Source organism: Anastrepha ludens, chromosome Y (genome assembly GCF_028408465.1).
Source record: "Anastrepha ludens isolate Willacy chromosome Y, idAnaLude1.1, whole genome shotgun sequence".
Taxonomy (NCBI): domain Eukaryota; kingdom Metazoa; phylum Arthropoda; class Insecta; order Diptera; family Tephritidae; genus Anastrepha; species Anastrepha ludens.
The window spans coordinates 3,934,217-4,006,305 of NC_071504.1; positions in this window are offsets into that span (position 1 = coordinate 3,934,217).

Here is a 72,089-nt window from a genome sequence, read left to right on the forward strand (position 1 = left end):
AATAATCGCAAACAACTTACACTTTAACAAGTTTTCCCACAATACGCTGCACAATCGAAAGCAAAATTGCATTCGACTCTAAATTCGGTAAACAACGAAAATTTCGATAGGGTTGCACCGCTCATAATACCAAATTGACATTCGATTTTCGATCTTCGACAACCAGCGAATATCGAAGATCGAATGTAACTCATAATAGAGGCCATAGTGTTCTAGATAAACAAATACCAAAGGAAACCCACTTATCAACAGCATATGTGTAAGAGCAGAAGGCTGTCTATTCAAAAGTATCTAGAAGAAGAACTAGGTTCTGACCCTCTGACGTTTTTGTAATGAAATCCGACAGGCTAAAAATGCTGACAATTATACCTTGCCTTGAACTTTCTTTTAACCACTCGCCAATCATATTGACAACTCAAAGTTTATTCGAGACCCTATCTCGAGACCCTAGTCACGGAGCGGCATGAAAAATACTCTGAATTAAAGCATTCACCAACAGCTTCCATTTGATACCCTTATTGTACATACACATCCGAAGGTTACCCGGGTCCACGTTTTGACCTATATCTCGAGACCCTATCTACCAATAGGTATCCAAACTATACGGAAACCATCTTCAATACCTACTTAACAATGTGTGTAAGTTTGGTTTAATTCGGTTCAAAGACACGGCGGGTCCACGTTTTGGCATATATTTCGAGACCCTAGTCATCAATAGGTATGAAAATTACCCCGTATTAAAGCACTTATCAACAGCTTTCATTTGATATCCATATTGTAGAAACACATTCTAGGGTCCACGTTTTGGTCTCTATCTCGGGACCCTAGTCACGGAGCGGCATGAAAAATACTCTGAACTAAAGCATTCACTAACAGCTTCCATTTGATACCCATATTGTACATACACATCGGAAGGTTACCCGGGTCCACGTTTTGACCTATATCTCGAGACCCTATCTACCAATAGGTATCCAACCTATATGGAAACCATCTTCAATACCTCCTTAACAATGTGTGTGTGTGTGTGTGTAAGTTTGGTTTAATTCGGTGCAAAGACACGGCGGGTCCACGTTTTGGCATATATTTCGAGACCCTAGTCCTCAATAGGTATGAAAATTACCCCGTATTAAAGCACTTATCAACAGCTTTCATTTGATACCCATATTCTACATACATAACCAAAGGTTACTCGGGTCCACGTTTTGACCTATATCTCGAGACCCCATTCACGGAGCGGCATGAAAAATACTCCGTACTAAAGCATTCACGAACAGCTTCCATTTGATACCCATATTGTAAACACACATCCGAAGGTTATCCGGGTCCACGTTTTGACCTATATCTCGAGCCCTATTTCTAAAATAAAATATAATCCATGTTACTCGTGGATAATGTAGCTTTCGAATGGTGAAAGAATTTTTAAAATCGGTCCAGTAGTTTTTGAGCCTATTCATTACAAACAAACAAAGTTTTCCTCTTTATAATATTAGTATAGATGGAGCCAATATATATCGACAGGTAATCCCCTCGACCTATTTACATCAACTTATATACTTAAAGATTAAACTGTTGCTCATAATGTCTGAGTGTAGTGTCATTAAGAATTATTACACCCATCTTGTATTTATTTTACAGTAATTTGCTTTTTTATAAATTATAGTTAAGAAATAGTATGGAAATTGAACATTAAATTATTTTTCATTTTGCATTAGTTTAATAATGAAAATTGAAATTTAAATTTACAATGAAAAGGAACAATATTCATTTACATATACGGCGGCCGCCGTAGCGGAATGATGAGTACGTTACTACTATTCGGGAGTGCGTAGGTTCGAATAATAGTACTTGCCCCTCGGCAGGCAATGGCAAACCTCCGAGTGCATTTCTGCCATGAAAAAGCTCCTCATAACAAACCACTTGCCGCTTGAAATCGACTTAAAACTGTAGGATCCCCCATTTGTGAAACGGCATTAAGACACACACCACAAATAGGAGGAACTCGCCCAAACATCTAACAGAAGTGTGCGCGCCAATTATTTATGTTATGCTTATATATTATATATAAGAATATTTTCGGGGAGAGGGGTATCTCCATCCTTAAACTTTAAACCCCACCCTCCGGAGGTTTAAAGCGAAAAGTTAGTGTTGCCAGATACCTCAAAAAAGAACGAAGTTCATGTGGAGGTAGAATTGTATAGAGAAGTTTGTGAATTTATTAGTATTTTTATTTTAAATTGCAGGCATCTAGAAACTAAATATTGTTGTACATTAAAAATAATTGTTAACCGTGTTTAAAATTGAACCTAACGGCGACTACAATTAAGACGATTAAGATACTAATTATGATATGTCGAACGAATTGGGTACAATTGATTATAAGAGGATATTGTAAATTGAGTATATCTCACAGCTCAGAGGAGTTATATGCTCTCGCCTTACAGATGACTTTATTAAAATAAGAAGTAAATCCTTATAAGGAAACTAATTGGTACTGGAAGAAAAAATAATATGAAAAAGAATTAAATGAGAATTTTAAATTGAAAAACATTCATCGAGAATCTCCATAATACATAGACTCTAATTTAATTTTTAGTTTAAATGCGATTTTTGGTGTAATTCTTATTTATGATACAATTACTGATATAATACAATAATTTAAATTGTGTTTCTAAACATTTAAGTCAGTTTTTGTACACATACTGACCGATATGGAATATTAAAACATTTTTATGTTGTGTTGAATTATTTGGCGAAGGAGAAATTATAAAAAAGGCGACATTGTATATTTAGCACAGAGGCAACAAGACACAAATGACTACTTGCAACAACAACAAAAATGTACATAATATAAATTGTCTTAAAACGCTCGGAAGCATATTCATTCCCGGCGGAGATTATACCGCAAAAAATATGACATAGGCCCTTATTATGAGCAACATTCGATCTGTAGTCGAAAGTGCTGATCGAACGAATTTTCATTTGGTATTATGGTGCTCATTCGTTGAAGACTAGGACTATTTTGAATTTCGATCGCTCGACGCATTTACAATAGATAATTTTTTCTCAGCTGATACAGCAAATCAAAATAAAAGAACAACCGATTGTGTTGAAATTCTTTGCTAACTACATTTTTAAAAGTTAAAAAAAGTATTTTTTGTGAAAATGAGTACAACGGAGTTGTGGTTCGACGATTCATCGGACTATGAAAGATTAGTGGAACTAGCTAGAAGTAGAAAACAGTTGAGGAGCGCATCCAACCCCCTAGAAAAGGCTTCCACTGAGTAAGTTTAGAATTTTGAAAATGTGTTGACGTACTTAATATTACAGAAATTTCCTTATAGATTTTTATAGAACTTTAAATTATCTAAAGAGGCGTTTATAAACCTACTGTCCAGTAAAAAAACCAGTTGCAGCAGAGCACCCGATACAAATCCATTCCAAATATGTTAAAGCTAGCCACAGTTCTGCGATTTTGTGCTCAGGGATCGTACCAATTGAGTATTGGTAATGAAGGTATGCTAGGACTTGCTCAACCCATTGTGTAAGTTAACAGCCAAGTCATCGAACTTCCCTCGCAATGAATTCACCGAGCAACCCGCGCGCAAACAATGTCGTTGAACCCGACCACATATGCAACATAAACAAAGTAATGTGGGTCGAAGCAACGGCCACTCGTTTCCGTTATGTCGCAAGCGTTGGAGTTCTGACCGAAATATGCTGAGTCGGTTCTACTGACCACACACAAACCCATGGCATAATCTTTATATATTTATTATGTATTTAGGTTTAGATTCATGTTTACCATTTATGTACTTAGCTTTAGTCTTTTATACTCTCCATTCTTATAATCAGTTCTGTCCAGACAATTATTCAATAAAGAACGATTGGCTTTACTCCGGCACGCCGCCGTTAATATTTGATCTATTAATTTACACTGTTGAGCCACAAGGCCAATAGTCCAACAAGGGGACGAAGTCAAGTCCCCCAACATAACCATCCTAAAGTTAATTGAATTAAGAAGTGGCTGAGACGTATCAGCAACATCCGCCGCTGGACCAAGGAATCAATACTGATCCAGAAGGAAGTTGAATACATATAACTTGAGACGTGTCAGCAATACCCGCCGCTGGACCAAGGCATCAATACTGCTGCAGAGGGAAGTAGAATTAATATAACTGGCGCCCAACAGAGTTAACTGGAACTAGATAATCTTACGATATCTATTAAGCTAGGAACACCATGGCCCTAAACAAGAACATGTAAGTGACTGTTCGGTAAAAATTAGAAAAAGTATTTACGAAAAACTATTTTAAATAAAAAAAATTGTGAATAAATTGGCAATGCGAAAGTGACCATTACGGTATAGTCGCGAAATTATTGACGTGCAAGTGCAGTTTTTTTTGTTAAGAGAAACAAGTTGATACTTTCGCTTCATTGGCTGCTCATGACTTGGGCTTATAGAAATATAAAGATAGAGTACGACAGTGACGAAGAGCAAGAAATAGGATTTAGGCCAGGAAGAAACAGTCAATTAGGAATGGAGCCGGCATTACTAAAAGCGTTAATAGAAGGTGCGGTAAACAGTGCGCTCCTCGAACAAGAGAGGAGACTAAAAGACGAGTTCCGAGCGGAACTTGAAACAGTTAGAGGTCAGGTTAATGCATTAAGAATAGAGACCCCACAAGTTGAAACATACCAGAGAGTAACAATTGACCCTAGTGTGGGATGTGAGGTGAAGTTAGACATTGTAAAATCAGTGCCTAACTTCAATGGAAATCATGAGGAATACGTGTCGTGGCGACAGGCGGCTATAGACGCATACGAGATTTTCAAAAGATACGTAGGCAGCGAGGCGCATTACGAGGCTGTGGCCATTTAAAAAAACAAAGTAACTGGTCCAGCTCGTGCCATCCTTACGTCGCACAATACAGTGCTTAATTTTGACGCCATTATCGCTAGGCTCGACTGCTCGTACGCAGACAAAACATCCTTGCGCGTACTTAGGCAGCAACTAGAACTGGTTAGGCAGGGTGACCTAAACTTAATGGAATATTACGATGAGGTAGAAAAGAAGCTCACTCTGGTCACAAATAAAATAGTAATGACTCATGACGAGCAAGCTGCGTCCATTCTTTGTGCAGAAATTAGAGACGATGCACTACACACTTTCATGGCAGGACTTAGGAGGCCCCTAAAATCTTTAGTAATCCCAACGAAGCCCAAGGATTTGCCATCTGCATTAGCAGTGGCCCCTGAGGCTGAAAATAGCATCGAAAGAAGCGCATTTGCTGCATCTTATGCTAAAGTAATTGAAGAAAGAAACCATAGCGGCGATAATACTAGATTTGGCAATCGTAACCAAGCTAGACAAGGCAGGGGCCAGGAAAGAAATCCACATTTTGTGGGAAATCAAGGCCAAAGCAGGGCACAGCAAGCTGACCCTAAAACGCTAGCGAATGACAAAGAGCCACAATCAAAATATCAGGCTCAACCCATGGACGTTGATCCTTCGATGTCCAAGTTAAGACAACAGACCAATTGGGGAAAGCCGCAGGGCTATTCTACACTAGACGGGGCTCGCAAAAGACATAACACTTCAGAACGCACGTCAGGCTATAGGCGCCAAAAGATTAACAATATTACGCAACGAGCGCCTACCGAAGACGAGAAAGAATACGAAGAAATGGCCGAAACTGCGCGTGCTGAAATAGATGACGAAAGTGGCGAACCCGAGGACAACGATTTATTGAATTTTTTAGAGATCGTTCCCGATTGCCGTTCGTCGAGCGTCAATTGGCTGGCAAAACATTAAAGATCCTTATCGACACCGGGGCGGCAAAAAGTTACATTAAACCCGTAAAGGAGTTAAAAAACGTAACACCAGTCGACACCCGTTTTACTGTGAACTCCATTCACGGGTCCAGTAAAATTCAAAAGAAATGTTCAATAGTAATTTTTGGGAAAGTTGCCACGTTTTTCATATTAGATACCCTTGACACCTTTGATGCTATAATAGGCTTCGATCTGCTCACGCAGGCGGGGGTAACTATTGACCTGATGGAAAACAGCATAAACTACGGTAATACTTCGGAAATACTCAATCACCATCCGTGCGATAACGTGAACTTTACACGTGTCGATGATATCGTAGTCCCAAATTCCGTAAAAGGCGAATTCAAGAAAATGATACTGAAGAGAATTAGTGCATTCGCGACCTCTAACGAGGCACTGCCTTACAATACTTCAGTCGTCGCCAGGATCCGGACTGTAGACAATAAAGAGGTATATTCAAAGCCCTATCCATACCCAGTAGGTGTGTCAGATTTTGTAAACAACGAAGTCGCACAGTTGTTGAAAGATGGCATCATAAGGCCATCAAGATCTGCGTATAATAGCCCAGTCTGGGTTGTTGATAAGAAAGGAATAGATTCCAACGGAAATAAGAATAAACGACTGGTCATTGACTTTAGAAAACTAAATGAGAAGACCATCGCCGACCGATATCCGATGCCGAGTATCCAGGTAATCTTAGCTAACCTCGGAAAGGCTAAGTTTTTTACCACACTGGATCTTAAATCCGGATACCACCAGATTTACCTAGCGGAGGACGATCGTGAAAAGACATCCTTCTCGATAAATGGCGGAAAATACGAATTCTGTCGTTTGCCCTTTGGTCTAAAAAATGCGGGAAGCATTTTTCAAAGAGCAATCGACGATATCTTGCGAGAACAGATCGGAAAGATATGTTATGTCTATGTGGATGACGTAATTATCTTCTCTGGAAATGCCGCAGACCACGTCCGCCATATCGATATAATACTTCAGCAACTTTGCGATGGTAACATGAGAATCTCCAAGGAAAAGTCGAAATTTTTTAAAGAAAGTGTCGAGTATCTAGGCTTCATTGTTACTAACGAGGGAGCAAAAACAGACCCAGAAAAAGTCAAGGCGATTCAAGAGTACATTGAACCAAAAAATGTATACTCTCTGAGATCTTTCCTAGGCCTAGCCAGCTACTATAGGGTGTTTATCAAAGACTTTGCAGCCATAGCAAGACCCTTGACTAATATACTAAAAGGCGAAAACGGCACTGTAAGCAAACACATGTCTAGGAAAATAGCAGTCCAATTTGGCGAATCTCAACGCGACGCTTTTAACCGATTGAGAAACATACTAGCATCAGAAGATGTTATGCTCATGTACCCTGATTTCAAAAGACCTTTTGACTTGACTACAGATGCTTCTGCAAATGGCATTGGAGCAGTATTATCTCAAGGCGGTAGACCCATCACCATGATCTCCCGAACGCTAAAAACATGCGAAACTCACTATGCTACCAACGAAAGAGAGTTGTTGGCGATTGTATGGGCCCTCGGCAAACTGCAGAATTACCTTTACGGTACAAGAGAGCTACATATATTTACAGATCATCAACCTCTCACGTTCGCAGTGTCTGAGAAAAATACGAATGCGAAAATCAAGAGGTGGAAGGCGTTTATTGAACAACATAACGCCCAATTGCATTACAAGCCAGGGAAAGAAAACTTTGTCGCAGATGCCTTATCTAGGCAAGAGCTTAACGCTCTCCAAGACGAAACGCGATCAGACATAGCCACTATTCACAGTGAGGTATCCCTTACATACACTATACAAACAACTGATAACCCCCTAAATTGTTATAGAAATCAGATAACTTTGGAAGAATCACGTTATTCGTTGCATCGAAGACTTATTCTATTTGGCAAAAAAACCCGTCACTTAATTCAATTTACAGATAAAATTAATCTCATAGAAACATTAAAACTTGCTGTGAACCCCGATGTTGTAAACGCGTTTTATTGCGAACTCACAACTTTAGCTGCATTTCAACATGAGCTGGTTTCAATTTTCCCTACAACCAAATTCTGGCATTGCAAAAGAATAGTGTCAGACATCACTAACAAAGACGAACAGGTAGAAATAGTCAACACCGAACATAATCGTGCGCACAGAGCGGCACAAGAAAACGTAAAACAAATACTTCGGGACTACTACTTCCCAAAAATGACTAAATTGGCTAACGAGGTTGTACTAAATTGCAAAGTTTGCGCTATCGCCAAGTACGACCGACACCCCAAAAAACAAGAACTCGGGAAGACGCCAATTCCCTCATTTGTCGGAGAAATGTTACACATTGACATATTTTCTACCGATCAGAAACTTTTCCTGACTTGCATCGATAAATTTTCCAAATTCACCGTCGTCCAGCCCTTACCTTCTAGATCAATAGTCGATATTGTTAACCCCATTTTACTTATAATTAATACATTTCCAAACACAAAAACCGTTTATTGCGACAATGAGCCAGCGTTTAATTCCGAAACGATCACTTCATTGTTAAAAAATCAGTTTAACATTGACGTTGTAAACGCCCCCCCATTACATAGCTGTTCCAATGGGCAAGCGGAACGTTTCCACAGTACATTAATAGAAATCGCAAGGTGTTTAAAGTTGGATAAAAAAGTTAGCGATACAGTTCAGGCTATCATGAGAGCAACAATAGAATATAATAAAACCATACATTCAGTAACAGAACAAAAACCACTCGATGTAATTCACTCTATACCGGACGAAATTAAGCAAAAAATCAAAGATCGGCTAATAAAAGCTCAGCAAGATCAATTAGCTAGATGCAACCCGAACAGACAGAACAGGATGTTTGATGTAGGAGAAAAAGTTTACCTCAAAAATAACAAAAGATTAGGTAACAAACTATCTCCCTTGTGCACAGAGGGCGCCGTACAAGCAGACCTGGGAACGTCTATACTTGTTAAGGGGAGGGTGGTCCATAAGGACAATGTGAGGTAAACATAGGTCATAACGCATAAGATTCTTACAGATTCTAACGCATAAGATTACTACAATTCAGTTTAATCATTTCATACAGGTTCATCGGAGTGACCCTCATACTCTTATCCACAACTCACGCACGCATCACCGATTTCTCGCACGCAAGCTACATTCCGATATTGGACGGAAACGTTTTTGTATGGGAACAACATAGTTACGTGAGACATTCTACAAATTTATCTAATTTCGTGAGCATTATAGATGATACAATTAAATTATCAAAACTTTTCCCTCAGTCACACATGCGAAAATTGTTAGATGTAGATATCGACCATATTCAGAATATTTTATCTAGCTTAACGGTACACCATAGAATGGCCAGAAGTTTAGACTTTCTAGGAACAGCTTTAAAAATCGTTGCAGGTACGCCTGATGCATCAGACTTAGAAAAGATTAAACTTACCGAAGCCGAGCTCATAGAATCAAACAACAGACAAGTAATAGTAATCACTGAAGCACAGAAACAAATTAACCTTTTAACTGATGCAGTAATTAAATTAATTAAAGAAAAAAAAGGCGAGTTCGTAGACTCTCCTCATTTGTATGAAACTTTACTTGCACGAAATAGAATGTTAACCACTGAAATCCAAAACCTTATGCTCACTATAACGCTCGCCAAATCTAACATCATAAACCCCGCAATTCTCGACCACGAAGATTTAAAATCAATTTTTACCGAACAGCTCGCAGAGGTCCCAATAGTTAGTTTAATGGCAGTATCAAATATAAAAATATTTCAATCAAATAGAGTAATCCACATAATAATTGAATATCCTAATGTTAAGACTATTTGTAAGAAAGTTATGATATATCCTGTTGCCCACAATAACACCATTCTGCAAGTACATGATAACATAGTAGCTGAATGCGACGATGGAGTCCCAGCTGTGACAGAATGCGCTACAACCAACTTTGCGACGTTCTGCAAGAAATCTGCGGATTACATTCCGGAGGCTCAGCGTTATGCCACACACAGCCAAGCCACTTGGAACCGATTACCCTATTAGACGAAGGAATAATCGTTGTCAACGAAGTATCAGCAAGAGTAAGAGTAGATGACGGCCCAGTGATGACAATTGAAGGCACGCATCTCATCACATTTGAACGTATTGCGACTATAAACGAGACCACATACATTAACTACAATGGTGTTGTAAACAAGAGTCCAGGCATCGTGGCGTCACCATTGCTGAATATTACAGGACACGACCAAGTGCTCAGCCTACCAATGTTACAAAGGATGAATGAGCACAATCTGCATATAATTCAGAAGTTAAGAGACGATATGTTTTCCGGAGGGACTCCCAGAGTCTGGTTCATGGTTGGTGTAACACTCAGCCTTGCCTTTGGCTGTATTGGCATCATCTATCAATGTTGGTACCGGAGAAGATCTTCCATCAAATTGCAAGAACTGGTAAAGGAGCTAAGTGTCACCGAGGACGGCAACAATCTTAAAGGGGGGCTAGTTAACAGCCAAGTCATCGAACTTCCCTCGCAATGAATTCACCGAGCAACCCGCGCGCAAACAATGTCGTTGAACCCGACCACATATGCAACATAAACAAAGTAATGTGGGTCGAAGCAACGGCCACTCGTTTCCGTTATGTCGCAAGCGTTGGAGTTCTGACCGAAATATGCTGAGTCGGTTCTACTGACCACACACAAACCCATGGCATAATCTTTATATATTTATTATGTATTTAGGTTTAGATTCATGTTTACCATTTATGTACTTAGCTTTAGTCTTTTATACTCTCCATTCTTATAATCAGTTCTGTCCAGACAATTATTCAATAAAGAACGATTGGCTTTACTCCGGCACGCCGCCGTTAATATTTGATCTATTAATTTACACTGTTGAGCCACAAGGCCAATAGTCCAACAAGGGGACGAAGTCAAGTCCCCCAACATAACCATCCTAAAGTTAATTGAATTAAGAATTGGCTGAGACGTATCAGCAACATCCGCCGCTGGACCAAGGAATCAATACTGCTCCAGAAGGAAGTTGAATACATATAACTTGAGACGTCTCAGCAACACCCGCCGCTGGACCAAGGCATCAATGCTGCTCCAGAGGGAAGTAGAATTAATATAACTTGTACGAGATGCTGAAGATATTGAAGTGGAGTCAAATAACGAAGAAGCAGAAAACATAAGAAATGAAATTTTGAGAATATTATAGAAAAATCTAAAAAGTATTAAATAGAAACCTTTACGCCACAGTTTCTATTTTATTTTTGTTATAAATTTTCTTTATTCAATTATTCGTCATTCGAAAAAAATATGTATTTCAGTTCCTCTACGTATTTCAGCCCATACCTGGCAAGGGAAAACAAAAATGTATTTTTATAAACATCACAAAAAAAAAACATTATTAAGATCAATCCATTTCGCTGCCGTTCTCATTGGTGGTCCCAAGCAATTCAACTCCGTTGTAAATTCCTCCCATTTGTTTGCTGCTTGAACTGTGGTGCAAATCCCTTTTGCGAATTGTGGATTCGCCTTTCTAATTGTTGTTTGGTACTCACGACTTTCGACCTGCATAAAATTAACAAAATTAGTATATATTTATTATTTGGTTACTATAAAACCATAAATAATCGCAAACAACTTACACTTTAACAAGTTTTCCCACAATACGCTGCACAATCGAAAGCAAAATTGCATTCGACTCTAAATTCGGTAAACAACGAAAATTTCGATAGGGTTGCACCGCTCATAATACCAAATTGACATTCGATTTTCGATCTTCGACAACCAGCGAATATCGAAGATCGAATGTAACTCATAATAGAGGCCATAGTGTTCTAGATAAACAAATACCAAAGGAAACCCACTTATCAACAGCATATGTGTAAGAGCAGAAGGCTGTCTATTCAAAAGTATCTAGAAGAAGAACTAGGTTCTGACCCTCTGACGTTTTTGTAATGAAATCCGACAGGCTAAAAATGCTGACAATTATACCTTGCCTTGAACTTTCTTTTAACCACTCGCCAATCATATTGACAACTCAAAGTTTATTCGAGACCCTATCTCGAGACCCTAGTCACGGAGCGGCATGAAAAATACTTTGAATTAAAGCATTCACCAACAGCTTCCATTTGATACCCTTATTGTACATACACATCCGAAGGTTACCCGGGTCCACGTTATGACCTATATCTCGAGACCCCATTCACGGAGCGGCATGAAAAATACTCCGTACTAAAGCATTCACCAACAGCTTCCATTTGATACCCATATTGTACATACACATCTGAAGGTTACCCGGGTCCACGTTATGACCTATATCTCGAGACCCCATTCACGGAGCGGCATGAAAAATACTCCGTACTAAAGCATTCACCAACAGCTTCCATTTGATACCCATATTGTACATACACATCGGAAGGTTACCCGGGTCCACGTTATGACCTATATCTCGAGACCCCATTCACGGAGCGGCATGAAAAATACTCCGTACTAAAGCATTCACCAACAGCTTCCATTTGATACCCATATTGTACATACACATCTGAAGGTTACCCGGGTCCACGTTATGACCTATATCTCGAGACCCCATTCACGGAGCGGCATGAAAAATACTCCGTACTAAAGCATTCACCAACAGCTTCCATTTGATACCCATGTTGTAATAAAATATAATCCATGTTACTCGTGGATAATGTAGCTTTCGAATGGTGAAAGAATTTTTAAAATCGGTCCAGTAGTTTTTGAGCCTATTCATTACAAACAAACAAAGTTTTCCTCTTTATAATATTAGTATAGATGGAGCCAATATATATCGACAGGTAATCCCCTCGACCTATTTACATCAACTTATATACTTAAAGATTAAACTGTTGCTCATAATGTCTGAGTGTAGTGTCATTAAGAATTATTACACCCATCTTGTATTTATTTTACAGTAATTTGCTTTTTTATAAATTATAGTTAAGAAATAGTATGGAAATTGAACATTAAATTATTTTTCATTTTGCATTAGTTTAATAATGAAAATTGAAATTTAAATTTACAATGAAAAGGAACAATATTCATTTACATATACGGCGGCCGCCGTAGCGGAATGATGAGTACGTTACTACTATTCGGGAGTGCGTAGGTTCGAATAATAGTACTTGCCCCTCGGCAGGCAATGGCAACCCTCCGAGTGCATTTCTGCCATGAAAAAGCTCCTCATAACAAACCACTTGCCGCTTGAAATCGACTTAAAACTGTAGGATCCCGCATTTGTGAAACGGCATTAAGACACACACCACAAATAGGAGGAACTCGCCCAAACATCTAACAGAAGTGTGCGCGCCAATTATTTATGTTATGCTTATCACTACATATTATAAAACAAAGCCGCTTTTTCTGTCCCTATGTCCACGTAATCGCTTAAATCTTTAAAACTACGCAACGGATTTTGATGCGGTTTTTTGTAAAGATAGATTGATTGAAGAGGAAGGTTTATATCTATATAATGTGAAGAAATATATAAAGGGGGCGTGGCAATCGGTCAAAATGTGGCAAAAAAACATAATTTTTTTGTTTTCACGGCCATAAATCATAAACGAATCAACCAATTAAAATGAAACTTTCTTATGAATTCCATGTAAATAAAACGCTATTTTCAGGTTCTATATTAGTAATTCCCACATAATTAACACGTTCCCTGTCTGCTGAGCCACATATGGTTCAGGAAACGTGCGCCTGATAAGCACTGATACGTTCCTGAGCCATATGTGCGTCAGGGGATATATAAACCACATGTGTTTCATGAACGTGCAGAAGCAAAAATGTCCCTCTACGCTCATGGACCATATGTGTTTCAGGTAGAAATACCCTACATTCGTTTTTTTTAATTATTAGTATTATATAAAGCTATGACTACAAAAAAACTAATTATTCAAAAAACGCTGTTGGACGTGTCGGTCAATTTTGCATTTTTGTATTGGGACAGGGAACGTGTTAAAATACAGTTTTTGAATAGTTTTTATTGATTCGGAGCGCGTTTAGTTTGCTATCGATTCCATACAATAACATTTTTTGTCATTTACTTTTTACGACAACTAATAGCTTATTTTCGAAGTGATTTCAGCAAATAGGTACATCATTAATCCTTAACCAATTAAATACCTTAAATACATTGTTGTTTTAATATAGATCTATGTATATGACTCTTTACAGCATATAATTGAAAAAAATATTTTTCAAGATATTACATCAGTAATTATCTTTTGTTTCTAAATGGTAAGTATTTACATATTTTTAACTGCGGCACATACTAATAATATGACAATTTGTGGATAGGTAATCATACATATAGAACTGAGTAAATTTTCACAAAAATTATAAAGTCATGGCTGGAAGACGTCGTCGTTCGAACATAGGTCGTAGTACAGTGGTCGCCAGAAGACTACGTTCAGCAAGAGATGAAAAATCGTCAACGGAACGTGAGGCTCGCCGCAGTCAGATGCGGGATAGATATAGAGCTGAGAGAGAGAGGGAATCTTCAGTAGAGCGTCAGGTTCGTTGCAGCCGGGATCGAGATAGGCATACGGTTCAGAGGGACAGAGAATCGTCAGCAGAGCGTGAGGCTCGACTCAGTCAGCTTCGGGATAGATATAGAGCTCAGAGAGAGGGAGAATCTTCAAGAGAGCGCGAGCTTCGCCGCACCCGAGATAAGGACAGACATCGAATAAAGAGAGCCAGAGAATCATCAGCACGAGTTACTAATTCATGGGTGAGTAAAGAAAATTCGGCCATGAATTATGATCCTTCGATTTCTTACAAGGACGACCGAATAGTATCAATAGGTACTATGTCAGTAGTGTGTGAACATTGCTTCGCATTGAAATTCAAGGACGAATCGAAAGGTATGTGTTGTTTACAAGGAAAAGTCAAATTAGAAGAAATTCTCCCTCCACCTGAACCACTTCACTCTCTTCTTACGGGTGATCATCAGAAATCTAATCATTTCATGCGCTATATACGCCATTACAATAACGCATTTCAAATGACCTCTTTTAAGAGTAAGCAAGTCGTTGAGCGTGGCTTCATGCCTACATTTAAAATTCAGGGCAAGTATACCACTTAGCTGGGAGCTTGCTACCACTTCGACCCGATGATCACAAATTCCTGCAAATATATATTAGTTTATTGCAGATCCAGATACACAAGCATCTACGAGGTGTTCAAGTGTTGCACGGCCAATTGATAGAGATTTGATTAGATCTCTCCAAGATATGTTACATTCTCATAATTGCTACATACAGTCTTTCAAAACTGCGATTGAGAGTGTTCCAGCAGATACTCCTGACTTTAATGTCGTAATCCATGCAAATAAAGTTCCTGTTGGAGAACACAGAGGACGATACAATGCGCTTTCCACGAGTGAAGTAGCAGTGGTGATAGCCGGACAGCAATTTGACAAAAGAGATATTATATTGCATATTCGTGATGATAATTTGCAAAAAATTTCAGAGTTACACAGATCTTATGACAGCTTACAATATCCTTTGATGCTATGTCGTGGAGAAAATGGTTATGCTATTAATATTTCTCAAGTTGACCCAATCGGTGGTACACCTCTGCGTAAAACAGTGTCATGTATGAACTACTATTGCTACCGTATAATGACAAGACGTAATGATTTCAACACTTTGCTTAGATATGGAATGTTAACAAACCAATACTTGGTAGATCAATATGCTAAAATTGAATCTGAGAGATTGGCCTACATCCGTAATAATCAAACTAAATTGAGAGCCGAAAATTACGTTCATCTTCAGGATGCTTTACAGGCGAATGAACACCACAACGGCATTGGGCAGTTGGTTATACTATATTACCTTCATCATTCACAGGTGGACCTCGATATTTACACGAAAAATCGCAAGACGCCATGGCTTACGTCAGAAAGTACGGCAAACCTGATTTATTTATAACTGCAACATGTAACCCAAATTGGTCGGAAATCAGAGAAAATATTAACACCAATTCACCACAAGACAGATACGATATAGTTAACAGAGTCTTCCATTTAAAAGTACAGAAAATTCTGCACCTCATTAACAAGTCTCATATATTCGGTCCGCCGCACTGTCATATGTACACAATAGAATGGCAGAAGCGTGGCTTGCCACATGTACACCTGCTGGTGTGGTTAGTGAACAAAATTAGACCAAACCAAATTGACAGGGTTATTTCAGCTGAATTACCGGATAAAGATGAAGATCCTATCCTATACGAAATCGTAAAGAAACATATGGTACACGGCCCTTGCGGGACTTTAAACCCGAATTCTCCATGTATGCGAGATTCTAAATGCACCAAAAAATTTCCGAAGTTGTTCCAAACTCAAACAATTACTAGCGATGATGGATACCCCAAATATCGTCGATGATCGCCAGAAGGGGGTGGGCAAATTGCTACCGTCCGAAACATTGATATTGACAACCGATGGATCGTTCCCTATAATCCGCTCCTTTTGAAAATTTTTGATGCCCACATCAACGTGGAGTTGTGCAATTCAATAAAGTCAATCCAATATGTTACTAAGTACATTAATAAAGGCAGTGATCAAGCCACTTTCAGCATACAATCACCAAATGATGTGGAAATATATCAGTCTGGACGTTACATCTGCAGCTCTGAAGCTGTATGGAGGATTTTATCATTCGAAGTGCACGACCGGTCTCCCACAATTGTCCACCTTGCAGTTCATTTAGAAAATGGACAAAGGGTATATTTTACTGAGAACAATATACAAGAAGTTATTAATAACCCGCCGGATACAACATTGACAGCATTCTTCAAGTTATGTGCTCAAGATGATTTCGCGAAAACACTGACATAAGACAGAGTTCCAAGTTACTATACATGGAACCAGAGTTCTAAAGCTTTTCAACGGCGAAAAAAGGTACTGCGGTTGATGGTTTCCCCGGAGTAAAAAAAACGGATGCTCTTGGCAGAGTCTATGTGATTCATCCCAACAACAGCGAATGCTTTTATCTGAGAATGTTACTTCATATTGTAAAAGGCCCGACATCCTTTGCTCACCTAAGAACTTTACAAGGTGTTGTTTACAATACTTATCAAGCAGCATGCAAAGCTATGGGGCTCTTGGAAGACGATTCTCACTGGGAAAATACATTATCAGAAGCAGCTGTTTGTAGTTCAGCTACATCATTAAGATATGTATTTGCCGTCATAGTAGTGTTTTGTCAAGTAACTGATTCTGTTAGTCTATGGAATAAATTTCAAGAAAATATGGCCAGTGATATTCTGATTCGGCGACGGCAAGAGTCAAACTCTGTTGATGTACAATATGACCAAAACATATTTGACGAAGCATTATTTGAATTAAACAAAATAGTGCAATTACTTTCGGGTAAAACGATCAAGGATTTTGGGCTGCCGATGCCAGCTAATACTACTAACTCTGATTTAACTAATAGTGCCGAGTACACAAGAGAAACATCATACGATCAAACGAGACTTTTACAAAATATAGCTCAAGATGAGCCACGATTAAACATCGATCAGAAAAAAGTATTCACTGCATTACTATCAACAATTGATAACAATGAAGGGAAATTGTTTTTCCTTGATGCCCCAGGAGGCACAGGAAAAACATTTTTAATCAATCTGCTTTTAAAATAAGTGAGATCTACCGGACAAATTGCGTTAGCTGTTGCGTCATCCGGCATTGCCGCTACTCTTTTGGAAGGAGGCCGAACCGCACACTCTACATTCAAGCTCCCGCTGAAAATCGCAACCGATGATGATAACAGCGTCTGTAGTGTTTCTAGACAGAGCAATACAGGAAAATTGATGCGTGACTGCTCATTAATAGTCTGGGACGAAGCTACCATGTCAAACAAGACGTATGTGGAAGCACTGGATAGGACAATGCGCGATTTGCGCAACAAAAATGCACCTATGGGTGGATGTACAATTCTGTTCTCAGGAGATTTCCGTCAAATCCTACCAGTTGTGACTCGAGGAACACGTGCTGACGAAATAAATGCTTCGCTAAAAAGATCCCACCTTTGGTCGCATGTCAATAAATTAGATCTTAAAACTAATATGAGGGTTTCGTCATCTTCACGTGAGAACAGGCTATTTCCAGAGATGCTACTAAAAGTTGGCAATGGAGAATTAATACAAAGTGAGGGAAGGATTAACCTAGAAAACCTTTGTGTTTTGATAGACAACATCCAAGAGTTAGTCAACAATGTCTATCCTGACATTGATAAGATACATTATAAGACAATATCTTGGTTTAAAGAAAGAGCTATTCTGTCACCAACTAACGAACAAGTAGATAAAGTAAATAACTTGATTATTTCAAAGATTGATGCGCCGACGAAAATATACTACTCGGTCGATACTGTTCTCGATTTGGAAGAAGCTGTTCAATTTCCTACAGAATTTCTAAATTCTTTGAACCCGTCTGGACTCCCTCCTCACAAAATGGAGCTGAAAATAGGTTGTCCTGTTATTTTATTAAGAAACCTAAGTCCACCTAAACTTTGCAATGGCACGCGTTTGCTGGTAAAATCACTGAAAACTTTCATAATAGAGTGCACAATACTCACAGGATGTGGTACCGGAGAAGATGTATTGATTCCCCGAATCCCTCTGATACCATCGGATCTACCATTCCAATTTACACGCTTACAATTTCCGGTAAAGACATCTTTTGCAATGACCATTAATAAATCTCAGGGTCAAACCTTCAACATTGCAGGCTTAGATTTGAGTGTTGACTGTTTTTCACATGGCCAACTGTATGTCGCTCTTTCAAGAGTAACCTCTAGAGAAAACATGTTTGTATTGTCTAATGACAAGAAGGCTATGAACGTTGTATATAAAGACATTCTGTAATATAGTAATTGTTGTAAAAATAAAATAAATAGATATGTAAAAATGCAAAAAGTTAATATGCAAAAATGTAGGGTATGAATTTAGATATCCCAAAGATAGCAGGAAATCTTCATGCTATAAAAAAAGGGGAATTGTTTTACTCCAAATTTAACGCGTGCGGGCCACGGGCAGTAATGAATAAGCCACAACTACTGGATCGATTTTAATAATTTTTTTTTCAGTGAGTGACATAGGGTATATATTTTATACCCGTGCGAAGCTGGGCGGGGTGCTAGTTATATATAAGAATATTTTCGGGGAGAGGGGTATCTCCATCCTTAAACTTTAAACCCCACCCTCCGGAGGTTTAAAGCGAAAAGTTAATGTTGCCAGATACCTCAAAAAAGAACGAAGTTCAAATGGAGGTAGAATTGTATAGAGAAGTTTGTGAATTTATTAGTATTTTTATTTTAAATTGCAGGCATCTAGAAACTAAATATTGTTGTACATTAAAAATAATTGTTAACCGTGTTTAAAATTGAACCTAACGGCGACTACAATTAAGACGATTAAGATACTAATTATGATATGTCGAACGAATTGGGTACAATTGATTATAAGAGGATATTGTAAATTGAGTATATCTCACAGCTCAGAGGAGTTATATGCTCTCGCCTTACAGATGACTTTATTAAAATAAGAAGTAAATCCTTATAAGGAAGCTAATTGGTACTGGAAGAAAAAATAATATGAAAAAGAATTAAATGAGAATTTTAAATTGAAAAACATTCATCGAGAATCTCCATAATACATAGACTCTAATTTAATTTTTAGTTTAAATGCGATTTTTGGTGTAATTCTTATTTATGATACAATTACTGATATAATACAATAATTTAAATTGTGTTTCTAAACATTTAAGTCAGTTTTTGTACACATACTAACCGATATGGAATATTAAAACATTTTTATGTTGTGTTGAATTATTTGGCGAAGGAGAAATTATAAAAAAGGCGACATTGTATATTTAGCACAGAGGCAACAAGACACAAATGACTACTTGCAACAACAACAAAAATGTACATAATATAAATTGTCTTAAAACGCTCGGAAGCATATTCATTCCCGGCGGAGATTATACCGCAAAAAATATGACATAGGCCCTTATTATGAGCAACATTCGATCTGTAGTCGAAAGTGCTGATCGAACGAATTTTCATTTGGTATTATGGTGCTCATTCGTTGAAGACTAGGACTATTTTGAATTTCGATCGCTCGACGCATTTACAATAGATAATTTTTTCTCAGCTGATACAGCAAATCAAAATAAAAGAACAACCGATTGTGTTGAAATTCTTTGCTAACTACATTTTTAAAAGTTAAAAAAAGTATTTTTTGTGAAAATGAGTACAACGGAGTTGTGGTTCGACGATTCATCGGACTATGAAAGATTAGTGGAACTAGCTAGAAGTAGAAAACAGTTGAGGAGCGCATCCAACCCCCTAGAAATGGCTTCCACTGAGTAAGTTTAGAATTTTCAAAATGTGTTGACATACTTAATATTACAGAAATTTCCTTATAGATTTTTATAGAACTTTAGATTATCTAAAGAGGCGTTTATAAACCTACTGTCCAGTAAAAAAACCAGTTGCAGCAGAGCACCCGATACAAATCCATTCCAAATATGTTAAAGCTAGCCACAGTTCTGCGATTTTGTGCTCAGGGATCGTACCAATTGAGTATTGGTAATGAAGGTATGCTAGGACTTGCTCAACCCATTGTGTACGAGATGCTGAAGATATTGAAGTGGAGTCAAATAACGAAGAAGCAGAAAACATAAGAAATGAAATTTTGAGAATATTATAATATAGAAAAATCTAAAAAGTATTAAATAGAAACCTTTACGCCACAGTTTCTATTTTATTTTTGTTATACATTTTCTTTATTCAATTATTCGTCATTCGAAAAAAATATGTATTTCAGTTCCTCTACGTATTTCAGCCCATACCTGGCAAGGGAAAACAAAAATGTATTTTTATAAACATCACAAAAAAAACCATTATTAAGATTAATCCATTTTGATGCCGTTCTCATTGGTGGCCCCAAGCAATTCAACTCCGTTGTAAATTCCTCCCATTTTTTTGCTGCTTGAACTTTGGTGCAAATCCCTTTTGCGAATTGTGGATTCGCCTTTCTAATTGTTGTTTGGTATTCACGACTTTCGACCTGCATAAAATTAACAAAATTAGTATATATTTATTATTTGGTTACTATAAAACCATAAATAATCGCAAACAACTTACACTTTAACAAGTTTTCCCACAATACGCTGCACAATCGAAAGCAAAATTGCATTCGACTCTAAATTCGGTAAACAACGAAAATTTCGATAGGGTTGCACCGCTCATAATACCAAATTGACATTCGATTTTCGATCTTCGACAACCAGCGAATATCGAAGATCGAATGTAACTCATAATAGAGGCCATAGTGTTCTAGATAAACAAATACCAAAGGAAACCCACTTATCAACAGCATATGTGTAAAAGCAGAAGGCTGTCTATTCAAAAGTATCTAGAAGAAGAACTAGGTTCTGACCCTCTGACGTTTTTGTAATGAAATCCGACAGGCTAAAAATGCTGACAATTATACCTTGCCTTGAACTTTCTTTTAACCACTCGCCAATCATATTGACAACTCAAAGTTTATTCGAGACCCTATCTCGAGACCCTAGTCACGGAGCGGCATGAAAAATACTCTGAATTAAAGCATTCACCAACAGCTTCCATTTGATACCCTTATTGTACATACACATCCGAAGGTTACCCGGGACCACGTTTTGACCTATATCTCGAGACCCTATCTACCAATAGGTATCCAAACTATACGGAAACCATCTTCAATACCTACTTAACAATGTGTGTAAGTTTGGTTTAATTCGGTTCAAAGACACGGCGGGTCCACGTTTTGGCATATATTTCGAGACCCTAGTCATCAATAGGTATGAAAATTACCCCGTATTAAAGCACTTATCAACAGCTTTCATTTGATATCCATATTGTAGAAACACATTCTAGGGTCCACGTTTTGGTCTCTATCTCGAGACCCTAGTCACGGAGTGGCATGAAAAATACTCTGAACTAAAGCATTCACGAACGGCTTCCATTTGATACCCATATTGTACATACACATCCGAAGGTTACCCGGGTCCACGTTTTGACCTATATCTCGAGACCCTATCTACCAATAGGTATCCAACCTATATGGAAACCATCTTCAATACCTCCTTAACAATGTGTGTGTGTGTGTGTGTAAGTTTGGTTTAATTCGGTGCAAAGACACGGCGGGTCCACGTTTTGGCATATATTTGCAGACCCTAGTCCTCAATAGGTATGAAAATTACCCCGTATTAAAGCACTTATCAACAGCTTTCATTTGATACCCATATTCTACATACACAACCAAAGGTTACCCGGGTCCACGTTTTGACCTATATCTCGAGACCCCATTCACGGAGCGGCATGAAAAGTACTCCATACTAAAGCATTCACCAACAGCTTCCATTTGATACCCATATTGTAAATACACATCCGAAGGTTACCCGGGTCCACGTTTTGACCTATATCTCGAGCCCTATTTCTAAAATAAAATATAATCCATGTTACTCGTGGATAATGTAGCTTTCGAATGGTGAAAGAATTTTTAAAATCGGTCCAGTAGTTTTTGAGCCTATTCATTACAAACAAACAAAGTTTTTCTCTTTATAATATTAGTATAGATGGAGCCAATATATACCGACAGGTAATCCCCTCGACCTATTTACATCAACTTATATACTTAAAGATTAAACTGTTGCTCATAATGTCTGAGTGTAGTGTCATTAAGAATTATTACACCCATCTTGTATTTATTTTACAGTAATTTGCTTTTTTATAAATTATAGTTAAGAAATAGTATGGAAATTGAACATTAAATTATTTTTCATTTTGCATTAGTTTAATAATGAAAATTGAAATTTAAATTTACAATGAAAAGGAACAATATTCATTTACATATACGGCGGCCGCCGTAGCGGAATGATGAGTACGTTACTACTATTCGGGAGTGCGTAGGTTCGAATAATAGTACTTGCCCCTCGGCAGGCAATGGCAAACCTCCGAGTGCATTTCTGCCATGAAAAAGCTCCTCATAACAAACCACTTGCCGCTTGAAATCGACTTAAAACTGTAGGATCCCCCATTTGTGAAACGGCATTAAGACACACACTACAAATAGGAGGAACTCGCCCAAACATCTAACAGAAGTGTGCGCGCCAATTATTTATGTTATGCTTATATATTATATATAAGAATATTTTCGGGGAGAGGGGTATCTCCATCCTTAAACTTTAAACCCCACCCTCCGGAGGTTTAAAGCGAAAAGTTAGTGTTGCCAGATACCTCAAAAAAGAACGAAGTTCATATGGAGGTAGAATTGTATAGAGAAGTTTGTGAATTTATTAGTATTTTTATTTTAAATTGCAGGCATCTAGAAACTAAATATTGTTGTACATTAAAAATAATTGTTAGCCGTGTTTAAAATTGAACCTAACGGCGACTACAATTAAGACGATTAAGATACTAATTATGATATGTCGAACGAATTGGGTACAATTGATTATAAGAGGATATTGTAAATTGAGTATATCTCACAGCTCAGAGGAGTTATATGCTCTCGCCTTACAGATGACTTTATTAAAATAAGAAGTAAATCCTTATAAGGAAACTAATTGGTACTGGAAGAAAAAATAATATGAAAAAGAATTAAATGAGAATTTTAAATTGAAAAACATTCATCGAGAATCTCCATAATACATAGACTCTAATTTAATATTTAGTTTAAATGCGATTTTTGGTGTAATTCTTATTTATGATACAATTACTGATACAGCAAATCAAAATAAAAGAACAACCCATTGTGTTGAAATTCTTTGCTAACTACATTTTTAAAAGTTAAAAAAAGTATTTTTTGTGAAAATGAGTACAACGGAGTTGTGGTTCGACGATTCATCGGACTATGAAAGATTAGTGGAACTAGCTAGAAGTAGAAAACAGTTGAGGAGCGCATCCAACCCCCTAGAAATGGCTTCCACTGAGTAAGTTTAGAATTTTGAAAATGTGTTGACATACTTAATATTACAGAAATTTCCTTATAGATTTTTATAGAACTTTAGATTATCTAAAGAGGCGTTTATAAACCTACTGTCCAGTAAAAAAACCAGTTGCAGCAGAGCACCCGATACAAATCCATTCCAAATATGTTAAAGCTAGCCACAGTTCTGCGATTTTGTGCTCAGGGATCGTACCAATTGAGTATTGGTAATGAAGGTATGCTAGGACTTGCTCAACCCATTGTGTACGAGATGCTGAAGATATTGAAGTGGAGTCAAATAACGAAGAAGCAGAAAACATAAGAAATGAAATTTTGAGAATATTATAATATAGAAAAATCTAAAAAGTATTAAATAGAAACCTTTACGCCACAGTTTCTATTTTATTTTTGTTATACATTTTCTTTATTCAATTATTCGTCATTCGAAAAAAATATGTATTTCAGTTCCTCTACGTATTTCAGCCCATACCTGGCAAGGGAAAACAAAAATGTATTTGTATAAACATCACAAAAAAAAAACATTATTAAGATCAATCCATTTTGCTGCCGTTCTCATTGGTGGTCCCAAGCAATTCAACTCCGTTGTAAATTCCTCCCATTTTTTTGCTGCTTGAACTTTGGTGCAAATCCCTTTTGCGAATTGTGGATTCGCCTTTCTAATTGTTGTTTGGTACTCACGACTTTCGACCTGCATAAAATTAACAAAATTAGTATATATTTATTATTTGGTTACTATAAAACCATAAATAATCGCAAACAACTTACACTTTAACAAGTTTTCCCACAATACGCTGCACAATCGAAAGCAAAATTGCATTCGACTCTAAATTCGGTAAACAACGAAAATTTCGATAGGGTTGCACCGCTCATAATACCAAATTGACATTCGATTTTCGATCTTCGACAACCAGCGAATATCGAAGATCGAATGTAACTCATAATAGAGGCCATAGTGTTCTAGATAAACAAATACCAAAGGAAACCCACTTATCAACAGCATATGTGTAAGAGCAGAAGGCTGTCTATTCAAAAGTATCTAGAAGAAGAACTAGGTTCTGACCCTCTGACGTTTTTGTAATGAAATCCGACAGGCTAAAAATGCTGACAATTATACCTTGCCTTGAACTTTCTTTTAACCACTCGCCAATCATATTGACAACTCAAAGTTTATTCGAGACCCTATCTCGAGACCCTAGTCACGGAGCGGCATGAAAAATACTCTGAATTAAAGCATTCACCAACAGCTTCCATTTGATACCCTTATTGTACATACACATCCGAAGGTTACCCGGGTCCACGTTTTGACCTATATCTCGAGACCCTATCTACCAATAGGTATCCAAACTATACGGAAACCATCTTCAATACCTACTTAACAATGTGTGTAAGTTTGGTTTAATTCGGTTCAAAGACACGGCGGGTCCACGTTTTGGCATATATTTCGAGACCCTAGTCATCAATAGGTATGAAAATTACCCCGTATTAAAGCACTTATCAACAGCTTTCATTTGATATCCATATTGTAGAAACACATTCTAGGGTCCACGTTTTGGTCTCTATCTCGGGACCCTAGTCACGGAGCGGCATGAAAAATACTCTGAACTAAAGCATTCACTAACAGCTTCCATTTGATACCCATATTGTACATACACATCTGAAGGTTACCCGGGTCCACGTTTTGACCTATATCTCGAGACCCTATCTACCAATAGGTATCCAACCTATATGGAAACCATCTTCAATACCTCCTTAACAATGTGTGTGTGTGTGTGTGTAAGTTTGGTTTAATTCGGTGCAAAGACACGGCGGGTCCACGTTTTGGCATATATTTGCAGACCCTAGTCCTCAATAGGTATGAAAATTACCCCGTATTAAAGCACTTATCAACAGCTTTCATTTGATACCCATAATGTACATACATAACCAAAGGTTACTCGGGTCCACGTTTTGGCCTATATCTCGAGACCCCATTCACGGAGCGGCATGAAAAATACTCCGTACTAAAGCATTCACGAACAGCTTCCATTTGATACCCATATTGTAAACACACATCCGAAGGTTATCCGGGTCCACGTTTTGACCTATATCTCGAGCCCTATTTCTAAAATAAAATATAATCCATGTTACTCGTGGATAATGTAGCTTTCGAATGGTGAAAGAATTTTTAAAATCGGTCCAGTAGTTTTTGAGCCTATTCATTACAAACAAACAAAGTTTTCCTCTTTATAATATTAGTATAGATGGAGCCAATATATATCGACAGGTAATCCCCTCGACCTATTTACATCAACTTATATACTTAAAGATTAAACTGTTGCTCATAATGTCTGAGTGTAGTGTCATTAAGAATTATTACACCCATCTTGTATTTATTTTACAGTAATTTGCTTTTTTATAAATTATAGTTAAGAAATAGTATGGAAATTGAACATTAAATTATTTTTCATTTTGCATTAGTTTAATAATGAAAATTGAAATTTAAATTTACAATGAAAAGGAACAATATTCATTTACATATACGGCGGCCGCCGTAGCGGAATGATGAGTACGTTACTACTATTCGGGAGTGCGTAGGTTCGAATAATAGTACTTGCCCCTCGGCAGGCAATGGCAAACCTCCGAGTGCATTTCTGCCATGAAAAAGCTCCTCATAACAAACCACTTGCCGCTTGAAATCGACTTAAAACTGTAGGATCCCCCATTTGTGAAACGGCATTAAGACACACACCACAAATAGGAGGAACTCGCCCAAACATCTAACAGAAGTGTGCGCGCCAATTATTTATGTTATGCTTATATATTATATATAAGAATATTTTCGGGGAGAGGGGTATCTCCATCCTTAAACTTTAAACCCCACCCTCCGGAGGTTTAAAGCGAAAAGTTAATGTTGCCAGATACCTCAAAAAAGAACGAAGTTCATATGGAGGTAGAATTGTATAGAGAAGTTTGTGAATTTATTAGTATTTTTATTTTAAATTGCAGGCATCTAGAAACTAAATATTGTTGCACATTAAAAATAATTGTTAACCGTGTTTAAAATTGAACCTAACGGCGACTACAATTAAGACGATTAAGATACTAATTATGATATGTCGAACGAATTGGGTACAATTGATTATAAGAGGATATTGTAAATTGAGTATATCTCACAGCTCAGAGGAGTTATATGCTCTCGCCTTACAGATGACTTTATTAAAATAAGAAGTAAATCCTTATAAGGAAACTAATTGGTACTGGAAGAAAAAATAATATGAAAAAGAATTAAATGAGAATTTTAAATTGAAAAACATTCATCGAGAATCTCCATTACATAGACTCTAATTTAATATTTAGTTTAAATGCGATTTTTGGTGTAATTCTTATTTATGATACAATTACTGATACAGCAAATCAAAATAAAAGAACAACCGATTGTGTTGAAATTCTTTGCTAACTACATTTTTAAAAGTTAAAAAAAGTATTTTTTGTGAAAATGAGTACAACGGAGTTGTGGTTCGACGATTCATCGGACTATGAAAGATTAGTGGAACTAGCTAGAAGTAGAAAACAGTTGAGGGGCGCATCCAACCCCCTAGAAATGGCTTCCACTGAGTAAGTTTAGAATTTTGAAAATGTGTTGACGTACTTAATATTACAGAAATTTCCTTATAGAATTTTATGGAACTTTAAATTATCTAAAGAGGCGTTTATAAACCTACTGTCCAGTAAAAAAACCAGTTGCAGCAGAGCACCCGATACAAATCCATTCCAAATATGTTAAAGCTAGCCACAGTTCTGCGATTTTGTGCTCAGGGATCGTACCAATTGAGTATTGGTAATGAAGGTATGCTAGGACTTGCTCAACCCATTGTGTACGAGATGCTGAAGATATTGAAGTGGAGTCAAATAACGAAGAAGCAGAAAACATAAGAAATGAAATTTTGAGAATATTATAATATAGAAAAATCTAAAAAGTATTAAATAGAAACCTTTACGCCACAGTTTCTATTTTATTTTTGTTATACATTTTCTTTATTCAATTATTCGTCATTCGAAAAAAATATGTATTTCAGTTCCTCTACGTATTTCAGCCCATACCTGGCAAGGGAAAACAAAAATGTATTTTTATAAACATCACAAAAAAACCATTATTAAGATTAATCCATTTTGATGCCGTTCTCATTGGTGGCCCCAAGCAATTCAACTCCGTTGTAAATTCCTCCCATTTTTTTGCTGCTTGAACTTTGGTGCAAATCCCTTTTGCGAATTGTGGATTCGCCTTTCTAATTGTTGTTTGGTATTCACGACTTTCGACCTGCATAAAATTAACAAAATTAGTATATATTTATTATTTGGTTACTATAAAACCATAAATAATCGCAAACAACTTACACTTTAACAAGTTTTCCCACAATACGCTGCACAATCGAAAGCAAAATTGCATTCGACTCTAAATTCGGTAAACAACGAAAATTTCGATAGGGTTGCACCGCTCATAATACCAAATTGACATTCGATTTTCGATCTTCGACAACCAGCGAATATCGAAGATCGAATGTAACTCATAATAGAGGCCATAGTGTTCTAGATAAACAAATACCAAAGGAAACCCACTTATCAACAGCATATGTGTAAGAGCAGAAGGCTGTCTATTCAAAAGTATCTAGAAGAAGAACTAGGTTCTGACCCTCTGACGTTTTTGTAATGAAATCCGACAGGCTAAAAATGCTGACAATTATACCTTGCCTTGAACTTTCTTTTAACCACTCGCCAATCATATTGACAACTCAAAGTTTATTCGAGACCCTATCTCGAGACCCTAGTCACGGAGCGGCATGAAAAATACTCTGAATTAAAGCATTCACCAACAGCTTCCATTTGATACCCTTATTGTACATACACATCCGAAGGTTACCCGGGTCCACGTTTTGACCTATATCTCGAGACCCTATCTACCAATAAGTATCCAAACTATACGGAAACCATCTTCAATACCTACTTAACAATGTGTGTAAGTTTGGTTTAATTCGGTTTAAAGACACGGCGGGTCCACGTTTTGGCATATATTTCGAGACCCTAGTCATCAATAGGTATGAATATTACCCCGTATTAAAGCACTTATCAACAGCTTTCATTTGATATCCATATTGTAGAAACACATTCTAGGGTCCACGTTTTGGACTCTATCTCGAGACCCTAGTCACGGAGTGGCATGAAAAATACTCTGAACTAAAGCATTCACGAACGGCTTCCATTTGATACCCATATTGTACATACACATCCGAAGGTTACCCGGGTCCACGTTTTGACCTATATCTCGAGACCCTATCTACCAATAGGTATCCAACCTATATGGAAACCGTCTTCAATACCTCCTTAACAATGTGTGTGTGTGTGTGTGTAAGTTTGGTTTAATTCGGTGCAAAGACACGGCGGGTCCACGTTTTGGCATATATTTGCAGACCCTAGTCCTCAATAGGTATGAAAATTACCCCGTATTAAAGCACTTATCAACAGCTTTCATTTGATATCCATATTGTAGAAACACATTCCAGGGTCCACGTTTTGACCTATATCTCGAGACCCCATTCACGGAGCGGCATGAAAAATACTCCGTACTAAAGCATTCACGAACAGCTTCCATTTGATACCCATATTGTAAATACACATCCGAAGGTTATCCGGGTCCACGTTTTGACCTATATCTCGAGCCCTATTTCTAAAATAAAATATAATCCATGTTACTCGTGGATAATGTAGCTTTCGAATGGTGAACGAATTTTTAAAATCGGTCCAGTAGTTTTTGAGCCTATTCATTACAAACAAACAAAGTTTTTCTCTTTATAATATTAGTATAGATGGAGCCAATATATATCGACAGGTAATCCCCTCGACCTATTTACATCAACTTATATACTTAAAGATTAAACTGTTGCTCATAATGTCTGAGTGTAGTGTCATTAAGAATTATTACACCCATCTTGTATTTATTTTACAGTAATTTGCTTTTTTATAAATTATAGTTAAGAAATAGTATGGAAATTGAACATTAAATTATTTTTCATTTTGCATTAGTTTAATAATGAAAATTGAAATTTAAATTTACAATGAAAAGGAACAATATTCATTTACATATACGGCGGCCGCCGTAGCCGAATGTGAGTACGTTACTACTATTCGGGAGTGCGTAGGTTCGAATAATAGTACTTGCCCCTCGGCAGGCAATGGCAAACCTCCGAGTGCATTTCTGTCATGAAAAAGATCCTCATAACAAACCACTTGCCGCTTGAAATCGACTTAAAACTGTAGGATCCCCCATTTGTGAAACGGCATTAAGACACACACCACAAATAGGAGGAACTCGCCCAAACATCTAACAGAAGTGTGCGCGCCAATTATTTATGTTATGCTTATATATTATATATAAGAATATTTTCGGGGAGAGGGGTATCTCCATCCTTAAACTTTAAACCCCACCCTCCGGAGGTTTAAAGCGAAAAGTTAGTGTTGCCAGATACCTCAAAAAAGAACGAAGTTCATATGGAGGTAGAATTGTATAGAGAAGTTTGTGAATTTATTAGTATTTTTATTTTAAATTGCAGGCATCTAGAAACTAAATATTGTTGTACATTAAAAATAATTGTTAACCGTGTTTAAAATTGAACCTAACGGCGACTACAATTAAGACGATTAAGATACTAATTATGATATGTCGAACGAATTGGGTACAATTGATTATAAGAGGATATTGTAAATTGAGTATATCTCACAGCTCAGAGGAGTTATATGCTCTCGCCTTACAGATGACTTTATTAAAATAAGAAGTAAATCCTTATAAGGAAACTAATTGGTACTGGAAGAAAAAATAATATGAAAAAGAATTAAATGAGAATTTTAAATTGAAAAACATTCATCGAGAATCTCCATAATACATAGACTCTAATTTAATATTTAGTTTAAATGCGATTTTTGGTGTAATTCTTATTTATGATACAATTACTGATACAGCAAATCAAAATAAAAGAACAACCGATTGTGTTGAAATTCTTTGCTAACTACATTTTTAAAAGTTAAAAAAAGTATTTTTTGTGAAAATGAGTACAACGGAGTTGTGGTTCGACGATTCATCGGACTATGAAAGATTAGTGGAACTAGCTAGAAGTAGAAAACAGTTGAGGAGCGCATCCAACCCCCTAGAAATGGCTTCCACTGAGTAAGTTTAGAATTTTGAAAATGTGTTGACATACTTAATATTACAGAAATTTCCTTATAGATTTTTATAGAACTTTAGATTATCTAAAGAGGCGTTTATAAACCTACTGTCCAGTAAAAAAAACCAGTTGCAGCAGAGCACCCGATACAAATCCATTCCAAATATGTTAAAGCTAGCCACAGTTCTGCGATTTTGTGCTCAGGGATCGTACCAATTGAGTATTGGTAATGAAGGTATGCTAGGACTTGCTCAACCCATTGTGTACGAGATGCTGAAGATATTGAAGTGGAGTCAAATAACGAAGAAGCAGAAAACATAAGAAATGAAATTTTGAGAATATTATAGAAAAATCTAAAAAGTATTAAATAGAAACCTTTACGCCACAGTTTCTATTTTATTTTTGTTATACATTTTCTTTATTCAATTATTCGTCATTCGAAAAAAATATGTATTTCAGTTCCTCTACGTATTTCAGCCCATACCTGGCAAGGGAAAACAAAAATGTATTTTTATAAACATCACAAAAAAAAAACATTATTAAGATCAATCCATTTTGCTGCCGTTCTCATTGGTGGTCCCAAGCAATTCAACTCCGTTGTAAATTCCTCCCATTTTTTTGCTGCTTGAACTTTGGTGCAAATCCCTTTTGCGAATTGTGGATTCGCCTTTCTAATTGTTGTTTGGTACTCACGACTTTCGACCTGCATAAAATTAACAAAATTAGTATATATTTATTATTTGGTTACTATAAAACCATAAATAATCGCAAACAACTTACACTTTAACAAGTTTTCCCACAATACGCTGCACAATCGAAAGCAAAATTGCATTCGACTCTAAATTCGGTAAACAACGAAAATTTCGATAGGGTTGCACCGCTCATAATACCAAATTGACATTCGATTTTCGATCTTCGACAACCAGCGAATATCGAAGATCGAATGTAACTCATAATAGAGGCCATAGTGTTCTAGATAAACAAATACCAAAGGAAACCCACTTATCAACAGCATATGTGTAAGAGCAGAAGGCTGTCTATTCAAAAGTATCTAGAAGAAGAACTAGGTTCTGACCCTCTGACGTTTTTGTAATGAAATCCGACAGGCTAAAAATGCTGACAATTATACCTTGCCTTGAACTTTCTTTTAACCACTCGCCAATCATATTGACAACTCAAAGTTTATTCGAGACCCTATCTCGAGACCCTAGTCACGGAGCGGCATGAAAAATACTCTGAATTAAAGCATTCACCAACAGCTTCCATTTGATACCCTTATTGTACATACACATCCGAAGGTTACCCGGGTCCACGTTTTGACCTATATCTCGAGACCCTATCTACCAATAAGTATCCAAACTATACGGAAACCATCTTCAATACCTACTTAACAATGTGTGTAAGTTTGGTTTAATTCGGTTTAAAGACACGGCGGGTCCACGTTTTGGCATATATTTCGAGACCCTAGTCATCAATAGGTATGAATATTACCCCGTATTAAAGCACTTATCAACAGCTTTCATTTGATATCCATATTGTAGAAACACATTCTAGGGTCCACGTTTTGGACTCTATCTCGAGACCCTAGTCACGGAGTGGCATGAAAAATACTCTGAACTAAAGCATTCACGAACGGCTTCCATTTGATACCCATATTGTACATACACATCCGAAGGTTACCCGGGTCCACGTTTTGACCTATATCTCGAGACCCTATCTACCAATAGGTATCCAACCTATATGGAAACCGTCTTCAATACCTCCTTAACAATGTGTGTGTGTGTGTGTGTAAGTTTGGTTTAATTCGGTGCAAAGACACGGCGGGTCCACGTTTTGGCATATATTTGCAGACCCTAGTCCTCAATAGGTATGAAAATTACCCCGTATTAAAGCACTTATCAACAGCTTTCATTTGATACCCATAATGTACATACATAACCAAAGGTTACTCGGGTCCACGTTTTGGCCTATATCTCGAGACCCCATTCACGGAGCGGCATGAAAAATACTCCGTACTAAAGCATTCACGAACAGCTTCCATTTGATACCCATATTGTAAATACACATCCGAAGGTTATCCGGGTCCACGTTTTGACCTATATCTCGAGCCCTATTTCTAAAATAAAATATAATCCATGTTACTCGTGGATAATGTAGCTTTCGAATGGTGAAAGAATTTTTAAAATCGGTCCAGTAGTTTTTGAGCCTATTCATTACAAACAAACAAAGTTTTCCTCTTTATAATATTAGTATAGATGGAGCCAATATATATCGACAGGTAATCCCCTCGACCTATTTACATCAACTTATATACTTAAAGATTAAACTGTTGCTCATAATGTCTGAGTGTAGTGTCATTAAGAATTATTACACCCATCTTGTATTTATTTTACAGTAATTTGCTTTTTTATAAATTTTTGTTTATTTATTGAAAAGAGTAATAATTATAAAATTATAGTTAAGAAATAGTATGGAAATTGAACATTAAATTATTTTTCATTTTGCATTAGTTTAATAATGAAAATTGAAATTTAAATTTACAATGAAAAGGAACAATATTCATTTACATATACGGCGGCCGCCGTAGCGGAATGATGAGTACGTTACTACTATTCGGGAGTGCGTAGGTTCGAATAATAGTACTTGCCCCTCGGCAGGCAATGGCAAACCTCCGAGTGCATTTCTGCCATGAAAAAGCTCCTCATAACAAACCACTTGCCGCTTGAAATCGACTTAAAACTGTAGGATCCCCCATTTGTGAAACGGCATTAAGACACACACCACAAATAGGAGGAACTCGCCCAAACATCTAACAGAAGTGTGCGCGCCAATTATTTATGTTATGCTTATATATTATATATAAGAATATTTTCGGGGAGAGGGGTATCTCCATCCTTAAACTTTAAACCCCACCCTCCGGAGGTTTAAAGCGAAAAGTTAGTGTTGCCAGATACCTCAAAAAAGAACGAAGTTCATATGGAGGTAGAATTGTATAGAGAAGTTTGTGAATTTATTAGTATTTTTATTTTAAATTGCAGGCATCTAGAAACTAAATATTGTTGTACATTAAAAATAATTGTTAACCGTGTTTAAAATTGAACCTAACGGCGACTACAATTAAGACGATTAAGATACTAATTATGATATGTCGAACGAATTGGGTACAATTGATTATAAGAGGATATTGTAAATTGAGTATATCTCACAGTTCAGAGGAGTTATATGCTCTCGCCTTACAGATGACTTTATTAAAATAAGGAGTAAATCCTTATAAGGAAACTAATTGGTACTGGAAGAAAAAATAATATGAAAAAGAATTAAATGAGAATTTTAAATTGAAAAACATTCATCGAGAATCTCCATAATACATAGACTCTAATTTAATATTTAGTTTAAATGCGATTTTTGGTGTAATTCTTATTTATGATACAATTACTGATACAGCAAATCAAAATAAAAGAACAACCGATTGTGTTGAAATTCTTTGCTAACTACATTTTTAAAAGTTAAAAAAAGTATTTTTTGTGAAAATGAGTACAACGGAGTTGTGGTTCGACGATTCATCGGACTATGAAAGATTAGTGGAACTAGCTAGAAGTAGAAAACAGTTGAGGAGCGCATCCAACCCCCTAGAAATGGCTTCCACTGAGTAAGTTTAGAATTTTGAAAATGTGTTGACGTACTTAATATTACAGAAATTTCCTTATAGAATTTTATGGAACTTTAAATTATCTAAAGAGGCGTTTATAAACCTACTGTCCAGTAAAAAAACCAGTTGCAGCAGAGCACCCGATACAAATCCATTCCAAATATGTTAAAGCTAGCCACAGTTCTGCGATTTTGTGCTCAGGGATCGTACCAATTGAGTATTGGTAATGAAGGTATGCTAGGACTTGCTCAACCCATTGTGTACGAGATGCTGAAGATATTGAAGTGGAGTCAAATAACGAAGAAGCAGAAAACATAAGAAATGAAATTTTGAGAATATTATAATATAGAAAAATCTAAAAAGTGTTAAATAGAAACCTTTACGCCACAGTTTCTATTTTATTTTTGTTATACATTTTCTTTATTCAATTATTCGTCATTCGAAAAAAATATGTATTTCAGTTCCTCTACGTATTTCAGCCCATACCTGGCAAGGGAAAACAAAAATGTATTTTTATAAACATCACAAAAAAAACCATTATTAAGATTAATCCATTTTGATGCCGTTCTCATTGGTGGCCCCAAGCAATTCAACTCCGTTGTAAATTCCTCCCATTTTTTTGCTGCTTGAACTTTGGTGCAAATCCCTTTTGCGAATTGTGGATTCGCCTTTCTAATTGTTGTTTGGTATTCACGACTTTCGACCTGCATAAAATTAACAAAATTAGTATATATTTATTATTTGGTTACTATAAAACCATAAATAATCGCAAACAACTTACACTTTAACAAGTTTTCCCACAATACGCTGCACAATCGAAAGCAAAATTGCATTCGACTCTAAATTCGGTAAACAACGAAAATTTCGATAGGGTTGCACCGCTCATAATACCAAATTGACATTCGATTTTCGATCTTCGACAACCAGCGAATATCGAAGATCGAATGTAACTCATAATAGAGGCCATAGTGTTCTAGATAAACAAATACCAAAGGAAACCCACTTATCAACAGCATATGTGTAAGAGCAGAAGGCTGTCTATTCAAAAGTATCTAGAAGAAGAACTAGGTTCTGACCCTCTGACGTTTTTGTAATGAAATCCGACAGGCTAAAAATGCTGACAATTATACCTTGCCTTGAACTTTCTTTTAACCACTCGCCAATCATATTGACAACTCAAAGTTTATTCGAGACCCTATCTCGAGACCCTAGTCACGGAGCGGCATGAAAAATACTCTGAATTAAAGCATTCACCAACAGCTTCCATTTGATACCCTTATTGTACATACACATCCGAAGGTTACCCGGGTCCACGTTTTGACCTATATCTCGAGACCCTATCTACCAATAAGTATCCAAACTATACGGAAACCATCTTCAATACCTACTTAACAATGTGTGTAAGTTTGGTTTAATTCGGTTTAAAGACACGGCGGGTCCACGTTTTGGCATATATTTCGAGACCCTAGTCATCAATAGGTATGAATATTACCCCGTATTAAAGCACTTATCAACAGCTTTCATTTGATATCCATATTGTAGAAACACATTCTAGGGTCCACGTTTTGGACTCTATCTCGAGACCCTAGTCACGGAGTGGCATGAAAAATACTCTGAACTAAAGCATTCACGAACGGCTTCCATTTGATACCCATATTGTACATACACATCCGAAGGTTACCCGGGTCCACGTTTTGACCTATATCTCGAGACCCTATCTACCAATAGGTATCCAACCTATATGGAAACCGTCTTCAATACCTCCTTAACAATGTGTGTGTGTGTGTGTGTAAGTTTGGTTTAATTCGGTGCAAAGACACGGCGGGTCCACGTTTTGGCATATATTTGCAGACCCTAGTCCTCAATAGGTATGAAAATTACCCCGTATTAAAGCACTTATCAACAGCTTTCATTTGATATCCATATTGTAGAAACACATTCCAGGGTCCACGTTTTGACCTATATCTCGAGACCCCATTCACGGAGCGGCATGAAAAATACTCCGTACTAAAGCATTCACGAACAGCTTCCATTTGATACCCATATTGTAAATACACATCCGAAGGTTATCCGGGTCCACGTTTTGACCTATATCTCGAGCCCTATTTCTAAAATAAAATATAATCCATGTTACTCGTGGATAATGTAGCTTTCGAATGGTGAAAGAATTTTTAAAATCGGTCTAGTAGTTTTTGAGCCTATTCATTACAAACAAACAAAGTTTTTCTCTTTATAATATTAGTATAGATGGAGCCAATATATATCGACAGGTAATCCCCTCGACCTATTTACATCAACTTATATACTTAAAGATTAAACTGTTGCTCATAATGTCTGAGTGTAGTGTCATTAAGAATTATTACACCCATCTTGTATTTATTTTACAGTAATTTGCTTTTTTATAAATTATAGTTAAGAAATAGTATGGAAATTGAACATTAAATTATTTTTCATTTTGCATTAGTTTAATAATGAAAATTGAAATTTAAATTTACAATGAAAAGGAACAATATTCATTTACATATACGGCGGCCGCCGTAGCCGAATGTGAGTACGTTACTACTATTCGGGAGTGCGTAGGTTCGAATAATAGTACTTGCCCCTCGGCAGGCAATGGCAAACCTCCGAGTGCATTTCTGTCATGAAAAAGATCCTCATAACAAACCACTTGCCGCTTGAAATCGACTTAAAACTGTAGGATCCCCCATTTGTGAAACGGCATTAAGACACACACCACAAATAGGAGGAACTCGCCCAAACATCTAACAGAAGTGTGCGCGCCAATTATTTATGTTATGCTTATATATTATAATATATATAAGAATATTTTCGGGGAGAGGGGTATCTCCATCCTTAAACTTTAAACCCCACCCTCCGGAGGTTTAAAGCGAAAAGTTAGTGTTGCCAGATACCTCAAAAAAGAACGAAGTTCATATGGAGGTAGAATTGTATAGAGAAGTTTGTGAATTTATTAGTATTTTTATTTTAAATTGCAGGCATCTAGAAACTAAATATTGTTGTACATTAAAAATAATTGTTAACCGTGTTTAAAATTGAACCTAACGGCGACTACAATTAAGACGATTAAGATACTAATTATGATATGTCGAACGAATTGGGTACAATTGATTATAAGAGGATATTGTAAATTGAGTATATCTCACAGCTCAGAGGAGTTATATGCTCTCGCCTTACAGATGACTTTATTAAAATAAGAAGTAAATCCTTATAAGGAAACTAATTGGTACTGGAAGAAAAAATAATATGAAAAAGAATTAAATGAGAATTTTAAATTGAAAAACATTCATCGAGAATCTCCATAATACATAGACTCTAATTTAATATTTAGTTTAAATGCGATTTTTGGTGTAATTCTTATTTATGATACAATTACTGATACAGCAAATCAAAATAAAAGAACAACCGATTGTGTTGAAATTCTTTGCTAACTACATTTTTAAAAGTTAAAAAAAGTATTTTTTGTGAAAATGAGTACAACGGAGTTGTGGTTCGACGATTCATCGGACTATGAAAGATTAGTGGAACTAGCTAGAAGTAGAAAACAGTTGAGGAGCGCATCCAACCCCCTAGAAATGGCTTCCACTGAGTAAGTTTAGAATTTTGAAAATGTGTTGACATACTTAATATTACAGAAATTTCCTTATAGATTTTTATAGAACTTTAGATTATCTAAAGAGGCGTTTATAAACCTACTGTCCAGTAAAAAAAACCAGTTGCAGCAGAGCACCCGATACAAATCCATTCCAAATATGTTAAAGCTAGCCACAGTTCTGCGATTTTGTGCTCAGGGATCGTACCAATTGAGTATTGGTAATGAAGGTATGCTAGGACTTGCTCAACCCATTGTGTACGAGATGCTGAAGATATTGAAGTGGAGTCAAATAACGAAGAAGCAGAAAACATAAGAAATGAAATTTTGAGAATATTATAGAAAAATCTAAAAAGTATTAAATAGAAACCTTTACGCCACAGTTTCTATTTTATTTTTGTTATACATTTTCTTTATTCAATTATTCGTCATTCGAAAAAAATATGTATTTCAGTTCCTCTACGTATTTCAGCCCATACCTGGCAAGGGAAAACAAAAATGTATTTTTATAAACATCACAAAAAAAAAACATTATTAAGATCAATCCATTTTGCTGCCGTTCTCATTGGTGGTCCCAAGCAATTCAACTCCGTTGTAAATTCCTCCCATTTTTTTGCTGCTTGAACTTTGGTGCAAATCCCTTTTGCGAATTGTGGATTCGCCTTTCTAATTGTTGTTTGGTACTCACGACTTTCGACCTGCATAAAATTAACAAAATTAGTATATATTTATTATTTGGTTACTATAAAACCATAAATAATCGCAAACAACTTACACTTTAACAAGTTTTCCCACAATACGCTGCACAATCGAAAGCAAAATTGCATTCGACTCTAAATTCGGTAAACAACGAAAATTTCGATAGGGTTGCACCGCTCATAATACCAAATTGACATTCGATTTTCGATCTTCGACAACCAGCGAATATCGAAGATCGAATGTAACTCATAATAGAGGCCATAGTGTTCTAGATAAACAAATACCAAAGGAAACCCACTTATCAACAGCATATGTGTAAGAGCAGAAGGCTGTCTATTCAAAAGTATCTAGAAGAAGAACTAGGTTCTGACCCTCTGACGTTTTTGTAATGAAATCCGACAGGCTAAAAATGCTGACAATTATACCTTGCCTTGAACTTTCTTTTAACCACTCGCCAATCATATTGACAACTCAAAGTTTATTCGAGACCCTATCTCGAGACCCTAGTCACGGAGCGGCATGAAAAATACTCTGAATTAAAGCATTCACCAACAGCTTCCATTTGATACCCTTATTGTACATACACATCCGAAGGTTACCCGGGTCCACGTTTTGACCTATATCTCGAGACCCTATCTACCAATAAGTATCCAAACTATACGGAAACCATCTTCAATACCTACTTAACAATGTGTGTAAGTTTGGTTTAATTCGGTTTAAAGACACGGCGGGTCCACGTTTTGGCATATATTTCGAGACCCTAGTCATCAATAGGTATGAATATTACCCCGTATTAAAGCACTTATCAACAGCTTTCATTTGATATCCATATTGTAGAAACACATTCTAGGGTCCACGTTTTGGACTCTATCTCGAGACCCTAGTCACGGAGTGGCATGAAAAATACTCTGAACTAAAGCATTCACGAACGGCTTCCATTTGATACCCATATTGTACATACACATCCGAAGGTTACCCGGGTCCACGTTTTGACCTATATCTCGAGACCCTATCTACCAATAGGTATCCAACCTATATGGAAACCGTCTTCAATACCTCCTTAACAATGTGTGTGTGTGTGTGTGTAAGTTTGGTTTAATTCGGTGCAAAGACACGGCGGGTCCACGTTTTGGCATATATTTGCAGACCCTAGTCCTCAATAGGTATGAAAATTACCCCGTATTAAAGCACTTATCAACAGCTTTCATTTGATACCCATAATGTACATACATAACCAAAGGTTACTCGGGTCCACGTTTTGGCCTATATCTCGAGACCCCATTCACGGAGCGGCATGAAAAATACTCCGTACTAAAGCATTCACGAACAGCTTCCATTTGATACCCATATTGTAAATACACATCCGAAGGTTATCCGGGTCCACGTTTTGACCTATATCTCGAGCCCTATTTCTAAAATAAAATATAATCCATGTTACTCGTGGATAATGTAGCTTTCGAATGGTGAAAGAATTTTTAAAATCGGTCCAGTAGTTTTTGAGCCTATTCATTACAAACAAACAAAGTTTTCCTCTTTATAATATTAGTATAGATGGAGCCAATATATATCGACAGGTAATCCCCTCGACCTATTTACATCAACTTATATACTTAAAGATTAAACTGTTGCTCATAATGTCTGAGTGTAGTGTCATTAAGAATTATTACACCCATCTTGTATTTATTTTACAGTAATTTGCTTTTTTATAAATTATAATTAAGAAATAGTATGGAAATTGAACATTAAATTATTTTTCATTTTGCATTAGTTTAATAATGAAAATTGAAATTTAAATTTACAATGAAAAGGAACAATATTCATTTACATATACGGCGGCCGCCGTAGCCGAATGTGAGTACGTTACTACTATTCGGGAGTGCGTAGGTTCGAATAATAGTACTTGCCCCTCGGCAGGCAATGGCAAACCTCCGAGTGCATTTCTGTCATGAAAAAGATCCTCATAACAAACCACTTGCCGCTTGAAATCGACTTAAAACTGTAGGATCCCCCATTTGTGAAACGGCATTAAGACACACACCACAAATAGGAGGAACTCGCCCAAACATCTAACAGAAGTGTGCGCGCCAATTATTTATGTTATGCTTATATATTATATATAAGAATATTTTCGGGGAGAGGGGTATCTCCATCCTTAAACTTTAAACCCCACCCTCCGGAGGTTTAAAGCGAAAAGTTAGTGTTGCCAGATACCTCAAAAAAGAACGAAGTTCATATGGAGGTAGAATTGTATAGAGAAGTTTGTGAATTTATTAGTATTTTTATTTTAAATTGCAGGCATCTAGAAACTAAATATTGTTGTACATTAAAAATAATTGTTAACCGTGTTTAAAATTGAACCTAACGGCGACTACAATTAAGACGATTAAGATACTAATTATGATATGTCGAACGAATTGGGTACAATTGATTATAAGAGGATATTGTAAATTGAGTATATCTCACAGCTCAGAGGAGTTATATGCTCTCGCCTTACAGATGACTTTATTAAAATAAGAAGTAAATCCTTATAAGGAAACTAATTGGTACTGGAAGAAAAAATAATATGAAAAAGAATTAAATGAGAATTTTAAATTGAAAAACATTCATCGAGAATCTCCATAATACATAGACTCTAATTTAATTTTTAGTTTAAATGCGATTTTTGGTGTAATTCTCATTTATGATACAATTACTGATACAGCAAATCAAAATAAAAGAACAACCGATTGTGTTGAAATTCTTTGCTAACTACATTTTTAAAAGTTAAAAAAAGTATTTTTTGTGAAAATGAGTACAACGGAGTTGTGGTTCGACGATTCATCGGACTATGAAAGATTAGTGGAACTAGCTAGAAGTAGAAAACAGTTGAGGAGCGCATCCAACCCCCTAGAAATGGCTTCCACTGAGTAAGTTTAGAATTTTGAAAATGTGTTGACGTACTTAATATTACAGAAATTTCCTTATAGAATTTTATGGAACTTTAGATTATCTAAAGAGGCGTTTATAAACCTACTGTCCAGTAAAAAAACCAGTTGCAGCAGAGCACCCGATACAAATCCATTACAAATATGTTAAAGCTAGCCACAGTTCTGCGATTTTGTGCTCAGGGATCGTACCAATTGAGTATTGGTAATGAAGGTATGCTAGGACTTGCTCAACCCATTGTGTACGAGATGCTGAAGATATTGAAGTGGAGTCAAATAACGAAGAAGCAGAAAACATAAGAAATGAAATTTTGAGAATATTATAGAAAAATCTAAAAAGTATTAAATAGAAACCTTTACGCCACAGTTTCTATTTTATTTTTGTTATAAATTTTCTTTATTCAATTATTCGTCATTCGAAAAAAATATGTATTTCAGTTCCTCTACGTATTTCAGCCCATACCTGGCAAGGGAAAACAAAAATGTATTTTTATAAACATCACAAAAAAAAGCATTATTAAGATTAATCCATTTTGATGCCGTTCTCATTGGTGGCCCCAAGCAATTCAACTCCGTTGTAAATTCCTCCCATTTTTTTGCTGCTTGAACTTTGGTGCAAATCCCTTTAGCGAATTGTGGATTCGCCTTTCTAATTGTTGTTTGGTACTCACGACTTTCGACCTGCATAAAATTAACAAAATTAGTATATATTTATTATTTGGTTACTATAAAACCATAAATAATCGCAAACAACTTACACTTTAACAAGTTTTCCCACAAAACGCTGCACAATCGAAAACAAAATTGCATTCGACTCTAAATTCGGTAAACAACGAAAATTTCGATAGGGTTGCACCGCTCATAATACCAAATTGACATTCGATTTTCGATCTTCGACAACCAGCGAATATCGAAGATCGAATGTAACTCATAATAGAGGCCATAGTGTTCTAGATAAACAAATACCAAAGGAAACCCACTTATCAACAGCATATGTGTAAGAGCAGAAGGCTGTCTATTCAAAAGTATCTAGAAGAAGAACTAGGTTCTGACCCTCTGACGTTTTTGTAATGAAATCCGACAGGCTAAAAATGCTGACAATTATACCTTGCCTTGAACTTTCTTTTAACCACTCGCCAATCATATTGACAACTCAAAGTTTATTCGAGACCCTATCTCGAGACCCTAGTCACGGAGCGGCATGAAAAATACTCTGAATTAAAGCATTCACCAACAGCTTCCATTTGATACCCTTATTGTACATACACATCCGAAGGTTACCCGGGTCCACGTTTTGACCTATATCTCGAGACCCTATCTACCAATAGGTATCCAAACTATACGGAAACCATCTTCAATACCTACTTAACAATGTGTGTAAGTTTGGTTTAATTCGGTTCAAAGACACGGCGGGTCCACGTTTTGGCATATATTTCGAGACCCTAGTCATCAATAGGTATGAAAATTACCCCGTATTAAAGCACTTATCAACAGCTTTCATTTGATATCCATATTGTAGAAACACATTCTAGGGTCCACGTTTTGGTCTCTATCTCGAGACCCCATTCACGGAGTGGCATGAAAAATACTCTGAACTAAAGCATTCACGAACGGCTTCCATTTGATACCCATATTGTACATACACATCCGAAGGTTACCCGGGTCCACGTTTTGACCTATATCTCGAGACCCTATCTACCAATAGGTATCCAACCTATATGGAAACCATCTTCAATACCTCCTTAACAATGTGTGTAAGTTTGGTTTAATTCGGTGCAAAGACACGGCGGGTCCACGTTTTGGCATATATTTGCAGACCCTAGTCCTCAATAGGTATGAAAATTACCCCGTATTAAAGCACTTATCAACAGCTTTCATTTGATACCCATATTCTACATACACAACCAAAGGTTACCCGGGTCCACGTTTTGACCTATATCTCGAGACCCCATTCACGGAGCGGCATGAAAAATACTCCGTACTAAAGCATTCACCAACAGCTTCCATTTGATACCCATATTGTAAATACACATCCGAAGGTTACCCGGGTCCACGTTTTGACCTATATCTCGAGCTCTATTTCTAAAATAAAATATAATCCATGTTACTCGTGGATAATGTAGCTTTCGAATGGTGAAAGAATTTTTAAAATCGGTCCAGTAGTTTTTGAGCCTATTCATTACAAACAAACAAAGTTTTTCTCTTTATAATATTAGTATAGATGGAGCCAATATATATCGACAGGTAATCCCCTCGACCTATTTACATCAACTTATATACTTAAAGATTAAACTGTTGCTTATAATGTCTGAGTGTAGTGTCATTAAGAATTATTACACCCATCTTGTATTTATTTTACAGTAATTTGCTTTTTTATAAATTATAGTTAAGAAATAGTATGGAAATTGAACATTAAATTATTTTTCATTTTGCATTAGTTTAATAATGAAAATTGAAATTTAAATTTACAATGAAAAGGAACAATATTCATTTACATATACGGCGGCCGCCGTAGCGGAATGATGAGTACGTTACTACTATTCGGGAGTGCGTAGGTTCGAATAATAGTACTTGCCCCTCGGCAGGCAATGGCAAACCTCCGAGTGCATTTCTGCCATGGAAAAGCTCCTCATAACAAACCACTTGCCGCTTGAAATCGACTTAAAACTGTAGGATCCCCCATTTGTGAAACGGCATTAAGACACACACCACAAATAGGAGGAACTCGCCCAAACATCTAACAGAAGTGTGCGCGCCAATTATTTATGTTATGCTTACAGTGCGCTCGGGAAAACGTCACCTAATTAAAACCACGAGTGTTGACGTTTAACAAATTGTTGACGTTTATGAATGTAGAAACTTTTAATAAAAAAACATATTGATAGTGTGCTTTAAACGTTTTTATTGACTATAAACTTAAACTAAACATAAACAAATACAAAAAAAGAACAAAAAAGGCTTTCAGCCTAACTAAAACTAAAGGAACGCATTTCAAAAGAGATCACATTTCACATACTTACTTATGCATCTAAAAAAAATCGGTTATTTTTTCTGTTGTTTTTTCCTTTCCAATATTTGGAGGAGAGCTTTCTCTCGCAAACGTCTTAATACATTTAGGTCATTTTGCTCAACATTCTCGCATTGAGCCCAATCCAAATCCCGGTTAAATATTTCGACAGCTTCGTTTGGTTTTATTGTCTGTACATTTGTACTCGTATCTAAATCGTTGTCATCATCATCGGTCACTTCTAACTCCTCAGCTTCACACGAATTAGAAACATTACCCAGTAGAAAATCTTCATTCCACTTTTGAATGGATGATACTGTATAGTCAACCTTAAAAAATATATAAAGTTACTGGTCGTGTCGTTAAAATAATTTTATAAAGCGACAAACCTGAGGGTTTTTTCATAAAGCAGATCAACTGCGAGCTCCATTTGTTGTTGCAGTTCCGAGTTTATTTTTTCTTTCAATATGCTTAACGGAATATCTTCCTCCGGATCTGTCTCATTTTGCCAGCATTTTACCATTGTATCTTTGCTAACTTTATTCCATGCGGCTTCTAAAAGCATAACACACTCCCTTAATGTAACAGGTTTCATAGAATCTACTAGAGCTGATGTCATCCATGAGGACTTGGAACTCTTGTACTCAGTTGGGTAGTTAAAGTTTTTGAAAATGCGTGGATTTTTTGCCTTCCCAATCACCAACAATTTAAGCTTATGATTTCCGGAAGCATTAGCACAACATAAAAAAGTAACGCGTTGTTTTTTTGTCTTTACGCCCGGAGCAGTTTTTTCGGCACTTGATACGTAAGACTTTTCTGGCAAAATTTTCCAAAATAATCCAAACTCATCAGCATTGTACAATTGATCATGGCAAAGACCCATTTCTTCAATTTTTTGTTTAAGTTTGATTTTAAATGGTTCGACCAGCAAAGGCTGTGAAGATAGCTTTTCTCCAGTTATTTTAAGCAGGCGAACTCCATATCTTTTTTTAAAACCTTGCAACCATCCATCACTTGTGTTAAAAGAACATTCCTTTTCTTTTATTTTTAGATGAATCTCTTTAGCCTTTTGTTTGAGCGCTAATGCATTAACCGGATAATGTTTTTCTCTCTGCTTTACAAACCATTGATACAGGCGCTTTTCCATTTTCGGCAACTCTGATGCTCTTAATGTCTTTCTTATTCCCGGGCCGGAAAGCGTATTATTGACACAGTCCAAAATTTTATTTTTTTTTCATTTTTATCTTGCTAATTGTTGATTTTGAGATACCATATTGTTTTGCTAAAGCTACCGCACTTGCACCCTTTTCTAATAAATCCAAAATATTTGCCTTTTCTTGTAATTTAAGCACTTTCGGTTGTTTTAAACACATTTTGGTAATGTGGCACTTACGAGAACAAAAAATCAACTAAACATAAAAAAGACACCACATTGAGATGGATTTTTTTTCTATTCTACATACATTAATATGTATGTACTTAAATATAAGGGGAATACCCGAACTCTGAACTAAATTCATGAAATAAATGTGTGTGTGTGATCAAAACTGTGTATTTTAACCGTTGCTTAATTCAAAATTTTGATTTATTTAAAGTTCACGTTTTAGAGCTTTGTGGTTTGGTTGACGTTTTAGAGTAGACAATGTAAAAAATTAAGGGTTGACGTTTTGGGATGTTGGCGTAAAGTAGTGTTGACGTTTTCCCGAGTGCACTGTATATATTATATATAAGAATATTTTCGGGGACAGGGGTATCTCCATCCTTAAACTTTAAACCCCACCCTCCGGAGGTTTAAAGCGAAAAGTTAGTGTTGCCAGATACCTCAAAAAAGAACGAAGTTCATATGGAGGTAGAATTGTATAGAGAAGTTTGTGAATTTATTAGTATTTTTATTTTAAATTGCAGGCATCTAGAAACTAAATATTGTTGTACATTAAAAATAATTGTTAACCGTGTTTAAAATTGAACCTAACGGCGACTACAATTAAGACGATTAAGATACTAATTATGATATGTCGAACGAATTGGGTACAATTGATTATAAGAGGATATTGTAAATTGAGTATATCTCACAGCTCAGAGGAGTTATATGCTCTCGCCTTACAGATGACTTTATTAAAATAAGAAGTAAATCCTTATAAGGAAACTAATTGGTACTGGAAGAAAAAATAATATGAAAAAGAATTAAATGAGAATTTTAAATTGAAAAACATTCATCGAGAATCTCCATAATACATAGACTCTAATTTAATATTTAGTTTAAATGCGATTTTTGGTGTAATTCTTATTTATGATACAATTACTGATACAGCAAATCAAAATAAAAGAACAACCGATTGTGTTGAAATTCTTTGCTAACTACATTTTTAAAAGTTAAAAAAAGTATTTTTTGTGAAAATGAGTACAACGGAGTTGTGGTTCGACGATTCATCGGACTATGAAAGATTAGTGGAACTAGCTAGAAGTAGAAAACAGTTGAGGAGCGCATCCAACCCCCTAGAAATGGCTTCCACTGAGTAAGTTTAGAATTTTGAAAATGTGTTGACGTACTTAATATTACAGAAATTTCCTTATAGATTTTTATGGAACTTTAAATTATCTAAAGAGGCGTTTATAAACCTACTGTCCAGTAAAAAAACCAGTTGCAGCAGAGCACCCGATACAAATCCATTCCAAATATGTTAAAGCTAGCCACAGTTCTGCGATTTTGTGCTCAGGGATCGTACCAATTGAGTATTGGTAATGAAGGTATGCTAGGACTTGCTCAACCCATTGTGTACGAGATGCTGAAGATATTGAAGTGGAGTCAAATAACGAAGAAGCAGAAAACATAAGAAATGAAATTTTGAGAATATTATAGAAAAATCTAAAAAGTATTAAATAGAAACCTTTACGCCACAGTTTCTATTTTATTTTTGTTATAAATTTTCTTTATTCAATTATTCGTCATTCGAAAAAAATATGTATTTCAGTTCCTCTACGTATTTCAGCCCATACCTGGCAAGGGAAAACAAAAATGTATTTTTATAAACATCACAAAAAAAACCATTATTAAGATTAATCCATTTTGCTGCCGTTCTCATTGGTGGTCCCAAGCAATTCAACTCCGTTGTAAATTCCTCCCATTTTTTTGCTGCTTGAACTTTGGTGCAAATCCCTTTTGCGAATTGTGGATTCGCCTTTCTAATTGTTGTTTGGTACTCACGACTTTCGACCTGCATAAAATTAACAAAATTAGTATATATTTATTATTTGGTTACTATAAAACCATAAATAATCGCAAACAACTTACACTTTAACAAGTTTTCCCACAATACGCTGCACAATCGAAAGCAAAATTGCATTCGACTCTAAATTCGGTAAACAACGAAAATTTCGATAGGGTTGCACCGCTCATAATACCAAATTGACATTCGATTTTCGATCTTCGACAACCAGCGAATATCGAAGATCGAATGTAACTCATAATAGAGGCCATAGTGTTCTAGATAAACAAATACCAAAGGAAACCCACTTATCAACAGCATATGTGTAAGAGCAGAAGGCTGTCTATTCAAAAGTATCTAGAAGAAGAACTAGGTTCTGACCCTCTGACGTTTGTGTAATGAAATCCGACAGGCTAAAAATGCTGACAATTATACCTTGCCTTGAACTTTCTTTTAACCACTCGCCAATCATATTGACAACTCAAAGTTTACTACAGGAAATGATAAATCGATCACTGTATACTCATACCACAGACCGGAAGACGTAGCTGATGAAATTACATTGGGCAACTTTGAAAGTACCTTTAAAAGCAAGTGTCGAAATAGAAACAGCTATCGCATTTTTCAATGGCACGATAAATCAGTCAGTCCGACGGGAAAAACACAAGCAGAAATTTTCTTTACTGATTAAAACAAAAGCTAATAACAACAATCCAATGTAAAAAAATCAAGTGGATCCCTACTGCCGTGCTGCTTTGCTTTCGATGGCTACTATTTTTTCTTTGCATAACAAGGTAAAATCTTACATATAAAAGTAATATTTGCCACGAATTTTTACAAAGCGCAATTACAATTGAACCTTACCTCCCATTGGTTTAAAGCATTGTAACTGATTAAATAAATGAAATCAACATTTAGTATTGTCCAAACAAGCATGCATATATATACATACACACATTTTTGTAATGTAAGTTGCATATCAATACGATACGGCATCAATACCCACATTGGTTCATATTCTCCTCTTGTGTAAACATGTTATTTGTTTGAGCATTTTTCCGTTGCTTCACAAGTACCACAAGATTAATAGTGCAAATTAAAGTGTAAAGTGTTTAAATGAGAATTTGTAAAGAAATTATGAGAAATACAATTTAGTTAAACAAATTAAAGGACCAGTTCAAATTCTTGAATTTTTAGATGGCGGCAGATACGTCTTTTCGAATTCTAACTCCAAGAGAACTTATAAGTATGCTCATGCTAGCAAACCCCGCCCGCTTCGCTGGGCACACTAAAATATAATAGATATGGTTTAGAACAGAAAAGATATGGTTTTCATATTATTTATTTCTTTATTCTTTATTCAAGCGCTTTGGCATAAACAATATTTTTTGCTTTTCTATTTGTTTTTGAGTAAATATATAATGCTGTTGGCTTCCCAACACGTGAACAGCCAACGTATAGTTGACCATGGGTGAATACTGGTTCTTCTAAATTCATCCCGCATATTTCTAAAGTTTGCCCTTGTGATTTATTGATAGTTATTGCAAATTCTAAACGAATGGGCGGTTGCAAACGCTTGAATTCAAATGACAATTCAGGTGGAATCATTGGAATTCTCGGTATTAGAACGTCTTCATTCTTGAATTTGCCAATTAAAATAGTTTCTTCGATAACATTATGGTATTCTGAAACTTTGTGGATTATATTTTTTGTTTGTTTTTATTTTTTTTTTATCATTTGATTCACTCATGGTGCAACGTAGTTTATCGCATATGAACCGAAAAAATAAATCCACTAAATTTGATGAAAACTTACATTAATTAATTCCAATTCACCACGTGAAAATTCCTAAATGTATAAGAAAAATATAAGCACGTGAGCGATTGTCAATTGAAAAAATAATAAATTTCTTTTTTCTTTTTGACGATTGTTTCTTAGTTATTCATTTGCGTTGATTTGAAATTTAAAAAAAATCTTATTTTTTCATGATCATCAAGTGTTAACAATGTGTGTAAGTTTGGTTTAATTCGGCGCAAAGACACGGCGGGTCCACGTTTTGGCATATATTTCGAGACCCTAGTCATCAATAGGTATGAAAATTACCCCGTATTAAAGCACTTATCGACAGCTTTCATTTGATGCCCATATTGTACATACACAACCAAAGGTTACCCGGCTCCACGTTTTGACCTATATCTGAGACCCCAGTCACGGAGCGGCATGAAAAATACTCTGTACTAAAGCATTCACTAACAGCTTCCATCTGATATCCATACTGTACAAACACATTCTAGGCTCCCCGTTTTGATCTCTATCTCGAGACCCTAGTCACGGAGCGGCATGAAATATACTCTGAACTAAAGCATTCACCAACAGCTTCCATCTGATATCCATATTGTACAAACACATTCTAGGCTCCACGTTTTGGTCTCTATCTCGAGACCCTAGTCACGGAGCGGCATGAAAAATACTCTGTACTAAAGCATTCACCAACAGCTTCAATTTGATATCCATATTGTACAAACACATTCTAGGGTCCACGCGTTGGTCTCTATCTCGAGACCCTAGTCACGGAGCGGCATGAAAAATACTCTGAACTAAAGCATTCACCAACAGCTTCCATCTGATACCCATATTGTACATACACATCCGAAGGTTAGCCGGGTCCACGTTTTGACCTATATCTCGAGCCCTATCCACCAATAGGCATCCAAACTATACGTAAACCATCTTCAATACCTACTTAACAACGTGTGTAAGTTTGGTTTAATTCGGGGCAAAGACACGGCCGGTTAGCGAACACACACAAAAAGTTGACTTTATTTTATATATATAAAAAAGAACGAAGTTCATATGGGGGTAGAATTGTATAGAGAAGTTTGTGAATTTATTAGTATTTTTATTTTAAATTGCAGGCATCTAGAAACTAAATATTGTTGTACAATAAAAATAATTGTTAACCGTGTTTAAAATTGAACCTAACGGCGACTTCAATTAAGACGATTAAGATACTAATTATGATATGTCGAACGAATTGGGTACAATTGATTATAAGAGGATATTGTAAATTGAGTATATCTCACAGCTCAGAGGAGTTATATGCTCTCGCCTTACAGATGACTTTATTAAAATAAGAAGTAAATCCTTATAAGGAAACTAATTGGTACTGGAAGAAAAAATAATATGAAAAAGAATTAAATGAGAATTTTAAATTGAAAAACATTCATCGAGAATCTCCATAATACATAGACTCTAATTTAATATTTAGTTTAAATGCGATTTTTGGTGTAATTCTTATTTATGATACAATTACTGATACAGCAAATCAAAATAAAAGAACAACCGATTGTGTTGAAATTCTTTGCTAACTACATTTTTAAAAGTTAAAAAAAGTATTTTTTGTGAAAATGAGTACAACGGAGTTGTGGTTCGACGATTCATCGGACTATGAAAGATTAGTGGAACTAGCTAGAAGTAGAAAACAGTTGAGGAGCGCATCCAACCCCCTAGAAATGGCTTCCACTGAGTAAGTTTAGAATTTTGAAAATGTGTTGACGTACTTAATATTACAGAAATTTCCTTATAGAATTTTATGGAACTTTAGATTATCTAAAGAGGCGTTTATAAACCTACTGTCCAGTAAAAAACCAGTTGCAGCAGAGCACCCGATACAAATCCATTACAAATATGTTAAAGCTAGCCACAGTTCTGCGATTTTGTGCTCAGGGATCGTACCAATTGAGTATTGGTAATGAAGGTATGCTAGGACTTGCTCAACCCATTGTGTACGAGATGCTGAAGATATTGAAGTGGAGTCAAATAACGAAGAAGCAGAAAACATAAGAAATGAAATTTTGAGAATATTATAGAAAAATCTAAAAAGTATTAAATAGAAACCTTTACGCCACAGTTTCTATTTTATTTTTGTTATAAATTTTCTTTATTCAATTATTCGTCATTCGAAAAAAATATGTATTTCAGTTCCTCTACGTATTTCAGCCCATACCTGGCAAGGGAAAACAAAAATGTATTTTTATAAACATCACAAAAAAAAACATTATTAAGATTAATCCATTTTGCTGCCGTTCTCATTGGTGGTCCCAAGCAATTCAACTCCGTTGTAAATTCCTCCCATTTTTTTGCTGCTTGAACTTTGGTGCAAATCCCTTTTGCGAATTGTGGATTCGCCTTTCTAATTGTTGTTTGGTACTCACGACTTTCGACCTGCATAAAATTAACAAAATTAGTATATATCTATTATTTGGTTACTATAAAACCATAAATAATCGCAAACAACTTACACTTTAACAAGTTTTCCCACAATACGCTGCACAATCGAAAGCAAAATTGCATTCGACTCTAAATTCGGTAAACAACGAAAATTTCGATAGGGTTGCACCGCTCATAATACCAAATTGACATTCGATTTTCGATCTTTGACAACCAGCGAATATCGAAGATCGAATGTAACTGATAATAGAGGCCATAGTGTACTAGATAAACAAATACCAAAGGAAACCCACTTATCAACAGCATATGTGTAAGAGCAGAAGGCTGTCTATTCAAAAGTATCTAGAAGAAGAACTAGGTTCTGACCCTCTGACGTTTTTGTAATGAAATCCGACAGGCTAAAAATGCTGACAATTATACCTTGCCTTGAACTTTCTTTTAACCACTCGCCAATCATATTGACAACTCAAAGTTTACTACAGAAAATGATAAATCGATCACTGTATAGTCATACCGCAGACCGGAAGGCGTAGCTGATGAAATTACATTGGGCAACTTTGAAAGTACCTTTAAAAGCAAGTGTCGTAATTGAAACAGCTATAGCATTTTTCAACGGTACGATAAATCAGTCAGTCCGACGGGAAAAACACAAGCAGAAAGTTTTCTTTACTGATTAAAAAAAAAGCTAATAACAACAATCCAATGTAAAAAAATCAAGTGGTTCCCTGCTGCCGTGCTGCTTTGCTTTCGATGGCTACTATTTTTTCTTTGCATAACAAGGCAAAATCTTACATATAAAAGTAATATTTGCAACTAATTTTTACAAAGCGCAATTACAAATGAACCTTACCTCCCATTGGTTTAAAGCATTGTAACTGATTAAATAAATGAAATCAACATTTAGTATTGTCCAAACAAGCATGCATATATATATATACATACACACATTTTTGTAATGTAAGTTGCATATCAATACCATGATCATGAATTTACGTTCTCTGTTGAAATGTTTACAGGCATCTTCAAATGCTCTGATTTCAGAGTAAGTTTCTAACTTTGCAGATATATGTATGCATATGTTTTGTGCACTTTTTATCAATTGAAAAACTACACACGTAAAGTAATCTACTAATTAATTATTTGCTTACTATCAGTTAACATAAAATAATTGTTTCCAAATTTTATCTTAGTATTAAAATGTCCGAATCAGACCTTTTTTTAAGCTACTTGTTTTCTTCTGCAACTTACTCTATGCTCATGCGCGCACTTGACGCACAGCAGCTGCAGCGGCTGTCGAGCATTTAGAAAGACATATTTACATACATATATTTTTGCATACATATGTACGATGCCGCGGGCACTCGACTTCACAAAAATTCAAGATTTATCAAATATTGGCAAATAATTCTACCCGAAATATTCCAATATTGACTAATTTCGAATTGTCGAGAAAATTAGCATATGGGCGGCTCGTTTTATGAATGAAAGTACTTGCTCTTAGAACTATGAGCTCGAATTTATCAATGAATTTTTTGATGATGAGTTTTTGTTGCACAGTACAATAGTTGAAACTGTTCGGCGCCGCCGCGACTGTTCAGCGCTATGGCAACTAGAATGATGGCCGCTACGCCTGCGTCAATGACCGCATTTTGTTCTTGTAGTCGCGAGGCATAGAATTTTAGCTTTGAACGACATACGCATTTTGAGGAATAAAGTGTGTGCCCTGTGTGTGCGGTTGTATGTACATGCATATGGTATATTAATAAGCTTTGTTTTGCTTGAATTCAATTCACATATTTATATTTGCATATGCCATCTTCCTGTGTGCCTGGTAATGAAGCGTTTTGTATACAGAATTTTTTGATTTGTTTGAAGGGATATGGGCACCAAGTGTACATACGCACATACAAATATGTACATGAGTATTCTAAAGAACTTTGTTTTAGCATTTGTGAGGCAGGAATTTGATCATTAGGGTATTTACATGAAATATAAGGCGATGCTCGTGAGGTAGGTCATGTTGCTTCAGTGCACACATATGCGTGCAACATATACATAATTAATAAAGATGCAATTGAACTTAGTTGTCCCATATATGCAAATACGTTTCTTTGAAGTTTTCCTTTATTTATTTTAAAGTTTTCTACTATCTAGAAAATGCATACATACAAATGTAAGTACATATATTATTATTCCCTGTAATAAAATGTAAATTGAAAAAGATTTGGTTTGCCAAAGGAACAAATAAATGCATACTCAAATGTAAATACATATGTCGATATACAAAAACACTTGTATGCTATGAATTAATATCGACTCAAAAAATTAGTAAAAATTTTCATCAAATTTGTTTAATTTTAAATTTACTAAAACGCACATACCAAAATGTTAGACGTCGTTTTATAATGAATTTTTTTAAATTAAATCAAAATATTAAAGTTACTTTGATTTGAAATGTTGTCGCATATAATAAATTTCCATAATTTTTTTTCTTCATCACCTTTGTCTGAAAATACAAATTGAATAAATTTTCGTTTATCAAGGGAACATAAAAATGCATAAGCAAATACTTTGCAAAATGCCGTCGGCTATTCGTCAATTTGATTTCCTACAGAGGCCAAAAACTGTGCAGGGCCAATATGCTAAAGGAGAAATCGCTGTAAAACATCTCTGTTAAAAGTTTCACCACACCCCGGCGGCGGTTAGACTTCATTTTTAACAATTCACACTATTCGTAGCTCGTGAGAATTCTCTATATTTAACGTTCTCTGCATTTGGCCTAGCGCCGCCACTGGCGGTATTTATTCCATTGATAAGCTAAATGAATCCAATAACATGGAGCAATACAAATGGAAAGCTTATTGATTCATCTCTCTTAAATCGTCCTCGCGTGAAGAAATAAAAATGAGAGCTAAGTGGCATAAGAAGTGTATGCGAAAGTTGCAGTGTAAACGAAGAAAGCTGCGTGCGAAGTCCAAGTAAACCCGTTAATGACACTGAAGAATGTTTTTGTACACGCTTCAACCCGGCATCATAATAAAGGTTTTCAAGTAAAGATTCCGCTTCCGAAATGTGAAATGCTTGAAATAAAGAGAAATCTTTGATTTTCTCCTGAAAGTGAAATATAACCAATTTTCCGTAGTAGTAAAAATACTTAATGCTTATAATACTTAATGCTAAAGTACAGCTGCACGAATTTGATCCATCTGGTATGCATCATAACGGGCATGGCTAGATATCAACGGCAAATATTATTATGGAGAGCGCATGTTACAATGTTCTGCTTTGATGATGCCACTCACTTCAGGCTCATTAATAAGAACATCACTACATATTATAAAACAAAGTCGCTTTTTCTGTCCCTATGTCCCCTTATACGCTTAAATCTTTAAAACTACGCAACGGATTTTGATGCGGTTTTTTTTAAAGATAGATTGATTGAAGAGGAAGGTTTATATCTATATAATGTGATGAAATATATAAAGGGGGCGTGGCAATCGGTCAAAATGTGGCAAAAAAACATAAATTTTTTATTTTCACGGCCATAAATCATAAACGAATCAACCAATTAAAATGAAACTTTCTTGAAGTTTAACTTTGAAATATTTACTTTCGTTCTGCATCAAAAAAATAATTGATTTATTTGTTATTTAACCAAAATTGTTTAAACAAAAGCAGCTCTTTTTCTAAAAAAAGCTGTTTGTGTGTTTGTTCGCTGTCAACCGAATGAAGCAACAGGCGTTAAGCGATAATCTCACCACACCTCATTAATGTTGAATTACATCGTATGGTGACGTATGTATGTATGTATTTACGAATCGCTCGCATTATTTCATTTCGGACGTATGTACATATGTATCTATGTATGTACTGAATTCCATGTAATTATATGTACACACAATTTTACAGCGAAATAAAACGTTATTTTCACGTTCTATATTAGTAAATCGCACATAATTAAAATACAGTTTTTGAATAGTTTTTATTGATTCGGAGCGCGTTTAGTTTGCTATCGATTCCATACAATAACATTTTTTGTCATTTACTTTTTACGACAACTAATAGCTTATTTTCGAAGCGATTTCAACAAATAGGTACAACATTAATCCTTATCCAATTAAATACCTTAAATACATTGTTGTTTTCATATAGATCTATGTTCACTGACGGACAAAAGTCACCGTCATTTAGTATCTAGAAGATTATAACATCTCCCGCGCCCAGAAGATTATGGAAACATAAAAAGTAGTATATTTAACGAAAACTATTATTTATTTAAATTCTGTTTCAGTTTAAACATAAGGCTAATTCAAGAAGTATTTATAAAAAAAATGGCATATAATGGTTGCTGTATGCAATTCTGGTGGACAAAAGTCACCGTCATTTAATAAAGTACTTAATCAATTTAAGTGCTAATATTATTTTGGTATGATGATGTGTTTGCCGTTATTTTTGATAACAGCTTGCAATCGTTTCTGCATCGAATGAGCCAGTTTTTTGGTAACATCTGGGCTTATTTTCTGCCATTTCTGTAGCAGCGTTTGCTTAAGCATATTTTTTGAGGTAACGTGATGCTCCCGAATGCGCCGATCCAAATTGTCCCATAAATGTTCTATTGGATTCAGGTCGGGTGACTGTGGCGGAGTTTTCAGGTATGGGGAGTGTTGTACAAGACCCGCAAACGAACTATTTCTGCGGTGTGCTTGGGGTCATTGTCATGTTGAAAATAATAATCTGATTCAATGCCAAGCTTTTTTGGAGATTTTCTTTAAGGATATTCAAATAAAGTCCTTTGTCCATTATTTCATCGATAAAGACGAGCTCTCCCACACCAGCCGCCGACATGCATCCCCATACCATGACTCCAGCACCATCGTGTTTCACAGTTGTTTGTATATGCTTCTCTGCTAATGCATCGCGCTGCTTTCTCCACGTTAAAACACGTCCGTTTGATTTAAATATGCAAAATTTACTTTCATCAGAAAAGATAACTTTTTCCCAGAAATCTATTCCCTTGCTTAAATGCTCTTTTGCGAAGGAAAGACGTTTCGTTTGTTTGACCTTGCTGATCTGTGGTTTTTTTCTGCATACTCTGGTGTTATAACCAGCGGAATTCAGCGCCCTGCGCATAGTACATGGGTGAACAACTGTACCAGTGCTTTCCTTTATCGATGCAGCAATTTCTGTTGACGGAGCTTTTGGCTCTTTTTTAACTATTTTTATTATTTCAAGCTTTTCTCGTTCAGGTAGTGCCGGCGGTCGTCCATTCCTTGCCAAATATTTGCACTTTGGTTCATCTTTAAATCTTTTTATTATTCCAGTAATAGTGGTGCGTGGACGATTTACTAATGAGCATATCTCCCGAATGGTCTTGCTTTGATTGTACGCATTTAAAATAATTTTTCTCTCTTCAATTGTGGTTGCTCTCCTTTTTTGATTCATTTTTAACAATCACGCGGTGTAAGTAAAATTTTTTAATTAAGTACCGTTATAGAATGTTTACAGATCAGTCTTAAAGCTTCCATACTAAACGAACTCACTAAAAAAAGTAGCCAGATTGGCTTAAATTTTTGTTAAACTTATTTTAAAAGGCAAGCCGAGCTGACGTGACGGTGAATTTTGTCCTCCAAAAAGGTGACAAAAATATTTTATTTTTCATTTTCCCAAAAATGGGCTAGCAAGAGAAAGATATTTAAACTGAAATAGAAATTAAATAAATCATAGTTTTTGTTAAATATGCTACTTTTCATGTTTCCATTATATTCTGGGCACGGGAGATGTTATAATCTTCTAGATACTAAATGACGGTGACTTTTGTCCATCTGTGTACATACATATATGGCTCTTTACAGCATATAATTAAAAACAATATTTTTCAAGATATTGCATCAGTAATTAGTAATTGAGATCTACCGGAAAAATTGCGTTAGCTGTTGCGTCATCCGGCATTGCCGCTACTCTTTTGGAAAGAGGCCGAACCACACACTCTACAATCAAGCACCCGCTGAAAATCGCAACCGATGATGATAACAGCGTCTGTAGTGTTTCTAGACAGAGCAATACAGGAAAATTGATGCGTGACTGCTCATTAATAGTCTGGGATGAAGCTACCATGTCAAACAAGACGTCTGTGGAAGCACTGGATAGGACAATGCGCGATTTGCGCAACAAAAATTCACCTATGGGTGGATGTACAATTCTGTTCTCAGGAGATTTCCGTCAAATCCTACCAGTTGTGACTCGAGGAACACGTGCTGACGAAATAAATGCTTCGCTAAAAAGATCCCACCTTTAGTCGTATGTCAATAAATTAGAGCTTAAAACTAATATAATATGAGGGTTTCGTCATCTTCACGTGAGGACAGGCTATTTCCAGAGATGCTGTAAAAAGTTGGTAATGGAGAATTAACACAAAGTGAGGGAAGGATTAACCTAGAAAACCTTTGTGTTTTGATAGACAACATCCAAGAGTTAGTCAACAATGTCTATCCTGACATTGATAACATAAGTTATAAGATAAGTTGATAGACAACATCCAAGAGTTAATCCAGACTCTATCTATCCAGACATTGATAAAATAAGTTATAAGACAATATCTTGGTTTAAAGAAAGAGCTATTCTGTCACCAACTAACGAACAAGTAGATAAAGTAAATAACTTGATTATTTCAAAGATTGATGCGCCGACGAAGATATACTACTCGGTCGATACTGTTCTCGATTTGGAAGAAGCTGTTCAATTTCCTACAGAATTTCTAAATTCTTTGAACCCGTCTGGACTCCCTCCTCACAAAATGGAGCTGAAAATAGGTTGTCCTGTTATTTTATTAAGAAACCTAAGTCCACCTAAACTTTGCAATGGCACGCGTTTGCTGGAAAAATCACTGAAAACTTTCATAATAGAGTGCACAATACTCACAGGATGTAGTACCGGAGAAGATGTATTGATTCCCCGAATCCCTCTGATACCATCGGGTCTACCATTCCAATTTAAACGCTTACAATTTCCGGTAAAGACATCTTTTGCAATGACCATTATTAAACCTCAGGGTCAAACCTTCAACGTGGCAGGCTTAGATTTGAGTGTTGACTGTTTTTCACATGGCCAACTGTATGTCGCTCTTTCAAGAGTAACCTCTAGAGAAAACATGTTTGTATTGTCTAATGACAAGAAGGCTATGAACGTTGTATATAAAGACATTCTGTAAAATACCATAGTAATTGTTGTAAAAATAAAATAAATACATATGTAAAAATGCAAAAAGTTAATATGCAAAAATGTAGGGTATGAATTTAGATATCCCAAAGATAGCAGGAAATCTTCATGCTATAAAGAAAAGGGAATTGTTTTACTTCAAATTTAACGCGTGCGGGCCACGGGCAGTAATGAATAAGCCAATCGATTTTAATAATTTTTTCAGTGAGTGACATAGGGTATATATTTTATACCCGTGCGAAGCTGGGCGGGTTGCTAGTATTCTATAAAAAGAACAAAGTGGGTTACCTCGTGTGGACAAATCCTTGTTTAGCCGCCACATGTGAGAAAGTATAAAGAGCATTTTATACCTACCGCCTGGTTAAGTAATAGAAGGGCAAGGAGAGGACTTGATAGGAGATAACAGGAGAACATTGGTACGTTAATCGCGGCATGGTGAACTTCCCTATTAGTTCGTGGAGAGTTAGCTCCTACGAAAGGGGGTAAAACGTAAAACCATTTAAGCCTCTTCCCCGAGGCAAGGAGACCAACTTGATGAGAAATATAAGTTGCTATTTAGTTCATTTGTTCGATCTACATTGAAATATACCGTTTTTATTTGGTGGCCTTACCACCAATTATCTACAGACAGACTTAAACGAATACAAAAGTATGCTCTCTCTTCCCTGAATTTCTCTGACCCTGCCCCACCATACAAATCCTGCCTACTTCTAATTAATCTTAAACAATTAGAGATTAGATCAATTAGGAAATTGAATATTCCTCTCTTTTAGAAACGATAGAATTTCTCGCTCCCTACCAGGTCTTTAGGCAACAAAAAACCATTATATTTGAATAGGTTCAGAACCAATTATACCTGCAATGTTCCTACAGCTCGCACTCTGCATGGCCTCAATAAGATGTCGAATTCTCTCGTATTAGGTTTTACATTATCGAAACTATATTTTGCTATATCTGCTCAATTAAATTGTAATTTAGATTTGGAAAACGATATTTGTGTACTATGTAGTCAGTAACCGGCGGCCGCTGTAACAGAATGGGTTGGTGCGTGACTACCATTTAGAATTCAGAGAAAACGTAGGGTAAAACACCAAAATGAAGAAAAAATAAAACTATCTGCCGTTTGGAGTCGGCTTCAAACTGTAGGTCCCTCCATTTGTGGAACAACATCATCATCATCTCTCAAAAACATCTCTCCCATTAACCGTTGTCATCGCCGCTAGTATTTTCACTATCAAACCAAAAACAAAGGCCTTTACGCATTGCATCCTACGCTCACACTATCAATTACTTAGCTGTTGAAAAAACGTTCCTGATCATTATGTCATTCGCCATTTTCCCGCTCGCTATCTCTAGCTCGATTAACTTAACGAAAAATTTGCATGCGAAACAAAGTTATCGAGCATGATTCGCCGTTAGCGAGTATGGTCATACCACATTAGATTAGTATAACTCACTGCCTTACAAACACATGTAATTTAAGGTAGCTTTATTCCCGCGCACCCAATATGTATACAAATGTTCTTTTATACCAGTTGCTTATCTATTCGCCACTTGCTAACTCTTGGCGAAAAGAAGAGGCCTTAGTGGCTCAATACTAAAATCATATATTTAATCACGGCCAAGTGAAATTTTTTAATATTACTAGGACCTAGTTTTTCCCATTTCTGCTAATTTGAACATGCATGCTACCAACGAACGTAGTCTGCCCATTAAAAATAAATAAATAATTCGCACGTAAACTTCTGTTAGGTGTTTGGCCGAGTTTGTCCTCCTATTTGTGCTTCTTGATGTTGTTCCACAAATGGAAGAACTTATAGCTTTTTATGAATACGTCAGACGCTCTTCGATGAATTCAAACTATATTTCTTTCATATAATTCTACCACGATTACCGTGATATTAAAAAATAAAGGTTCCAGAGAGCTTAAAATACGTTCACATATGCATTAAATACCAATAAATCAACAAAATTAATATACCCGTTCACATATGGCGGATACGTGCAAAATTGACAATCAGCTATCAATACTGTTGTGAAAGGTTTTTCTTCATAGAAGTTATTTTGGTGGAATATTTCGGTGTTTTTGCTTTGTTTAATTATTTTCATCTTAACGATATGATGAAAAGACAAGGAGAAGGATTAGCTAATTTAATTGCGCAATTCGCTGCTAATAAATAAATTTATATTTTTCCAGTAATATAGAAAAGGTTTTCATTTACTCCTTTTGCATTTTAAATATATTTTCGCCAAAATTGCTTAAAAATGCTAAAAAGAAGAATACACAAAACCTGTCAAATCCTCTGGCAGAAAAATTTAATCGCCCAGATCTTCAAGCTTCTGAATCTGGCTTGATTTCAGCCGGCATGCATAGTTCCGAAAAAACCCAACGGAGAAATAAGAAAATCTTACAAAAAATGCTTAAGACAGGAATGGACTCCGCACCTGACTATTGTGACGCCATTTTTCAGCGGCTAAAAATGGAAAAGTCATAGTATCAGAAAAAATTATTGAATATACACAAAAACAACGGCCCTTCCGAAAACTTTGATGAAAGATAACCGTTTTGATACTGTTTCCAATCTCATCCATGATGGCGTTCTTGAGAATGTGCAAATACTTGTAAATGTGTCTCTGGGTCATGATAAGAAAGCATTTCCAGGAATGAAATTGTCAGCAGAACTAGATAAAAATAAACTAAATATAATAAATATCTTTAAGAAAATTTCTAAACAGAAACCTCATTAACCATTATCTCCAAATACGAATTGCATGGCTTCGGCCCAGATTTATGGTGGGAATGAGAGCCAATTTATCAATTTGCCTTGCGGAACCACTATAACGCCATATCCAACATTATTGAATCGCTTGACGTCGGGCGATACGAATTCGGTTTCTCCTGAGGGATTGGATAATATTCTAAATTTACCACATGTAGAAGGCATAGTTCCCAGAAATTTGTCCACAAATGTCAAAGAATACCGAAAAGAGCGCAAAAAAAATAAAGTGAAAAATCAACCCTTGAATATGTCGACGAGTGAAAAAAACATATTAAAACAAGAAGCTGGAGTTCCAACAAAGGAAGAAGTTAACACTATAAATAAGAAACTGATGTGCATGGATACTGTTCTACAACCGCTAGAAGCGTTTAATGAAACCTTGATGGAAACGGATAAAGAAGTTGGTAAAGTAATTCCTGCTAAACTTGCACCTATATACAAATCGCCTACTAGCAAAAAGCGATCAGCTCCCCAGATGCCTCCTGCCAATCAAACTAATTCAAGTTTAATTTCCGGTTTGCATCCAAATATGTTTATGCCTACGTCTGGAATAGGAAGAGTACCTAGTTTGCTTAAGCTTTGCCCCTTCCCAACGGGGCCTGGTTTGATACCCACTACTGCACAAAATTTACTCTTTCCACGTTTGCCAGCAGCATTTCATTTACCTATTCCGAGTTTTAAGCATCACTGCGTCGATAAAGTAACAAATACAGGTAAGTGTATCTTTTGAGTTCAGCAAATAAGAGTATGTCTATTTCAAAATGGAAGTCTTGCTTATTACAAAATAACCTTTTAATTTCTAATTGAATTTATATTGTTTTATTTATCAAACTAATTTAACCTTGCATTCCAGAGAGTCAGAAAGCACCAGAAAATCACTAGATTTGCTTCTGTCGCAACCAAGCGGAGAACGAAGCCACTGCAATGTACCTCCTTTTGTGCCAGAATGAATGAAACTAATGTCGCATGAGTCTAAAGCCAGTATCACAAAACTTGAAAGAGATAGTCCAAATATTTTTAAACCTCAGCAACCATCTACAATCGGTGATAGGATATTAAAGAATTTTGATAACTGGAGCACACCTGATATGCATTCGTCGTTGAACCCAGGCGAAGGTCAGAAATCAAATGAAAGAAATAGTATTAAATCTCCTAAACCAATAACTGAAAACTCATCTTTGGTTGGCGACATATATTCTCAAAATGCATCACCTAAAACTTTAGCAGCATCTTCTGCTTCCGTACGTATACTAAATAATGATGACCCAATTGAACTCTCTGACGACTCCGTCGAGTATCCACTACGATCGGTGTTTAATACTTCGAGTGAACTACTTTCCAAAGAGTTAAATCAAAACCAACATCAGTTAACAACTCCTCCATTAAATTTTCCCCATGTGGAGGACTTATTTTTGCCAGTGTGTAATGACACTGCGAAAGATTCAACAATCGATCTAAATTTTAATTCGCAGGATCCGAAAAAATCAAAAAAGGCCACTAAATACTCGAAAAGTACTAAAGACATTTATCCAAATCCAACAGCAGACTTATCTTCAATTGAGCTTTTTAACACTGAAAAAGGGGGAGTCGGTAAATTGGCAGGTGGGGCCGATTTAATACCGTTAATATCAACTGTATCAGCGTATTCTTCAAAAACTATACCTTCAACTAGTTTAACAGCGACAATAGCGACACCTTTCGTTTTACTCAAGAAAGATTTTCCGCCTCAAAAACATTTGAAAATTCATTGTCAGCAAATATAGATGGAAACGGAATTTTATGTACGAATACAGAACGGGAGCGTGTCATTATTCTGTATTACAAAATTCTGGGTGACAAAATTCTGTAAATTACAAAAAAATTCTACTTTCTAAAATTCTGCTTTTTCAAAATTCTGCATGTTTAATGCGAGAAATTCTGCTTTATTCAAGTTTTGTGATTTTCGTCATACAAGAAGTAACAAACTAAACATTTAATTCATAAATATACATATAGGTATGTTTAAGCGATAACAATATTTTAGTTTAGCCAATTACAATATTTTTTGCAATTCTTTTTAAATATGTAGTATGACTTAATCTTTTCTTAATAATTCTTCGCAGCTGTTTGTTTTTTTTAATTATTTTCCTTTTTTTCTAACTCTTTCTCCATTTTCTTTTCTTGATATTTGAGTTTTCGCTAAAATAAGTTCCTTTTGCAAACTTAGCACAAGATGGTAAAATTGCGAGTTTCTTCTTCCAACAATAACTTTCAGCCGGCGATGCCACGCTTCAATATTGTTTTGTGTTCTAGGAAACGTTTCTGTTTGCGATGCATTATGGTCATGCACTGACCAAAACTCGGGAGAATATTTGGAATTATTATTATTTACATTAATATAATTTTTATAAAGCCAAGCTAGTAAATTTTTTACACTTTCATCATCGCAGTTATTAAGTAATGTTTGAAAGTAATTCGGTATTTCGCTTGGCGGTACGAAAGCTAAGCTTTTAATCATTCGGACTTGCAGTGCGAATTCCACCGAAGTTCCATATTTTTGAGCCAATCTATACATAAAAAGAACATATTATTACTTAGTATACATACACAACCATAAAATAGGCTTTAATTACCTCTCCTTCTGAACCTTTCGCCATATTAGTTGTCCAAAATGGAACAAACAGCTGCGTAAATCAGTATTTGGGAAACATTGCTTAATTGCCGATATGATACCCATTGCGAAAGCGCAAATTATACGCTGAGGGCATAAATTTAGTTCATGGTTACCTGCAATCGTCAGCAACTCGTTAAAAACAGCGACATATGACTTCAACGTTTTTTTGCTCATCAAGCAAAAAACGAGAGGCACGATTTCGCCATGTACTCTGCCCTGTATGGAAAAAAGTTGCCTCATAACGCGAGGAACAACATGGAAAGTTCCATCAACAGCCCAGCAGTCACTGCTACTCAGCATTTCCAATGAAGATTTTGTCCCCAATATTATAAAAAGTTCATCATCGACCCACTTTTCTGCTAAGACAAAAAGCTCGCCTTCAAGGACATATAAATTAAGTGGCATATCAATATCGTCTACAGTTATTGGTTCTTTCATGTTCCATTTCTTTTTTCTAGTCCGCATTATTTTACTTTTTTAGGCCAATTATATGTCCTTTGTTTTGTTATTCTTTCTAAATAATAGAAATACCCAACATTTCGTTATTTTTATTTGTTTTCAATATTTTTATTTCGGACATTTTTATCAATATAACGTAAGGTTATGTTACCTTTATATATAAAAGAAGCTTAAGAGCAGCAAAAAACATAAACGCAAAGCACAAAATACAACACAGACAACACTAAAAGAGTACTGGCTGGGCAATCCAGCCTCTTCAAACAAGTTTGCTCTCCTAGCGGACGACGATATATTAGAAGAACAAAGCGACAGTGGCACAATTCCGAATACCAGCCAGCGAACTCCACGCATGCAAAAACCTCCACCTACATACGTTCAGAATGTCGAAAATATAAAAGCTCTAGCTGACGCGTTGAATTCGATACCAAATATATTTTGCGAAATAAAAGTACTTAGCAAACACGAAATAAAATTACAAGCAAAAGAGTCTTTACACTATAAAAAAGTGATAGAACTACTTAAGCAAAAACAAACAAAATACTACACGTTTAGACCAAAAAATGAACGAGGATTTAAAGTAATACTACGTAATATGCACTATTCAACTGACACCGAAGAAATTAAACAAGAGCTAGCTGAATTAGGTCACGAAATAACAAACATTCATAGCATACAAATAACCAACTCAGAACGCAAAAAACAACCACTTTCACTATTTTCACTTGAATTAAAAACAAAGGATAATAACAAAGAAATATATAGTATAACTAATCTTTTACATTGCAAAATTAGTTTTGAACCACCCCGCCAAAAAAGAATATTAGGGGAGGGGGCCCAGTTGTGACGCAGCTAAATATTTTTGACATGCGGTATGAAAATGACAGTTTGAGCCCTGCCAATCATGTTCGTTTGACGTTCAGCAGTTTTTGTGCAGACACCAACGTTAGTAGTCGCATTGTGTATACACGCACCAAACATCGTGTTGAAAATCGTGCGAAAAAGTTATTTTGATTTTTTCCAAAGTACCAAAATTTTGTGAAATTAACAGTGAAAAGGCGAGTGTAATGCATCAAAATATTGTATTTGCCGTATATTTTGTGATTCTATATGGATTTATGTGATTATGTGGTGTCTATAAAAAACTTGCTTGTCATACACAAAATAGCATCGTGACCCGGTTGTGACTCAGCGGGTGGCCCAGTTATGACGCACCTTTTTTTTGCACTACGATCATATAGAACTGCCGAATTCCTACATTTTTGTTGTTGTTTAAAAAAAACCAACTGCCAACTCGATCAATTGCAACGTATGCAAGCGTCCAGTTCATTTGAAGTGCGCCAACATGCAGGCAAGTTATTTCACTTGCAAACACTGCGAAAGTGACGTGGACGACGACTAGGAATATTTAGATGACGATGATGAATAAAAATCGTTGTCATTTATGGCCATTGAAGGACATTTTCTTTTGTATTTTTCATTATTTTTGCCATTGAAAGCCTTCAAAATAAATAAATCATTAAATCACAACAATTGGTGTGACATTCCTTTCATATTTTCTCATTTCCAGTAAATTTCTTGAGGTGCGTCACAACTGGGCCACTTTTTTTTTGTCCTAAAAAAAGTTATCCTGAAAAAATTTGTTCCAAAATTTTTTGAGTAACTCAAATAAACATACTTTCTTTGGAGAAAAGTTGCGTTTGGTTAATAGTTAAATAATAAACTTCTTCATTTTTCAATTTACGGAACTGAGGAAAAAATTTTAATTTTTTTCAAAACCCGCGTCACAACCCCCTCCATTACCACAGTGTACAAACTGCCAAAGATACGGCCACACGAAAAATTATTGTCAAGTAGACCCAGCGTGCGTAAAATGTGCAGGCAAACACAAAACAATTATGTGTCCAATTAAAGACAATAATGAAAATAGCATAAAATGCATACATTGCGGCGAAAATCACACAGCAAACTACCGCGGATGTGCGATATATAAAGCACTACAAGTCCAGAGATATCCGGTACTACGCAAAAAAAAGTACAGTAGGTTCTGTTTTTATACGGCTTTTTTTTATGCGGTTTTGAAATAGTGCGGTTTTTTTTTTTAATTACAAAATGCATGTCGACCTATCGGGAATTGTACATATAAACAAGATTCTAAACCAGCTAAGCAAAAACTCATCACAGATTACATCAGAAATGATAACCCTACAAGTATGGAACCGCCTGAATAACTATCTAGATCAGACGTGTACATTTCCTCAAGTGACAAAAGTGATTTTACGCTAAATCCTAAACAAACGCGCAACATGTGGGTATTGTCTGATTCTATTGTTGACTTAAATTAATTTTTCTATTCTGACGTTTCTTAAATAAAGATATAATTTTCAAAAATACAATATTTTGTTTATGCGATTTTTTTTAACTATTTCAGATTCATGCAGTCTATGGAACGTATCTATAGTTATAATATGGGACTATTGCCCTTTTTTATGCGATTTTATTACATTATTTCAGATTTATGCGGTTTTAGCACTTTGAAACGTATCTATAATTTTACTATAGAACTAGTAGCTTTTTTTATGCTGTTTTTTTTTATGCTGTTTCTTGCGGAACGTATCTACCGCATAAAAACAGAACCTACTGTATTCAAAATGAAAAAGAACAAATGAATAATGAGACAATCGAAACAAACGCAAATACAACACGAGTGGTGCCATGCATAACATACGCCCAGGCAACAACAATCAACACAATACCAAAAGAACAGAATCAAACAAAAAATAACATCGAACATGTTTCATGTTCCAAAAAATAACGACGATATGATCGAACTAAAAGAATGATGAGACAATTAATAACCCAAATGACAAGTATGATGAACATATTAACACTGCTCGTTACCAACCTCGATGAACGAAAGGAATAAAATTAATTTAGCTATATGGAATGCGAATGGACTTGCTCGCCACGTTCTGGAACTTAAATCATTCTTAATAAATAAATCAATCGCTATAATGATGATCTCTGAAACTCATGCCACTGACAAAACTTTTGTTAACATACCGAACTATAATATCCATTATACAAATGAACCCGACAACAAAGCGCACGGTGGGACAGCAATTATTATCAAAAGAAATATTAAATACAATGAACTGGAGGTATACAGAGAAAAAAACATCCAAGTCACCACAATAGCCATAGAAGACACAAAAGGGCATTATCTAAAATCGCTAGGGAATCGATACTTAGCCGGAGGAGACTACAATGCTAAAAACATACTTTGGGGGTCAAGGTTAACAAATAAAAAAGGGAGGCAATTAATTGAAGCCATTAGAAAAAATAATAGTCGGTTTATTAGCACAGGTGAGCCAACCTACTGGCCAACAGATACGAAAAAACAACCGGACTTAATTGACTTTTGCATAACTCAAAATATGCCATATGAAAATCTGACAATAAAATCATGTTTAGAGCTATCTTCAGACCATTCAACATTAATTATGACCTTACTTGGACCTATTGAAATAAAACAATCTCTGGGCCTATATAATTCTAGAACGAATTGGACTAATACTTGCCAAATATTAGAGCAAAAACTCAAAATAAATATATCACTGAAAACCCAAGATGAAATTGACTCCGCTATTGTATATTTCAATGATAGCGTAATACAAGCAGTTGCTTCCTCTACACCCACACCGAAAATGACAAATAAAGAAAATATCCCAACTTACATTAAAGAGAAAATCGGCGAAAAAAGAAAACTCCGCAAAACATGGCAAACGACCAGACATCCAGCAGATAAAACCAAACTTAATAAAGCGACAAATGAGCTAAAAGCATTACTTACAAAACACAAGGAGAGTAAACTTCGAAATTATATGGCAAACCTGGGAACAGCAGCATCTACAAATTACTCCTTATGGAAAGCAACAAAACACATTAATGGCGCTGTAATACATAAACCTCCCATCAAAACAGAAGCCGGCACATGGGCAAAAACAAGCAAAGAAAAAGCCGACACCCTAGCCAGACACTTCTTACACACATTTACAAGCGAAATCGATAATCAAAACAATAACATTAAATCTGATAACATAATAAACGTTCCGCAAATCAAAACAAGAAAGACCACCATAAGCGAAATTAAAAATCAAATAAGACAGCTAAGCGATAAAAAAGCTCCAGGATATGATTTAATAAATGGAAAAATTTTAAAAGAGTTACCTGAAATATCATTGCAATTCATAAGAAATGTTGTGAGGAGAATCCTGTATGCAGCTACAAATCTGTTGCGGGAAGAACCAATAATGTTGCAGAAAGAAATTGATGCGGGAAGGACCAATAACGTTGCAGGAAGAACCAATAATGTTGTTGGTAGAAATTGATAATGTTCCAGGAAGAAAATAACGCGGGAAGAATCTTGTATGCGGCTATAAATCCGTTGCGGGGAGAGTCCTGTATCCTTAATGTTGCGGGGAGAGTCCTTAATCCAACAATTGCCCAAAACAATAGCGAAATTTGCTGATTCAATTGAAAAGTTACAATTTTTCTCTCAAATTATTTTACAAAATATTCCGTACTTATACACATTTCTTTACAAACAAAACCTACTTAATTCACAGAAAATTATAACAAATAACAAAAGTTGAAAAACATCTAAGTATTTTAAACTAATATTAAATTGGACTCAACAAGAAATATATCCAATTGCATGTTAGAGACTAAATACTTCTCACGACTATGGAAAATTGCTCAAATTACCGCCATACCCAAACCAGGAAAACATGCCACCAAAACTGCCTCATATCGACACATCAGCCTATTGCCAATTCTTTCAAAAGTGTTTGAAAAATTATTGTTCGACCGACTAAAACCAATTTTGACAGCAAAAAAGTGATACCAAGCCATCAATTCGGATTTAGACGGCAACACTCAACAGTCCAACAAATCCACAGGGTTACTAACAAAATACTTAACGATATGAATGACAAAAAATATTGTGTAGCTGTATACCTAGACATTGCAAAAGCCTTTGATAAAGTCTGGCATAAAGGACTTTTGCATAAGCTCAAACGAATCTTTCCACAAAACTACTTTGAACTTTTGAAGAGCTACATAACTGATCGAAAATTTTATATAAGATATGAAGACGAATATTCCGATATTCTATCAATGACAGCTGGAGTATATTAGGTCCTCGCAAGGCAGTGTATTAGGTCCTCTCTTATATCTAATATACACCGCAGATGTGCCAACTACGACAACAGATAATACAATGATAGCAACGTTCGCGGATGATACTGTATTAATGGCATCAAACAATGACGAAAAACTGGCGACCTTTACACTTCAAAAATTAATAAACAATACAGTAAATTGGTTTGACGAATGGGGTATAGAAGTTAATAAAAACAAAACTATACAAGTTATATATACAAACAAAAATACATCAAAATATAATGTAACCTTAAAAAACAACAAAATAAAAATCTGCCCAGCAGCAAAATATCTTGGAATAACTATTGACGAAAAACTAACATGGAAGCAGCATATCATTAACAAAAGAAATCAAATCAAGAATAAGTACCGGCAATTAAGTTGGCTAATCGGACGAGCATCAAAACTATCACTGTATAATAAGGTGACTACATACAAAACAATTATTACTCCTATCTGAAAATACGGAATAGAAATATGGGGAACGCCTAAAAACACAAATATTCAGCTCATACAGCGAACACAATCCAAAATATTACGAAATATAACAAATGCTGGTTGGTTTGTTTCCAATGAAGCCATACATCGTGACTTAAACGTAGACACTATCCAAGAAACAATCACAAAATGTAGCACTAAGCATATACAGCGACCGTCAGTCCACCAAAACGAAGAAACGCGTAAAATAGCGCCGGCAGAAAATATCAAACGAAGATTAAAGCGACTCATACCGACTGATTTAACTATAAGATTTACAGTGTAATCACAAAAAACAATAATAATAATAACAGATTCTTCTTACATTGGTAAAAGAACATAATATACCCTAATTGTACAAAAATTACATATTATTAATCTATCACAGACTGTAATAAATAAAGGGGAGATATAAACAAAACAAAAAATCACGGTCAAGTGAAATTTTTTAATATTAATAGGACCTAGTTTTTCCCATTTCTACTAATTTGAACATGCATGTTACCGACGAACGTAGTCTGCCCATTAAAAATAAATAAATAATTGGCACGTAAACTTCTGTTAGTTGTTTGGCCGAGTTTGTCCTCCTATTTGTGCTTCTTGATGTTGTTTCACAAATAGAAGAACTTACAGTTTTTTCATGAATATCTTTTTCATGGCAGAAATACTCTCGAGGGTTTGCCATTGCCTGTCGCTCCGGTCGTCCCGTTATCAAAAAACTTTTTTCTATCATTTTCCTGTTTCATGTACGGAGATTCGAACCTAGGTGATCCCAAATGGTAGTCATGCACCAACCACGGCAGACGCTCTTTGATGAATTCAAACTATATTTCTTTCATATAATTCTACCTACGTTCACATATGCAGTAATT